The 72089-nt window shown below is 40.8% G+C and overlaps 1 protein-coding gene across 1 annotated transcript; it reads right to left on the bottom strand.

Annotated features, from left to right (window-relative positions):
* Positions 1-20625: 20625 nt before the first annotated feature.
* On the bottom strand, positions 20626-55243 carry SDHAF3 (succinate dehydrogenase complex assembly factor 3). The gene is made up of 2 exons (XM_055709107.1): positions 55028-55243; positions 20626-21011 (listed from the first exon to the last, which is right to left on the bottom strand). Exons 1-2 carry the CDS (start codon positions 55187-55189, stop codon positions 20808-20810), a joined length of 366 nt encoding a protein of 121 aa, XP_055565082.1. The 5' UTR covers positions 55190-55243; the 3' UTR covers positions 20626-20807.
* Between the last annotated feature and the right edge of the window lie 16846 nt (positions 55244-72089).

Genomic DNA, 72089 nt, shown 5'->3' with positions numbered 1-72089 from the left:
GCACAAACGTTTGCCACCCTAAGATAACCTGATAGCAATCAGAGCATCAGAGAGTAGCAGCTATACTACAGTTACCCAGAGGGTGTTTGTATTAAGAAAAGCTTGATAATACTTCTTGTGTCCCTGCTGGTTTGGTGCCATTTCACTCTCCTGCAGGTGGGGTCCCCCCCTCCCCCATGCCGTTAGAATGAGCCTGGACTGGCTCTACCTCTGGCCTTTTATCTCTCCCAAGATCCTTCTCTAGCTCACAGGTCTGCAACAAATGGTTTTGCCTGCCCTCTGCTAATCCACTCCCATCCTTGAAAGTGCATTAAGCTAAGGTAACAAGACATTTTCAATTTGGACAAAAAAACATGTCTGCATATGAAGTTATCCAGCAATAGCCAGCTGTCACTGCACATTCAGAAGATTTCATCATGACCCCCAGGCGAATAGCTGGGGCTAAGCTATTGGATGGGCACTTGTCTATTCTGATTCTATCTGGCATGAAACACTATCCCACACATAAAACGTGCAAAATTCCAAAATACTGGGAGTAAGCCAGAGAAGTGAAACAGCTTTTTAGACTTTTTAACCTCTTGTTTGTAAACACCAAGATGAAATGAAGCAAGTAAATATGTATTTTATATATGAGAGAAAAGTTAAGTATTTGAATGCCATATTTTTTGTTATCTGATGGGGCAATCTTTTTGCAAATAAGGGGCATGATCATCACGGAATAGAATCAGAGATTCATTTAGATTGGAAAAGAGCTTTAAGATCAAGTCTAACTGTTAACCCAGGACTGCCAAGTCGACCACTACACCATGTCCCTAAGCGCCACATCTACACGTCTTTTAAATACCTCCAAGGACAGTGACACAACCACTTCCCTGGGCAGCCTGCTCCAACGCTTAACCACCCTTTCCGTGAAGAAATTTTTCCTAATATCCAACCTAAACCTCCCCTGGCATAACTTGAGTCTGTTCCCTCTTGTCCTGTCACTCGTCATCTGGGAGAAGAGGCCGACCCCCACCTGTCTACAGCCTCCTTCCAGGCAGCTGTAGAGAGCGGTAAGATCCCTGCTGAGCCTCCTCCTCTCCAGACAAGCCTCCTCATAAGCCTTGTGCTCCAGACCCTTCACCAGCTTCGTTGCTCTTCTTCGGGCGGGCGTTCTTCTTTGGACATGCAATTCAGGTGTCTGGCCAAAAGAGATCAGTTTAGTTTAATTAATCCTCATGTAATCTATTAGATAGCACTTGTATATTGATTTCTAAATTACTTAAGTCAACATCTGTATCTACAATGCTAATGTCCCTGTGCAGCGTTAAATTTATGTGTGAAATATTATTTTATAGATTCTGTTAAAAATAATGCAATTGGTTAATTTGAAATTAAGTAAATTGTTTTTGGTTTTATGAACTTTTAACACAACGCACTAAAGATCCCATCTTGTTTGAAATGCTGTACTCAGCATGAAGGACATGCTACCTGCTGCATGAGCACAGCTACCGGAGTTAACCAAACGAATTTCTGTTGCCCATTGCTATTGTCTTGTATCCCTTGGGTAAGTTAGAACAGACTTGTCATAAAATATACTTAAAATCAGACATTAGAGATCTAGCTTGCAAGCATTTATCCCATCTGTCAGTGCCAGAAACAGTCAGGCTTGGTAAAGCTTGTTAAGCCTCTCCAGTATGTCCTGTACACACTTTTAGATCACTGGGTGAAATGCAAAAAAACAAAACAAAACCAGTTTGGGGTAACCTGATACCCAGATATTTTGTTTAACCCAAAAATGAAATGGTCTGTTTAATTCTCAGGAATGATTACCTTAAGAAAAATAAGTTAATTATGAAATGAAAGTCCAAATATGTTTTATTCATCTGAGAAATTACCAAAATTAATTAGACAGAGCAAACTTTAAACAGTTGTTCCTTCAAAGGAGCTGCTGTGCAAGCAAATCATCAGAAAAGTAGATGGAGTCTTTTTCCTACGAGAAATTCAGATAGCACTGGGCATTACTTTGGCTCTTCCACACTCCTTTATTTCCTCATGTGTATGTTCAAAACAGACATAAGTTCAAAGTGAAAATCAACTTGCAGCCCAAAGCTAGCTGCAAGACACGACATTTGCGGTGCACCAAGGAGAGTCTGTGCACTGGTGGGAACATCAACGCCTCCGGGCAGTGAAATCTGCAGTGGCCAAGGGCAACCCCTTTCCCTCTCGGCCACCGTGCAGAGGAGCAGAAGCAGTGATGGGGTGAGCCTGGAGATGGGGCTTCCTCCATCCCTCCAAGGCTCATTTCCAGCTCCGGGCGCTTGTACCAGCGCTCCCGGCAGGCACGCTTTCGGTCCTGGGATTCAGCTGCCCCTCAGCACTTCTCCATGTGAGTTAAACTTCAATGCTGATTTTACACGGGCCAAGCAAATGATGAAAGATTAGAGGAAGGGGATGACAGGACAGGTATTTCAGAATTTTTTTTCTAAGCCCTTTCCGGGATTTACAGCTGGTTAAGCTGTAAAGGGCTGTGCAGACAGCTGTGATGTTTCCCAGCTGTTGTTTCCAGAGCTTCTGTTCCACTGTCTCAAAAGATTAGTAAAATTATGGATAAAAAGCAGTGTAAGACATATAGGGGCATATGCTGATGGATATTGAAGAGCTATAGAAAGCACAAATATGACACCTACTTAACTAGCAGATTTCCAGAATTTGAGGCACAGGATGAAAACGGATGTGTTATGAGAGCCGGCGTCCTTCAGAGCTGCTCTTGGACTGACTATGAGTAAACACATTGGTTTCAGCCATGAAAAACTAGTACACTTATAGGAAACTGGTTAACAAGACACACCATGTGCGTTCCTCTGTCTGAACAAACTCAACTGAAATTTGAGGAGAAAAGCAATCAATAATTCCATGTTCTTATACATCTTAGTATCCTACCAGTACCAGGTTCCCCATAGAGCAAGCCAGCCCACCCCTCCTGACAGACACTGGTACACAGTGGCCTGGAGCAGCGGTGAGAGTACCTCCCAGAAGAAATGAAGTTGCAATGAATCACTATGATGAACAGCCTGGAGCAACAGCTCATCCTGTGAAGGACAGATTTAAAAATGTTTTTGTTCCCCACCAATGAAACATTCCTCCTGACAGAAAGCTCTGATGAATGAGTTACGCTGGATATGACCCATCTCTGCAGCAAGATGAATCTGCCTTTTCCCAGGAACACAACGTGAGGCTTAGCAAGCTGATCTGTGGACCGGGGCAGTTCTGAAGCATGTTGATCCAGACAAGCACGTTGAGCAGCCTCCGGCTAGCATGGCTTCAGAAGAATCAAGCCACCAGCTCCCTGTGCAGTGTGCTGCAAGAGTCACCAGAATCATCAGAAGCCACAAAAATTTGCTCATATAAGAAATAAACATCGGGAGCTTGTGGCTGTAAAACAAAGCAAAAGGCTATAAACCTGTTTCTAAATGAGCTAACCAATACAAAATCAGGGCATACGTGTTTTCCAAGGGCATACAAGTTTTCACAACAGAAATTAGGTCAGATCTGCATTCCTCATCTTAAGCAGAAGTTACCAGGGACCTATTCAGAACATATTGTCATACACTTCATGAGTAAAGCAGATTTTGAAAAGTTGACTGAAAAGGGAAAAACATGATGGTTTTAAAGACTGGGGCATGTTTCATACAGATCAGGTGCCATTAAACTCACAGCAAGAAAAACAGGATGAAACATAGTCTGGTCATGTTGCAAAGATATCTGCACTTTTGGAGAATCTTCTTTATATAATTTTCACTAGGCTGGATCCTACAAAACTATAATAAAGTGGGGCAATTATTCTCATGTCTCTGGGAAGCTAAAGTTTAGAAAGAAATCACTGGAGATTGCTAGGAAATGGAAAAGGACGGAACCTGTCTGTCTCAGGACTGCAATATTGGGCAAGCCCTTGACCCTGCACCCTATCTAACTCTGTGATTAACAGTCAGTCACCGCTGACTTTAAGTACAATTTCTCAGCACAAGGTCCTTTTCTGTTTCCTTTGTAACTTAACAAAATCTTAACACTTCATTAATGTTAATCTGCATTTCACAGCAAATTTTTAATAGCCATCCATTTCTCATGGCAGTCGATACTCTGCTGTTTCTGGCTGCCCTGGACAGATTCCTTGAGCTGAAAGGTACGTAGTATTTCCTGTGTCTGCAAAGATGGAATTCTGGAGAAATTAGCATCCTTCACACTGCAGCTTTGGCAGAAGAGAAGGAGCTAAGACCACCTGCTCATCCTCCATGCGGCTACACCAGCACCATCCACACAGCTTCTGTCCAGTGCATCCCAAAGGCACAATGGCATTCCTAAAATTCACTGGCTGAGGCAGAATATATCCAGCCTGCGTTTTCTAGTGAAGCAGCAGAATTTTTAGACGTATTTCAAAATTACTGTTTTCTCCTTTTTCAAAGACCTAGTCCAGATACAATCAGATTTACAGTGAGAGCTAACTGCACTTTCATAATAACCACATAAAAAATAATTTTAGGTTCAGTGTTACGAGCGAAGATGTAAGGGATTTGGATGTAAATTTGGACTCTTAAAGGGTTAGGATTACTAGGGATACTTAAAAGGTACTATGTCAGTGAGCTGCTTTTGTAGCAATACTGACAAAAAGCTAATATGAAAGGCAATTACCAATATCTTCAAAATTTGCTGCTAAAAAGAGCCTTCCTCCTATGTTTTTACCAGCAGATGATGACAAAATTTCTTCCCTTAGAAGACAGGCTTGGGACCCCAAGCACCCTTACCAAAGGAGCTCGCCTGTCCGTCCAGGTGAGCAAGGCTGAGCGTTCCAGCCCGACTGCCTCGCTGCTGCAGGGGAAGCTGCGCCGACACCAAGGGGAGCTGTGAACACCAGCGCTGGCAAGGGCAGAGATGCTTGTGACGGCTGTGCGATTAATGCAAGCCATGCTTGCAAAAACACATGGCAAACCCTGACCTGCATTAATCACATTAAGAAGGGGAATTATTTTGCCTGTCAGCATGATTAGGCTGTGTCAGAAAGAAACTTTCTCCACATTTGCAATTATTCATATTTGCTGAAACACTTCAAAGCATTATTTAATTAAACTTCTTTTCACTGCAACTGAGGCCCTCCTCCTTGCTCTTTTCACCCAATTATCTGTACCATGCCGATAAGGGTGCTTTTGTCCCACACGTCATTATGGCGTTTGGGGAGGTTTTGCTAGTTCTGGAATTTTTAGCGTTTTTTGATGAAACTGAATTCTGAGCCCTTCTAGTCTCTGAATTGTTTCACTCTGCCATACAGACAGGAGGCAACCATGGCATGCAAGGGATCTTTCACAGCATCTGTGTTTCCCCTGCCTTCTCAGGGAGAGCTCATAGTTGGCCAGAAAACAAGAATTCTCTTTCACACAGAAAAATACCACACATGTTCTAGTTCCATGCAGAAATGACAAAGAGATTTTTCTGGAAAGAATGACAGACACATCAGAGAGAGCTTAGACAAGCCAGTGAAGATTAAGATATGCAGCATCAGCAGGGATCTGAATCTGGGTCTGCTGTATTTCAGCCCTCAGCTCCCTCCCTCCCTCTCTCTGACCCCACCAAAATTAAAGCAAAAGATGTTATCTAAAGGGATGCCCTTCTGTAGGGATCTTCATCTTCAGCCAATCTCCATTTTGTGATGGCAAAATGTTTCATACAACAAACCTTCAGTTAATTGTAGTATTTCCAGGAAACAGAGGTTCTTAAATCCAACACTAGTCTGAATCAAGCTGGAGACTTTGCTTCCCAAGAAGATTTTCTTTGATTATTTTTCTGAATTTCAGCACTGATCCATTAACTTACCAGAGATAATGGAGAGCATGCTGCTTCTTGTGTTACAGTGCTAATGTATAGCATTTGTCAGATTTGGTAATTTTCTGTTTACAGGAAGCCAACATTTACCAGTCATTAGTCTTTATCCTTTTCATCCTTTTGCAGCAAGGAGTGATCTGTATTTTCTCCAGTGGAGTCATTGAGATTTGTAAGCCATACAGCCTTGAATCTGATATTATTCACAATGGGAACACTCTCTCAAATTAACTTATTGGAGGGAAATGTAAATCAATTATGTTTACAGCTCTCAACAAACAGAATTAAAATTTTCCACCAGTCTGCTTCGAGTTCGTAATGATTTGTGTCATTAGCCCAGTGTCTGGGATTTGCAAGAAAGCATGAGATGAATTGGTTTCTCTTCATTATCTGACACAGTTCACTTATTCCTGAGGTGTCCTAAAAAAAACAGGCAAGCAAACAAACTCCCTGTTAAAATAATTAGCCATTAAGAAATTGATAACACCCACTGCCATTCCTCAGGACCATTGCGTAGCATATATGCAAGTCAGAAGGTCATGCTTTTGAGATGGCAAACAAAGCAAAATCAATCACAGGCCAAGAATAAACGTACGGCCAGCCTGGCTCAGGTCCACCTGCTCATGAAGGACTGGGAATGAAGGCAAGAGAATCTGGCATATGATATATAGAAATGCAGCTCTTGAAAATAATGAGCAACAGCTGAAAAGGTGAAGCTTGAAGTGCCACTCGCCTCCCCGCTACAACATTTTAATACTGTCCCCTGCAATATCCACCTCCCATCGATGCCAAATCATTTGTTCCAGTGCAATAAGGAGACCTTGATGATCCCCAGGATCTGCCTGCTTTTGCAATCATGTTAAAATACAATCCCTAACCCATATGTACAATTTGGTTCACAGCTCTGAAGAGCCCTTTGGGGTCAGAGGGGTCTGCCTCACGCCACCCCACAGGTCCTGCTCCCGAGCTGACAGCCACGAGAGTCACATTTGGGGTCCCCATCCCTCTCCTGCAGAGAGCAGGGATGTCCTGGGGAATGTCTGAAAGACACACAGTGCATCTTTCAGACATGCCTAAAGAAATACCAGGCCTGGAGCTCTTTAACTTTCTGTACAGTGATTTATCACCACTTTTTAACACTATTATCATTTTTGTCTTCCCAACATTCGTGTGAAGCAGAGGTTGCCCCATCGTACAGATGGGAGATCAAGGCAGAGCCCAAAGCCTAAGCACATGAAGGCACACTAGAGAACTAGCTTCCATAGCAGTGCACTATTTCAGGAGAATCCCATGTGCCAATAGCATCCAACAGCTTTCCTGAGATGGCTGGGTCAACTCCGCACAAGAAGTCAACCCGAGCTGCTGGGCAGGCTGTGCTCACCCCACTGCAGGAAGAGTTCGACCAGCCAGGAGGGAAGGGACCAGCTCTTCACCCCGAGAAGAGACGAGTCTCCACCTCTGCAAGAGCCATGGCGCATCCCACTCTCCGTACGCGCAGGCTGCCGCAGGGCACGTGCTGCCAGCCCCTGCACCAAAATGCAGTTGCATGCAGCAGGAGCATGCTGTTATTACAAAAAGCATGCTGTTCTCAGCAACCTTCATCCACCTCCAGATCTCAACAGCCCAGATCCTTCCTATCTTAACATAAATCTCTAGTCAGTCTAAAGTCTGACAAAATACATACCTTACACAGAGCCTGTACTAATATCTATAAATCCAGCGTTTACTGGCTTGACATGATGATAAAATATCACATTATTTATTCCAACCTTATAATCACAAAGTTAGAATTACAGTAAATGGAATCTTTTCTATCCTGTTTTAAAAGGTCTAATTATTTTATTATTCAATGTATGTACATGCAGATAAGTAATAATTATTCTGAGTATTATCCTGCATAATAGAGCCAGTTAATGCTCAGAGATAATAGCACAGAGACAGCTCATTATACCAAATTGTACAAAAATAACAGAATTATTTTTTTCTCTGAACAAACTTGGTCTGGTTTGATAATAGCAAGTTTCAATCACTTCTTTATTTGCTGGAAGATTAAACTACGCGCAGCCAGTATAGTGATTATTATTTTAATGATGAATCACCATGTGCTTTTATATGGGATTCAAAGAGGAATCAGTCATCCAAAGGATTGGAAGACAAATTCATGTAAGGCTACACTAAAATAAGGATGATCCTGAAATTATTGCACATCTGCTTATAAACAGCCTTTTTACAGGAAATGTCACTTAGGAGCCCATGTGCTAACAGCTGAGAACACTCAGATGAGCGTGGAGAGGAGGAAGCAGTAATGTTTTCCAGTATCTCAGAACCACGCACATTCGGGGTGCAGAAAACCAGTTCAGCCATGGAGCACGTTTGGCTTCACCAAGGCTGAACTCATATCCCGAAGTAGGACAGCTGGAGCACAGGAGGTGGCTTTCCTGTAAATCGAAGACAGCATTATTCCCTGATAACCCAGCTGCCTGGATTACCCTGTGCTCTCTGCCCTCGACATGCATGTGAGGGGAAGTCCTGGGACAAAGCACATGTTTTATTTTTCCAGCCTTTTTTCCTTTCACCTCCCCTGATCCAAACTTGCTTCATTCAACTCGTCCTTATCTAATCCCTTACTCCACTTTTGTCCCGAAAGAAAAAAACTCAGGGGGAAAAAGCAGAAAATATAAAACAAATGAAACAATCTCTTGCCACTCTTAGCTCTTTTCGCTCTTACTCCAGTTTGTTTTTTCCTGCTTGGAGGCCATAGGCATGACATGGCCCAAGGCCATGGGTAGGGCCACCATGAGACCAAAGGATCAGCCCCGAGGACTTCAAGCACCCGCCAGCCCAAGTCATAGTGCTGGGGAAACCCAGTTGGTTGAGATAAAACCTCAGTGGCAGCCTGGCACACAGCACTGCTGGTGAGGTGTGGCAAGGGTTTAGGTTCTCCCAGCACCAGGAACTCCTCTTACCCCCAAAAAAGAGGACTGGCTGAAGGTCCTGCGGGCACGCTGCGCTGGCAGCCGACACGTGTTTCTGATGGATACCTGCATCTGCCTGCCTGCCTGTCTGCTCAAGGGCATGGCACCCCTGTCACATTCAGCCACCACCTTCTCCCCATTCATTGTGTTTAGGAGGCACTCTGAATCCTTTCTGTTGCCATTACTGCTTTCCTCAAGTGAGCTGTTTATCTCTCTAAATGTGTAAGATTATACTCATTGTTAATTTTGACTGACTACTAAGGCAGTTGTTTCTTCTTTAATACCAGCTTGATTCAGAGAGGGAGTTTGTAATGGGATTCCAGTTGGAAGCAAAAGCTGCTATTAATGCTAAGCCAGCCAACGCCGGCTGCTGTGAGCTACTGGCAAACTGGAAAGTATTCAGGAGGCTCACCACTTCCAACCCAGCAAAGTGCTGGTTCGGCCCCTGCTGTGCCATCAGCAGTGCCCCCTGGGTGGCACGGGAGCGGGCAGGGCACCACACCACAGCTCCTGGGCAGAGACACCCCCCAGCTGCCCTCGCTGCAGCTGCCACCTCCCCAGGCTGGCAGGGGCCCTCGCAACACCAAAGCCATGCTCCACTGAGGAACAGGGTCCCAGGAGGACTCAGGATCTGTAGCCATCTCAGTGACACCCACAGGTCACAGTGCATTGCCTACAGCAGAAGAGGAGCCTGGTCAAAGTTATCAGTGGTCAACCACCTCCATCCCACAGCGTGTACTGCAACACCGGTACACAGAGCTCCCTACTGAACTCCCAAAACACAACCTCACCTGCCCGGTCCTTGCCTAAAATCCCCACTGAGAGATCCCCGCAGGCAGAGGTGAGATCACCCATGGCCTCCAGACGATGGCTGGTTTAATCTGGATGATTATATCAGATTGGCTAAACTTGGCTATCTGAGACTTCATACAAGCACCTGATTTATTTCCTGTTTGTGTAAAAATATGTTGAAAAACCTCCACACCCAGCAAAGCTCCCTGTGGGAAGAGCTTGGCCTGCTTCCAGCTGAGCACTGAGGAGCACAAACATCCTTGGCTCCTGGGGGCAGTTCGATCACCAGCCGCAGCATCCCCACAAGGTCCCCCGGGATGTCTCCGCGAAAGGGAGGCAGCTCAGCTCCCACCTCACAGACCGACATGGGGGCGGCTGGTGTTGCACATGGTGTCTGCCCCCAAAGTCAGCTCTGCCCCAGAGGTGTGTCCTGGAAGCAGGGCACAACCGGGCTGAGCAGCAAGGAGGAGACTGACCCTCTGCCACCTCCTTTTCTTGTGGGATGGGGGCTGCCACAGCAGTGCCAGGGACTTCTGGCACAACAGCTGACTTTCAAGGAAGGAAAATAAGGCACAGAGGAAGAACTAAAACAAAATCTCCATGGAAAAGAAAGAATTTCATTTCAAGCCTTTCTGTCTTGCATCCCTTGGAGTCCTATCCTGCAGTGAAAAGAGAAAATCACTGCTATATTGAACACAATTTCATAGCTCACTTCTGCTTTTGATGAAAACTCATTCGTGGGGGTTTTTTCTGCTCCAACATTTATGCATGTGCTCAAGGAACGGGAAGGTTCCCTTTAACCAAATGAAATATTGTTTCTGCCTCTAGACAGACATTACAGATCCTTGCAATTTCTACCTTGCAGCAGAGGAGCCCGATATTTGTCTGCAGCTTTTGGATTTTCTCAATGCCAGCTGCGCAAGGGTGAGCAACCCTGCTCCTTGGCCACCATCTGTCGCTGCTTTGAAAGAACGTCCAGGTTCTTGGGCCAAGGTGCTGACCCATCTCCATCACTGACAAAAGCAGTAGGAACCTGGCTCCACAGGTGTAGGTGAGCTTTGACACCTTCTCCCCTGTATCTGGGGTTTATTGGAGGAATGGCACTTGCTGATGTCCCGCATTCCAGCTAGTAAATAATTCTGCTAGTTGCAAATCTTATTTCTACAGTGCTGATGGGTTCCTTTTCCATAGATTACAAAGGGCATTTTTATCATCTGAATTGCATGAGCGGCACTAGAATTCACTGGAATATAGTTCCTCTGTAAATATTTCATAGAAAGATTTCCACTAACACCAGCATCTCCTGGACTGAAAACGCCACTGAAGCATGGTACACACCGAAGGCATTGCAAGGCTTCTTGCAACTAGAAGACTAGAAGGAGGAGCTGTCTGTCCCATCCTATAGCAAAAGAAAAAAAATACACTTAAAACCTTGCTTGGACAAGGTATCCACCAGCACACCACCCCAAGGCTCTGTGACAGCTCTGAATTTTCATGGCATGCAATCTGAGCAGAACGTCAAAGAAAAAGTAGAGAAAACCCTTCACCTCTACAGCAGAGACTATGAACCTAGTGACAAGCCCTGTTCCTGCGGTTCGGGAAGCCTTCTCCTCCGTGCTGAGGAGGCTGCTGACCAGGGACGGCACGGGGCGGGGGAGCAGTGTGCTGCAGGATGCCCAGAGAGCAGCTGTACCGAGTGCCCCTGAACATCCTCTGCGACCTCTTACATCTGTTTATCCTCCCACCTCACCATGGTCTCCAGGGGCAATCTCTGTGCCTGCCCCCTCTCCCCCTGCTGAGCAGACGTGCCTTTTACGCAGCAGATGTTGGTACTTGCTCCGAGACAAGTAACAGAACTTTCCATTGGCACAGAGTGAGAATCATTTCTAAAAAGAAAAACTAAAAAACACCCTGTTTTCAGGTTTATTACCAATGTTCATTTAAAAGTTCATTTCTTATTTAAAAGATGTGGCATTTTAAGGCCATTCACTTTAAAAAGTTGGTGTTACAGGCCTTATGCAGTGCCCTGGGGCTGAAAAACCAGCCTGGAAATGCTTTGATCTCTGACCTCTGAATGCCTGCGGAGCAGCACCAACAGCGCACTGGGGCCCAAGGTGATGGACAAGCCGCTCACAGGAAAGGACCACCTGAGCAGCGTGCCCACACCGGAGTCCGAGCCATCTCCAGAAAGGCTCACTTGGCTGTCCAGGACAGACAGATGGTTCAGAGTTTCCTTTCTAATCCCTCTGCAGCATATTAAAAATGTTAGAAAAGCCACGCAGATCCCTTGAAGTGGCATCAGAGGCCCCTTCTCATTTGGGCAGGGGAGACCTTTTGTGCAGCGAGTCCTGAGTTCCCTGAAGCTTCAGACATTGCAGCAAAATAGCATCAATTTTAATAATCTTACCCAGGTTTGCAAACCTTAAGTAGGTTGGCTTACCTGCAAAGGGGAAGAGCTAAGGACCATCTTTTTTCCAAGCCAGTCTTTCTGTTTTCAGCTGAAAAGCAAACAGTTCTGACAAAGAAATGCCACCGTGGGACTGGAAAAAATATAGTCAAACACACACAATTGGGACTAGATTTGGGTTGATGCAATTTTCAGTTTCTTCCATTTTTTTTCCCCCCACCGCAGCCAGGGGATGCTTCACTGGTGTGTTACACCAGGAAGACGTGAACCCTTTGCAGTCCAGACCTCAGCTTACCAAAGGCAATGGGCAAATCCCTGCAGGATGACATTAGGATTTCTCTCAGTGGCCTTCTGTGCCGTGCCAGAAGTGCCCTTTCTCATGATGCAAAGGATGGAGGTGGCTGCACCCCCTGAAGCTGGTCACTCTGCCCAGGGAGGTGCCAGGAGCAGGGATCATGGGGAATGGCCCTGGAGCTGGGTCCCCCTTTCCCATATAGGGATGCTCCCCAGCTCCCAGCAGCACATGTACTCCTTTGGGCCCTGGATGATGCTGCAAGGCTGTGACACCCAGTGACACCTGATTTACAAAGAAGCCAAACGAAAGTCAGAGCGTGTGGTTTAGCTTTTAATCACAGCTACACATCATGTCTTCTGCTCCCAAAGCATCTATGCTACAGCAATATCCTCTTAAGCAGCACAGCTATTGGAAAATAGCAATTTAATCCCACAGGTAGCACTGATATTTTGTGTTTATAGCTCTCCCCAGCTCCCTTTAGGCAGGGAACAAAGTTTTGCTCTTACAAACAACTACATCATAACTAATTACATAGTGATCAGTTTGTTTTAATAGAAGGGGCTATGTGATAATGATGAGACCCTGAAGTGATTACAAGTCACACAGAAGGTTCATGTGACACATGCAAAGAGCTGCACAGATATCTCGCTACATACATTATGTTCAGGAGTAAGCAGTAACATTATTCATTTCCTAAGCCACTTTTTTTTTTCTGGAGTATAGCCCAGGCATTTTCAGATTTCTAACATCTCAATTACTTACAGGAACTTTTATATAGTGGTCTTAAAAAACCTTACCATCAGTTTTTGTAATTCTTCCTGAACTTGAAAAGAAATAGCTACAAATTTTAACTCATCAAGTAGTTTGGTAATAGAGAGCTGAATTAGGCAGAGTGAAATACAAAGAACAGCACAGCTGATCACCTGGGATTCCCATGCCAAAGGGCAATTTCAGCTTCGTAGAATTAAACAAAACCACCACCACCACCCCAACTTGACAGGAATAACCAAGAAAACAAGCTGGGTCAAGATGAAATTACTTACCCTGAAATTCATGCCACAACTGAACTATCAGAATTCATGGAAATCTGGCAAAGTAGGTTTTGCCCTGCAAAGTTCAGCATTTGCTCCCAGAAGCCCCTTTGACTCCCTGGTCACCTGTGAGCTACAACGATTTGTCACAGGTAAGAGCAGAAGAGACAGCAGGTCCAGCCCACATGTGACCAGCTCTGCCTGGCTCGCTCCGCATGGGAAAAGCACCACCATACCCCACAGCCACGGGCAAGAACAGCTGACTGCAAGGCAGTACCAATTTCTTAACTTGCATTTGGCATTTTAAGACACTCTGGGGTTCAAGGCACCTCCTGCACATACCCCAGATCCCCTTCCAGTTCTCTAGATGTTTTCTCAGGAGCTGCTTCGCGCTCCCTTTGAGATTGATCTTTACATGGACTTTTATAGCTCATCCAGTTTTTCAGATGGGCAGAATCATATTTTGGCCTATAAACTTGCTGAATATTGGTTTCAAAACAACTATCCACATTGTAAGATGTCAATAACATCCAAATAGCTTTTACAGGATTGCCGCTAACTCCCAAGTATCCCCTTGGCATACCAGGTCTATAGCTTTTAGTGGGCTTCTATTGTACTATCTAGCAAAATCCCTACCACAGTTCGGGATTAGGGATCAAACTAGTAAATTCCCATAATCTGTCCCCTGGCATCTCACTTCTGTTTGGTTTTTTAATTCTGAGAGCCACTAGCCGGTCTTTAAATCACTCAGCACAAAGCTCTGTACACACTCAGCCTGGCTGCTCTTAATGCACAGAGGCTACAGCAGACGTTCACAAATAGCCAGGAGGGCACCTCATGCTTTGGAAGCCAGCTGTGGCTTTGCAGAGCCAATGTGAGCAGAGAAAAAGAAGATAAAATACGAAAGCTAATTCCATCTGACTGACTCGTCCTGGAGCATCTCCACTTGGTGTGCTGCTGTTTCTGGACTAATGCACACACCCCTGCAGGAAAGCACAGGGATTCAGGGATGTCCTGAATCACGACAACCAGAAGAGGCTGCTGATGGATCTGAGCGTTTAGGGATGGGGCCACGTGGCCGCCTTCTTTGCTCCTTCAGGACAGGACTTCAGTGCTCATAGACCAAAAGGGACATTTCTCCATGGTGCTCTGAAACCTGTTTGACTGTGTTAGGGATGCCTTGCGCCTCCGCTCCAAGGCTTAAATCCTGTGACATCAAAATACCTTTAGTCTGGCAGAGTCTCATTTTTTGGTACAGATAGGGTATTTTTCTTAAAGAGCAATCTATTATGCTTAAGATGTGCCACTTTTGAAGTTTCAGAGCTGCTTTCAAAACTATGCCTAAGCACATACTGCAATAATCTATCTATTGTAGCAGTGTGATCAGGCACACCGATCAGTGGCTCTGGACAGGGAACACTGGATCCTCCAAAGGACCTGCAACAGCTGGTTGCTCTTGTGTCCACTATGGCTCTAGTCCCTTCTCTGCAAAAAGGGACTGTCTTGACACAAGACTTGTTTTTTCCCCTATTCCTGTCATCTTTGTTTCCCTTTGCCATGCTGCTGAGAGGTCACTCAAACTGTAATCTCACGTACCAGAGGTTTTGTTAGTGATTTTTGGTCTTCCGTTTTTGGGGAGGGTTGAGGTTTTTTGTGGGGTTTTTTGTTTGTTTGTTTTGGCATAAGATCAAGGAGATGGGAAACAGAACACATCATTGCTACATAAACTCCAGTCTCCATAGCAACAATGAAAAGTGTTTCCTTCCTCAGTTTCACAATTCTAATCCTATAGGCTCACTTGAGGCTTGGGTGAGCAGTGAGAGGTTAAAACATTTCCTAACTTACTTGCTTATTCTGGAGTTTTAGAAGCAGGCTACTGGGGTGAGTAGCGCCAGCCAAGTGACACCTGAAAAGCCCTCCTGAGCTCTGGGATGCAAGACAGGAGCTTGGGAAGGGCAGGTGGGAAATAGCATATTTGCCTCTGTAGGACTTTCACGCAGTAAAGCACACGCCGTGACACAAATCAGCTATGGTAAAGAAAGTGATGGAGAAGACAAAACAGGGCCACTCTTCCTCAGACAGACCATCCCACTACTGTGGGATTAGGAAGGCAACACTGTACTGAATCCCCCAAGAGCATGCGGCTGCGTTGCTGCATTTGCACCAAGATCAGAGCAATTGCCTTGTCCTGAGTTACTGCTGTGAACCTGCCGCAGCTACACAGGGTGCACGTTGCACGCAGGCAGTGCTGCACCCCTGAGCTCAGGGAAGCCAAGAGCCATTGCTGACCGCCACCGCCTGCAGCCACGCAGTTTTGATACTTCATGTGTGTTCATGAAATGCTAATATTGCTGAACGCTCAGAAGAAAAATGCAAGGAACCTGTAATGGACAAACTGAATTTCCCAGGACAGACTGGGGAATTCTGAGCCTAGGGAAGACTGGCAGGGTCTGCAGATGTGCACTTGTACAGGTCATGCTCCTGCCTGCGCTGCAGCAACATGTGTTAGTCACATGTCATTAAGGCATCCAAGTCACATGTGTAAGAGGTGTTGATTCCCTCTCCGAGCAAAGTCCCACCACATGAAATCAGCCATCAACAGCATGACAAGGACAACAAAAGCAGGCTGAAATACAGATGCACCCGAACAAACCTTCTTGTACCTCAATGCACATTAAAATGTACTTAATTTATTTTCCAAACTGATCTTCCAATTCACAATATTAATTTGGAATAGTTGAACCGGACAGAAATATCATAATTTAACTCAAAAGAAAAACAAAGCAGATTTGAGTTTCATTGTTTGTAAAGAAAAGCCCCAAATGAATTTTCCTTTTTACTGTACCTGAGAGTACCTCCTGGGAGCACTGTGCAATACCATTTTAAGTTGCAGTTTTCCAGTGGTAAAGGATTGCAAGATTTTGCCTAAGAGGGATGAAACTGTCATTTTAAGATATTTCAGGCAGGTCCATTTTCCCACCATCCAGTAGCATGTGCTCACATTATAAAGTTAAATAGAATGAAATAGAAATTCTCAAATCAGTTCTAACTGTTCCTCAGCATTTATAACAAGTTGAAAGACATTCAGTAACTAAAGGTCATTTTATTAAATATGGGAATTTTGTTTTATAGCCTCAAGTACTAGCTTTGAAATTGTTAGAGTGCAGATTAAACACCGAACTCCCCAGTCACACGTTATCTGTTTTGTGGGAGCAGGTATCACATAAATGGCCTTGATGAAACACCTTTTACTCGTAACACACACTGCTGCAAGTGGCAAAACCATTCTGTTCTCAAGTCATTCAGACATTGATTTTATATGTTGGCTTATAGCTCTCAATTTCAATCAACAAATAATACTTTGTATTATATAACGGTTGTATCCAAATTAAATTCAATTCTGTTACCTTCATGTGCCTTAATCATTAGGCACAAACCACTGGAAAAGCTGGAAGGACAGCACCGTCGAGTCTGTTCCCAGGGCAGAGCTGTGGCCACTGGAACTGCTGAAAATGCTCCTACCAAAGCCAGTGGTTTTGCAGCAGGTTTGTAACCTCCATGAACAAGAGCAGATGATTTACAAATGCAGTTGTTGTCACCCTGTCACCAGTCAGGTGGCTTACATCAGTCTTTACAGTGAACTTCCTGGTGTGGTTCAAAGCAGAAGACTTCCCACGACACGGTTCTTCACTGCAAGGCTCTTGGGCACCCAACGCTGGCAGACGCACCAAGCCCAGTCCAGCACCGGGACACACGTCACTAGGAGGTGGGTCAGCCAGTTCTGTTACAAAACCTGTGTTGCTGCATCTGTATCCTCCAGCAGGAAGGGTTTACCTTGAAACCCTTTCCAAGAGGTCTGAAAATCAACAGTTAAGGAGGGCAGCATGTAGAGACATCTTTCGCCCTCGAATGGAAGATGCCTTTTACAGTGATTCAGCTTTCACCTTCCCTCAAAGGTATGTGGACCCTCTGTGTTCACACTTCGAGTAAATCAGTCTGCTGAGAGATTCAGCCCTCTCTTTGCTATTTGTTTGACTATAGAGAATAAAAATTAAAATAGGTAACAGGCAGGAAAAGGCATGGTATTGCTCCTTCACTAATTGTTCAATTTTTTTACCTAGAAGCCAATGAAAACTTGGCCATTGAATCATTGGTGAATAACTAGCCTCTCATAAACACATATCCAAGATGAAGAAATAGAAAGCCCACTAATAATTCAAAAACATTAAAGGAAGTTCAAATAGCTGAGAAATGAAACTACTTCTTAAATCTTACCTTCAATATGTTAAATTTTTAATTTATTTTTAAGCGAGAAAATCATGTTCTAATAGCTCTTGCTGGACATCCAGTTAAAAAAAGCATAAACCTACTTTGCAGAAATAATAAAACACTGAAAGAATGAAATTTTTGGCTGTTCTTTGTAAGATGCATAACCATATTTTGCATATCAAAACTGGTAATTTTTAATATGACAGATTTCCGAGAACTGCTTGCTTGTCGATAAAGACTTCAGCTCATGCCTTTTCCAGCTATCTAAAACTTCAGCTCCCTTCAACTCCTACCAGCTGCGAGGCAATCACATTAACTGTTACCACAGACAAGGAGACAAGGTTTAACCAAATTAACCAGTGAATTTTATCCCTCTCTTTTAGTTCTAGAAGAGCCAAGTGGATTTAAGATCAACAAAATACAAAGGATCTTTCTTAATGGATAAGCTGAATGGAGAGAGGTCTTTAAGGGCGGTAGGAGCTTTTCAGTGTTTAGTTGTGAAACAGCAATTCACACCAACGCACACGGAACACAGCTTAACACTTTGTACTCATTTCTGAAGTGACCATAGCTATTTTTCATTACAAGGTGGTTAGTATCTTTTTTCTAAGCAACTCTTCTGCCATCTGAATTAGCATGTTGCTTGTAGTTTTCAAGTAATTTTGATGGATGCTTTCATTATCCATCAAACCCTGTGTAAAATTCCCCACAGAAAGTACCCTACACCTTAAAAAAATAAAACTAAGGACAAAGCATCTTTGTTGCTCTACCCTTCTGTGGACAGGATGAGAATCTCATCCTCTTCCTCAATTTAACTGTCATTAACTACACTTGCAAATCAAAGAATTTCACTCATGCATGGTGGTGTAGGTGTTGCAGAGCTTCTGTGGGGCCACCCATGCCCAACACTTGTGTAAGCACTTCTTGGATCAGCGCATTCCTTAATATTAGCACTGGCTGTCTTAAAGCCAGCAATCTTTAGAGATGTTTCATTCCTGTTGTAGAATTTTGGGTTTTGTAAGACTTGTTTAAAACAAGAATGCAAACATTGTACAAAATATGAGCTATCATTGGGAATGGCAGAAAAAAATGTCAGATTTCCTTAAACAGGGACTGTGGATCTAAAGATGCTTACCCTCACCTCCAACTCACTTTAGGTCTCATTACAAGCTTAGATTTTTCATACATTAGAGAATTTTCATTATAAATTAATTTAGCCTCTAGAAATGCACATTATCTAGGTACACACATGAGTAGACAAATGCAAAACAAGTATTTTAGCTAGTTTCATTGAACTAACAAGTTTCATTAAATGTGTTGATAAAGATAATTATGCTCTGAATTGCAGTATTGGGAATAAATTTGAAGCAACCTGGACATTGACTGGAAAGCAGGCAGATGTGTGCTAGTGATCAAGGAGAGGAAACAAACTCTGTTAACACCCAAACATTGCTTTTGGTACTAAAACTGCGTAGATCCAGTAATGGAAATTACTGGTTAATGTACATCTGATAGACGTGCAACAGAATACATCCTTATGCCCTAAACTCTTGAGCTGGGTTGGACTTTTACAGACTTTGAAGTTTAAAAGGAAAATAGCTTTAGATATGTATGAATGGCAGTATCAGAGACAACTTTCAAGCTCCCTGAGCGTACATCCCATCTGCTTCCCACTTTCACGCTGGGGCAAGATCTCGGTCCATAGCAGGCCAGAAGGGAGCTGCCATTCTCTCCAACCATGCCCCTGAAGCACCAGGAACCAGGAGTTGTGAACCTCAGTCCTGCAGTCTGGATGTCATCACTGCTCTTCGATCCTGTCTGGATTAGGCCCTTGAGACTAAATGATGTCCCTACAGCACCTGCAACAAAGGTTGCAGCTGCCAGAGGAAGATGTAGCAAAGCAACTGTAAGTATTCCTTACCCAGGAGTCTTGCAACGGGACTTTTAATAGAAATGGCCAACCTGCAACCTAAAATCCTAGTAAAGAATTGGGAAGAGAAGTAAGGGAGAGAGAAGCAGGCTGCTCCACAAATTGCCCCCCGTTAGGATCCAGGAGCATAGCTTTGGCAAACAGCATGTTGTTACAACTTGAGACAGATGGAACTGTGCTTACTTGTCAAAGCTGTTATCCCCCAAGAGGAAAGAAATTATGTTCTCTTGAACACACTGTGGGTAACAGACAGGGAAAGGTCCAGAAATAGAACAAAACTAATAATATAAAACTAGGTTTGAAATGCAAAAATGAAAGCTGTCTTTTGCACAGAAAGGAGGGTGTGTTTTTCTTAGCGGATAAAAAGCCAGAACTTTCCTTAGTCCCAACAGGGTATTACAATAGGCAGGCACACACTGTCCTGACAAAGACTTGACTTATTACAAATAAATTACTAATTTTTGTCATACAGTATTATCAACAAGTAAGTTCTGTGATTGAGGAGTTTACAAATTCTGACCTATATAAAATATTGACTAAGATGGGTTACCAAGCTTTTAAAAAGCCTTTGAATTCTAACTACAGTACAACCAACTCATGAATGCTTTTTAAACATTTTAGATAGTAACAATAACCCAAGTCTAGCTTTGAAAAAAATGCAGGATTTTCTTCATAAGCCAGTGGTTCCTTCAAGGTCAATTTTATAATGAACTACATCAGTTATTTTAAAACACATTCCACAATAAAGCTCAAGAAGAAAAACAACTTTCAATTTCAACAGCAGTATGTTTTTCTAATACTGCTCATTTCTTCCCATCAAAACAAATCCACTCTAGTACCGTATCTTTGTTCTTTGTCTACTGAATCCGCATCAGAAAACAAATGCTAATTGCATCTTTTCCATTAAGGCAGAGAATGACAGACAAACAGAAAGACGTTGTGCCCTATCAGTACAAAGATAAAAAAAAATAATAAAACTTCCTATTTTAAAAATGTCAATTTACTTTTACCAAATTCTTTAAGTCTCCACCTTCCATTAGGAGGGGGGGAAAAATATTGCAATTAACATAAAATCATTGTGATTATACCATTTTAACATTTATTCTTGCATATAAAGCCAAACAGCCAGAGACATCCGTTTCAGACAAGTTATGGCATCTGCAGTGCCCATTATTCCACAGAAACCACATTCAAGTCTGACTGGAAAAGGAAGTTTTCAAAATGCTTCTCTATGCATTACAACAATTTTTAAAACCTTTCAGGTTTTGTGTTCTGAGTCTTTAGAAATACCAATCTTTTTATTAGGTTTGGTGGCCTCGTCCATCAGTTCCTTCAGCTGCCCAATCTGTTCATCACGGAAGTCATGAAGTTTTTCTTCTGTGAGCTGGATTCCATATACAGTCTTTTCTCTCAAGTTTTGTTTGTCCTCATTAATTTGTTGCTGTATCACTGCTGCATAGTTCTAAGGAGGAAGGAATACAAAGGTCAAAAAAATGATTCAGGTCAACTTTAATACCATTTTACCATAACTGCACACTCTTACTCAATCTTCTACAATAGTTTGTTAATCAACACCAAATGACAAAAAAAATACACTTCTTATAAGAAAGAGGAGTTATTAAGACACCTCTAGTATCTATGGTCAATTTCATGTGGCTAGTTTAACATATGTATCATATGTAAGATTAATTCTGTCATATCACGTACTACTACTGAAAACATAACAAAGTTTAATTATAGATCAACTATATTTATGTAGTTACAACTATTAAAATGTTTTCTATCTAGCAGGATGTCAATAGGGTTCACTCTGTAAAAACATCTGGAAGAGCATTATTCATGAAGGTGTGTACTAGAAAAAGCAATCTATAGTTAGACAAATGCCCTAATCCTTTCTGCCTAACCCCTCTCTGCATTTCTGGGAACTGATAAGGTCATTTGCACCCAGCTCTGGACTGCTCCAAAGGCAGCAGGAACTCAGCAGCTGTGAGACTTCTGTCATTCTGCCAGTCTGTTTTGGAATAAATTAGCAATATTAAAAGTTAGGGGAGATTAAGAAGGGGTTTCAAGGCCAGATACCTCCATACTGCATGCTCCTTTCCCGAAGGAAAAAAGAAAATGATAACCCCATTTCTGTACTGTGTCAACCATAAGTAAGTTTGATCAGACTTACTTTCAATCCTGTTGTAACAGAAAGCATTCGGACAATGTTTTCTTAAATAACAGCATTTACGTCAGTGGATAGGCAAAATGGTCAGTATGTATTACATCAATACCAGGCTGAGGACCATTACAAAAGCAAAACTTTCTCAACAGCAGAAATGCAGGTGGCCAACAGGTCGCACCAATAATGTGGGCACAGTTGGAAAATTGCTTTCTCACCACTCTGGAGCAATCTTTGACCATTAAAACTTTTCTAAAGTCCAACACTTGATGTTTTGCAAGGACAGCAGTTCTGCAAATCTAATTCAGTTAGTGGTGCTACCACTGACACACTGTGTTCAAAGCCCATCAGTATGGATTTTGTGCGCTCCCCGGGTTGCTCTGCCCAGCACCAGCCCTGCTGCAGCAGCTCTTCAAGAAGCTGTAGTGAGTGAATTTGTGAAAAGCCTCACAGCGTGCATACTCACTGAAGTCAGTGAACCTACCTGGTTGTTTTAAACTTAAGCACGCATTTCAACACTGGGTTGGAAGGGAGCCTAGACTTCCATTTTTCATAAGAGGATCTTAAAAACAAAGCCCACAATTAAGACACTGATTTCAAAAGTTGATTCTTATTGGAAAAATATGGGCTTCTCTCCTACTTTAGTAAAGTATTCTTAAAAGCAACCTTAAGGTTTCAAGCACAACTCTGAATATAGTATAAGACACTGAACTAAAAAAACACCTGTACTCTGAATGAATGAGAATGACAACCGTGTTACATGGTAACACTTTTTTTTTAATAAAGGGTTAAATATCAGGAGTATTCAAAAGCACAGGCTTATAGCAATGAGATATAAGCGTTATTTTAATTTCCAGTTTTCAGCTAAAGGAACCATCATTATTGCATACTGAATTGTTAATCCAGTTACTAACAAAGCTACTAAAGCCACTGCTTCAGCTGTATCTCTAATAATTCCGGAGAAGTCGGTAAGAAGGAAGAATGTTATTCATGAGCATGTGATAAATTATAAAATGATAATATTTACTAACATAAATGCATTACATTGTTTATGGACGATGTCAAGCCTTTCCAAAGTCAGCAGGATCTTACCAGTCCTGCAAAGCTTAATTCATGGCTATTTAAAGAAAATAGATAGATAAAACAACCTGGGCAAACAAATGCAATTTTTTATTAATACAGACTCTGAACTAAACTGATTCCTCATTCCTAACAGAGAAATCTGTAGTGTTAGAACATTGTGTTAACAGTTACCTAATGAGAAAAATAACAACAGTTTTGTAACACTGAGGTTCTTCCTCACAACACCTCTCCCCTTTTTCCATTAAATATGCGTTCAGGACAGCAACACTACAGTTAATTCCTGCAGTAATCCTACAGTGGTATTACCTTATGGTAGAATTAGTCCAGGGTTTAGAAGGAACTAAAAAAAATTTTTTCCTGATGACTGAACAATCAAACAGTAACAAGATAAAAAATAATAATGGGTTAAAAAGCCTTCGCTTCATGATTCACAGAATATTTCACCCAGACAGAGGGACAGATGTCAGCAGATCAGTAACACACCAACGTGTTACACACCAACTATTCCACCCCGTTCCATCTTCAAATTTCTGCACAGAACAATCTAGTTAGTATTGACTCTGGACTCCAAAAAAATGACACTTCCATTATACCAAACAACATTCACAGCGCATAATTCAGGAACAATACTGAAAGCAAACCACATGAAACTCTCCATGCCTTATCAAGACACCTAACTACGTGTACAAACCCTGTGCAGGTTCTACAGTAGAAGAAAAGCCCTCGCCACCACTGACAATCAACCACCTGAGAGCAACCTGGGGCTACTGCCGCAGGCATCGGCCACAGAACTGAGGATTAACTGAAGGCCATTTAAAGACCAGTTACAATTTTTCAAACCTTGTTGACTAGAAGACCATCTTTTCCAAAAAAATTAATTACTGGTAAAGAGTCTGCAACATTTTTTTTTATTTTTTTTTTTAATCTAACATCAGACCATCACATTTCACAAAGCATCAGCGTTCAAGAATCCAGAAGTGCTGGTCCTCAACAAAGCCGCAACACCCGCTCTCAGAGCTGCCCTGAATCCAGACACACAGCGATGGACTGCCTTTCCCCACGCCTTGATGCCAGGTGTTCTGCTTCACAGCACACCAGCGTGCTCCCATCTGGACACGTCACCACTGGCTCTTTTTTCCCCACTCATTTTCTAGCTGAACAAGTACATGCCAGAAAGCCTCAACAGTTGCAGTTTCACATCAATTTGCAATGTGAACAAAACCTCAAAACTGGACCCTGAAAACACGCTGGGTTTTGGTTGGCTCACGACAGAAAACAGAACTTTATCACCTCATTTTACCAAATGCAGTGATGCACCAAAGAAAATACGTTTCAGCCTTTACAAAAGCACTGGGGAAAGATCAACTATATGGCATACCTCATTTTCCCTGCCTGCAATGCCAGATGAGGAATGAACAAAGCTTGGGATATTTAAGTGTTTAACACATTACTGTTCCCTCAGAAATTCATACTGTTAGTAGGTAATCAGTGATCTGCAGAAAGGTACCACATAAATTGCTAGTACATAGTACAGAGTTCTGTAATTTAAGATTCAGCTTCTACACAGAAAACGCACCATTTTGCTAACTGCACATGAACTCTAATATGTTGAGCTCCAAAGTCTAGTAACAGCTTTAAAAGCATAATGAAACAAAAAAAACCTGAAAAAAACCCACCCAAAAAACAAGCCAAAAAGCAAGCTAACATTTGTTTTTGCAATACTATACCTTTGGTCACAAAATATGACGATCACAGTGCATCCCAGGCAATAAGGAGGAGCAGCATTTTTGTGTATGCTCTAGTTTTCATTAGAACTTAACAGATACAGAACTTAACTATTTCTTAGTGTCATCTCCCCTACCAGCTGACCTGAAACAAACCTTTACTTAGCTTTATCAAACAAGGAAAATTACTTCACTTCTACCTTTCATTTTATTTTGCATATAACTCCATCTTCCAAATATAACAAAACTCCTTTGTCAATCATGACACAAATCCTTGGCAGATTTTCCCAGGGCATCTTACTTCAATTACAGTTCACACTGTGCTCACAGAACCAGAGACACGAGAGACAAAATGGAAGACAAGTAAGCCTGCATCCTCACAGAGCTAGGCTCAGCACACACAAGGATGGCAGAGGTACACAGGTGCTCTCTCCTCCCTTGCATGGAGGGTCAAGCGTGGCAGGTCAGTCAAGGGCAATCTCTGCCCCTTAGGTTTTTCAGGATTGTTGGCTGTTTCTTTGTAAGTAGCTCTGCCTGCACCAGCTGTATACTTTCTGGGCACCTACATGAAAAAGACCAAACAAAAAAAAAAAAGCTGAATGGTTAAAGCCTTTGCCCCTTGTATATGACTGCTACCAGAAACAAAGAGGGTCAGAATCAAGCTCAAGTCAAGACAACCTCTTCTAACCATTGACCACCAAAAGCTGATTTATACACTGTTCGATCCCAGCATGCTGGCCATGCGTATCACAGACACCCTCAGAGTCCGGCTCCTCCCAGTATCCATCCCAGTCTTAAATTAGGATAACAGTCTGAGGTACAGACTGGCCAGGTCTCCGCATTGCCAACAGTACATGCGGCCAGAGAGACACTCTGAAACATTCTCTGTATCGCCGATGAAGAGAGGCAGATGCCTCACCTGAATGCTCTGATGCACTCCTTAGAGATATTGGTTCTGCCCACAGATCATGTTGGCATCTACAGCATGCAAGATGAATCCAGCCATTAGGCTCTCCTAAAATCCTATGACGTTATTAAATTCTTGAACCCCCAAGTGATTTCTAAAAAAACACAGAAAGTATTTGCTGTAGTCAATAACCACAGGGGATTTTATTCAAATTCACTGACTGAAGCAAGTGCACCATTTTCCTCTGCTCTCTGATTCATAAGCATCCACAGAATGCACAAATTCATCAAAAGGGCAAGGGGATGGGTGAAATTTGAGTTTTTAAAATATCACACATTACAGAAAGGGTATCAGCCTTGCTGTTTTCAAAGTTGAGAAAGGATTAAATCACAGAACCAAAAGCCCCACTCTCCCTGACTGCCAGATGTACTCCTACCTGGTCCAGTGCATGCTGATATTTATCTCACACGTGAATATAAAATGCTGATAGACATTTATGATTTAATCATAAGATTAAATGGGTTGAGTCTATTTGCCCATTCTCACCAGGAAGAATGGTAATTATAATTTCTGGGTTTTTTGGTGTCCTCAACATGTACAATGATACATTTTAGACAACTGCTTCAAAAATCCTGTAAGATTCATTTAGACAGAAAAAGGCAGGATATGTCTGTTTACAGTAACTACCTGTATGATTCACTTTCTTGCCAGATTTTCTCTTAAGAAAAGGTCTAAAATTTTAATCTCACTCAAGCAGTTAAAATATAAAGCTAATATATTCATCCGTTCCAAAAGGCTATCTCCACTTGCAGTCAAATTAATGACAACATTGATAAACAACATTACCAGATCACAAGCCGCTACTCTGAGATGTGTTAAACACACAGGGCACAGTCAGGCACTGAGAAGCACTATCAAACTATTTTAAGTTGATTTTTCTCTGAGTGACATCAAAAAAACAAGCATGGCCTGACAGGCCACCCTCCTCACTCCCTGGAAGTCAACTTAAAATTGCAGCATTTCAAATGCTGCTGCTACTACTAGGAGCAAAATCAAACACATGCTGCTGGGACGGTAGCATGAAGAAACAACTATGAACAAACAGCACAGCAAGGAACAACCTGTTCCTGTTATTGTACAGAGATATGTTGAATTAATTACTTTATGCATGTTCAGATAGATTTCTGCAATTGATTTACTGTATTTTTACTACAAAACTGTTTTGCTTGTTAAACCAAGTATCAGCAAAAGACAAAATCTTTCTAGAGTGATTTTTAAATAGGAGATGCACCTCATGGAATTCCAGAGCATCTTCATATATTTTACCTGAAGCTGTGAGTATAGTTAGAAATATAATAACAAACCAAGAAAATTCTACCACACTTAAGCTCAGTTTAATACAGAATTTCAGTGGATATTTTCGTATACACATTAAGCCATCCTATACTTCACCCTATAAGACCATTTTAAATAACAAATAAATATTTTTAAAATTGCATAAAATACAATTACTGTCAAAGAAATTATCTAATCTGAATAAACAGTTACGTGAAGTCACACATCCTCTAACAGGAACAATATATGACCAGATCATTTCAAACCACCTTCGTTTTTGTAAAGGACACACCATGATCACTTTTTAAAAAAAAAAAAAAGTCAATATACTATAAAGGGTGGTGAGTAAGCCTTCCTCCTGCTTTTGAAAATCCTCATCAGATGGTATTTGAATAATACCAGGTAATGACATATGGCTGGTGTTATCAATTTGTTACGTGGAAAATTAAAATAGTAATTGCTGGGAAAAGGGCAACAGAATGAAGATGGGAATTTTGTTCTGAGGTACCCAGCACAGCAGAGGACCTCCGGGGAATAAAGATGTCCAGCTCCTACTGCAAGTCTTGACAGAATGTCAAAAAACAACTTTCTCTTCTGGTATTTAAGTCACACGTGATGAATGCTCAGGTAACAGCAAACCAGAGGCAACTCTTAGCAAGAGGAACTTCCACAAACATTCAGCACTGGCTTAATGCTACTCCAGCCGAAAGCCTAGATGTAGGGAGAGTGGTTACTGAGTAGTTGTGCAAAAAATGTTGGAATAACAACTGTAGTGTGAGCAAAAGAGGGAGATCTCAAAGAGCATTCTATTTCTGAAAATGCTGTAGGACTTTACATGTAACCCTGGAAAACACCAACATCCAAAAGGTATAAGGCCAAATGTTTCATCCACAGATACTACAGCTCCAGTGCAGCAGAAAACTCACATTCTGAAGCAACATTAAGGCCTCTAAAATGACATTGTGCTCCAGTTAAATAAAGTATTACAAACAAGTTTGTCATCATAAAAATATGGTTATGCTACAGCTACAAACTTATTTGTCATAGAAACCAATGTTCTTCCTCATGTTTTCTTGTTCTAGCATCCCTTTCATTACCAATGTCACAGCACAGAATCCATCAACAAAATGTTTAATATCTACCAAGTGAGGCACAGTCGTGCAAAGCAACACTAAGTTTTCTGGTTTCAAAACCAGGAAGATTTTCCCAGCATGGATATGTTAAAGAACACCATAGAACAGCCCGTGGTTTGGGCTAAGGTAGCCATAGCTGCAGTCGGAGAACTCAGACGGTGCTGCAGGCAGCAAAGGCTGCAACAACAGAGGTAAGCAAGCAAATACTTTTCAGGTCCTGTGTTCATCACTGCTTATCTTGAGGTATTACTTAAATAATATTCTAATTCTCTTTGCATTTACACACAAACCTCTGTCACTCAAATTAAACATACTATAAACTCAAGCTCTGTGGCTGGAGTGAAGCACCAGGGTTGCTAATGGACAGGATGTCAGTGGCTACGCTACAGGCTACAGATTTAATTAGCTCTTCTGTTAAACGATTTATCTATACTTCACGAGAGCAATTTGGTTATAAACACTGCTGTTCTGAGATCTGTTTACCACCTTCTGACAGCTTTTAGACATAAAGAAACAGACAAGCTAAAAACTGCCATTTCTGTTACACTTCAAATTTCAGCCATCCTTCATATTTTCCATTAATAATAGAAGGGTTCAGTTAAGCAGAAGTTAGGACATAACATATTAAATAGGTATGTTTTATTAAGAGGTTTGCTATTTATAAAAACATGAACACTTAAACTGACTGAGTAGCTTATATGACCAACCATAAGTACACTACATTGAAACTTTAAGCACATATTAGAATCAAAAAATTTGCCAGAAAGAATAATTTATTTTTATTAAAGCTGAAAAATTACTATTTTAAAAAAATGCAAGCCCTCTTTTCAGAAATTAAAGGAAAGCACACTTTCATACAATTTTTTTTAAACTTCAGATTACGTGAAAGAACAAAACCAGATTTTTTTAAGCATTTTTTTCTAATATAGCAACAGTGCACACTGCATTGCTCCCAGGGCAAGATCCCTGTTCTTTGCCTGTGCATCACCACCTGTTGAGCAGGGCAGCTGAGGAATCCCCAAAGGGAAAAAAAAAAAAAACAGAACGGGACTAAACCAGAGTTGTTAACTCACAGCCACTGTCCCTGCCCCTCTGCTGAGGCAGCCACTACGGTGGCACTCCAGAAAGGGAAGGAAAAACACGGACAGCAGAGCAGTACACAAAGTTCATTTAATCACAAATGCAAAACATAGCAGATATAAAAATGACATGGTTTGCCAGAGGCCAAACCAGTTCCTCAAATACTCTTCAAGAACATAAATGTGGAGAATCCATCTCACTACAGGATACATCTCCTACCCCCAAAGGAAAATAATGCAGGTAAAATAAAATCCTCCCTTTTCTAACAAATATAGCTAACTTTAATTAATGAGAAGCTCTAAAAACAAGTTGTGCAAAAAGCAGCTTGGATAAGCTATTTTGTATTTCAGTCCATTATTAGATGGAAAGATTTGTAGAGGCTATTTCAAGCCAAGAGGATAGCCTAGCACTTGCAATGGGATTGTCTACATCTAAATATTTCATGTCTGAGTGAAATTAGAGACGTAGGTTGTCTTCGTGCTAAGCATCAGAAAGAGAAACTTCCATCTTAAACATGTGATGACTGCATACACTGTCCTCCAGAGATGTGGGTCTCATCACTGCGAAAGCAGCTAGGTATCTCTCTCTCTCACTGGCTGTAGATGACTGGCTTCAATCAACCTTCTTCCTTTCTTATGGTAAAAGGAAAGTGTTCATTAGTTGTTTTGTTCTGTGTTTTTTTAATTACAAAAGGCAACAAAAATGCCACTTCTCCTTGAATTAATCTATAATCTCTCCCCTGGAGTTTATTTTATCTTTGAGCAATGCTGCTGAAGTCAGACTCAGCAACATCCTGAAGCAAATCACATCCTTAGAAAACTTTGAATTATATATATTTTAATTTCTGGGGATGAAAGACCATGTCACCATTCCTAATTACAATGCACAGAGGTAAAACAGATTTCTCCAGGACAAAGTCACTGGATTGTAAAAAATGGGAACAGTCAGAAAATATCAACGTTTTCTAAAAGTTAATCTAAAAGGAAGAGCCACAAGAACTTTAACAGGATCACATTTTCCCAGGAGATTTAGGAAGGATGCTAGTATATGTGATTAGTGACCAGATTTCAGGATAGTGATCACAGTAACACAACAACGCACATACCGCAACTATACAGAACTGTTAACATATAAGGGTTGGGGTTCTTTTTGGTTGCTTGCTTGTTTGCAGTTTGGGAGGAGAGAATGAAAAATTTTTCAGCTAAAATGGAGCCAGGCAATATGATTATGTAATACTTAGCAATCAGCATGGAGAATTATTATTTGATCAGGAAGGTATAAAATAGACTACTTTTTTTTAAACAGTTTACTAATATTGTTAAACTGGAAAAAATGACATTTATTTAGAGGAATGTGAAAAAAACTCAAGGATTAACTCAGCATTGTTTATAGCTTAAATAACATGTTATTTAATCTTTTTTTTCATGAAAGCCTTATGAGATCATAATTTGAGGTGAAAGTGGGAAGTCTGTGGCCTGACCATCAAGGTAAACATATATAAATGCTATTAAGTTTGAAATGGAGCACAACGGCACTACAGTACATCAGAGTCACTTTACTGTCATTTGTGGGAAAACAAGCTGTGATTAATTATTTCTTTCTGGATGCACAATGCTTACATCAGTATTGTACACCAGGGCCAAAATCTAGGTCACTAAAAGCTTTTTGCATCATCTCCTAACAACCATAGTCTTTGAGATCCTCTCCACTCACGTTAATAAGCTCCACCTCAGGCCTTAAATAGCAAGCTTGAGCTCATTCTAGGGAAGAAGGAAGGGGGGAAAAAAATCTGAACATACTAGCCAAAAAAACGAACATTTAAGAAAAAATAAATTACTAATTACATTCTGAAAATAGACCAATCTGAAATGCAGATGCAGCACAAAACGGCACAGGAGGAAGAGATAGGAGGTAGAACAACGGAGATGGTCACACAAACGGGTTCCAATGACTCAAAAAGAACATGAATCTCTTCCCTTGGACAGGTTCTATCATTCAGAGTGTGAGCTCCACTGAAAAAAAGGACTTTTTTATGAAAGGATAAAAAAAAAAATTCTCTGAAGTATACAGTGTTTGAAAGCCTTTTATATGGGTATTGGAGACAAAAATACTTGAAAGAGAAGTATAGTAAAACCCCATTAAAACTTAACATAGTTAACAACAACAAAACATGGAAAACTATTCAGTCTGGACCTTCATCTGTAAAAACTCTGATCTAATTACACTGTTACTAATACCAAACTCTCAGACTGCTGTGACTGGACAAACAAGCTACAGACTGGAAAAGTTAAACTTCTTTCAAGAACATTGTTTCACGTTTTCATATAAATCCTAACAAATTCTCAGTGGTTTGAAATACAGAAACTGAGTTCAAGAAATAATTATTTTGCTTCAACATTTTACGCTGTGCATGGCAGCTCTTAGGCTAGTAAGAAAGCCACCCTGTGCTTTTGTCTACTGCTGATGCTTTGTCTGGCAAATACTATGCTACAATCTCACAGAATATTCAAGGTTTTATCACATGCTGTTAATTTAAAGCAGGTCAAGGAAAAGTCTGGAAGTGACAGTATCAGTTCGTTTTTAGAAACTTAACTTCCTCAATGCATCAGTTATACTGTAACACTTCCATTTAAATATTAAGCTAGGAAATCTTGACAAAGTGCTTCACTGCAGATAATTCCCAGACTAATATCACCACTAAGTACAGGCATTTTACCTAAAAAAAACTAAAGACTGTTTTAGCAACATAATCACACACCTATAATTAAAGCACACAATGCAAACATCACTTACAGACTCCCGTATCAATTCTTTTAATAGAGGACAACCATGTTAAATTTGCAGTTATTTCTTTCAGAAGTATTACTTCCAGATTTTCAAGGAAGACAATGATTTCACATCTAGATATTCACAAAAGGAAAATAAAGGCTGTTTCCAAGACAACCACATTAGTTTCCAGACTGCTAGATACTAAGAATATACAAAAGATTACGTATCCCAGATGACACTTGAAAGACTTTCCACGTATGTTCTCCTACTCAGTTTATACCCAGTGAAGCATTTGAAGTCTACATATACATATTTGAAAGAGACTTAGTATTCTTATTTTTCCATAATTCACATTCCTATATGCTCATTAGAGCCAAAACCTTAAACAAATACAGTAAAAGAAAACCTCAAGAATAAACAAAAATTTAATCTGCTAATAGGCATCTTGTATTGATTTCCCTGGCACAACGAATAACCCTTCTGCTCAGGGTACACTGAATTTTTTACTTTAATGGACCTGTAGAAGAATAATGTGCTTGAATGAATTAAGTAAAAAGTCAAGGACCATATTCAATAAACAGACCAGAAGGTCATCACTGTAAAAGTCAGATCCATCCCTTAGGACAAACAGACAGAAACTTCTCCAGTTTTAAGTGAACATATTCTACGTTCCCTGTTCCAATACAACGGGATACTAATCTAGCAAAGCAAATCTGGCAACTGAAAATACTGAGCCAAAGACTCATTTTCTTGGCCACAGTCCCTCTAAGCAACAGGGCAGAGGGACAAGCCCTACTTGGGTGCTTGTGGAGGCGTTTCAAATAGACAAGCAAGGAGTCACTGAAGTTTATCTACCTGCTTCTTCAACACGGCACAAACATTTTGAGGTGTGCTCTCCACAGAGACTGGTCATCAGTGAAAGAAAGCCTACACACAGGTAGACTCGTTACGGTTGCAAAAATAAAAAAAAATATTGGCACTGGGAAACACAGATGTTTTCTTATAAGGGTGCTACTCAGGTTAAGTATCATGTTCACTCTAGTACTTTTGAAAGTACTACTCTATAGAAATAACTCTTGTGTATTTGACCATAATCATTAGGTTACAATTCAATCCCTCCTGCTTTTAAATAGCAGCAACAGGGCATCTCTATGAAAATAAATGCATACCGATGTAACTTGACTTTTTCCTTAAGACAACTAACAAAATACAGGTTTATATTTGTAAACTCCCTCCATGGAAAGAAGGCTTATTACTGCAAGTAACATGTACTTCATAGTAGTTAATAAAAGGCAAAAAAGATTAACTCATCAGTCTCTGTGCTATACCCAGTGCAAATTTTTAAAGTTCTTGTTGCTGCAGCAAAAGATGTTAAATGATGTTCAAGTTTTGGATGAAATATACACTTTGTATACACATAAGCATACCTCTGTCAAATGCAGTTAATAATATAAACTGTTTAGAAAGTCATATCCTCCAATCAACAGAACAAATCACAGCCTTTCCTTCTTCCTTAGTTTTACTGCTCTCAGAATTACAATAGAAAGTCCCTTACTCTGTTTTGTTTTCCTGAAATATTGTAATATAACACACATGCAGCCAGAAAGTCCTCTGATACAATGGTGCAGACAAAAAGGGTCAGAGAAATTAAAAGTTCCCATTCTAAACATAATTCTAAAATAGTGCTGATTTTGTTAGCAGTTTCTTAAGGTCAAAAAACTCTAAAGCCTACAAATCTATGTATCCTACCGAGGGTTTTTAACTTGCAGACTTTTATACAATCTCTGAACTGCTTCAGAAGTAGCCACAGAAGTTAATTGAAGAAAACAAATATGTAATCAGTATGTTTGAGAGCTGCTATAAAGGAGCATACATCTCTCTCTACTGATTACATCGGAACCCCCAAATCTGAAAAAACAAAAACCTTCTGTAGTCATCTGCAAGTCACTACCTATTTATCCTTTTATCCAGTGGCTCTGACATTTAAGAGGATTTTTAGACCGTCTGTCACAATACAGCAAGTATGGGTTGGGCTGTCACACAGGACTGAAGGGATTAAGTACAAAAGGAAAAAGGCAAATTCACTGATCTGCTGAACAAGTTTTAAACTTCAGTGAAGTACTGTAGAGACAGCTAATTTGAAAGCATTTCTGAAAAACTCCACAAAGTATTCTGTACTGTTCTTGGGGAGATCAAATACATATTGAATTCAAGCCTGAACATGTTCTCCTGTAATCTCTATACAATACTTCAAAATTAACTCACCTAAACCTCGTTCTGTTCCTTCTTTTTTGTTTCTGCTATTGCAGGAGGTTTCCCAACTTAATAGTTGGGAAAGGGATCTTGCTTTGAATTAGCAAATGACAGGGAAGACAGGGTATGGAAGTAATAAAGGGACGGAAATCAAGTAAGTGAAATAGCTTACAGTAGTACATACTTCATTTTGAAATGAACAGTCAGTTAAAAAAAACCTTAAGCTTCTGCAACAAAAATCCAGACTGCCTACTTATTTCTAAAAATTCTCATCCACCTAGAACCTCTCCTTTTTCTCTGTGCAATCAGAGGCTATCTGATCCCAAAACACATGTTGAACTGGAACAGAAGTTAATTTAACTCAAGAATGTAAAGGAAAGCATATTTAAAAGAATGCAAAAACACCAGCACCAGGAAATTACCGAGGCAAACTTTCAGAAACACAAATGCACCATGTTAAGATTGGTCAAGCCATCTTAGCCCTGTGGCCTAGCTGCCAGCCTCCCAAGTGCTTTCACAGCCAAGTACCACGGTCTTCAGCTACGGGTAAAGCATTAACATTTGCAGAAGCAGCCTGCTTGCGGAGTAGGTATCAAGAATGGGAAGTGTAGCGTATTAGTTCTGCTTGTATGTCAAAAAAACCCAAGATAAACTACCTCTGCTCTGAGTGAAGTAGTACCATTCAATCATTTTGGTATGGTACATCTGCATCCGCTCAGGTGCCCTCTCCACACTAATACAATGATAGTTCTATCATTAGTGTCAAATTGCTGCACTGTTTGTTTATACTGTATTGAGAGACAAGTCCTTTTTCTACTTTATATGATCAGGAAGCAAAAAGTTTTCAAACTGACTATATATAAGTTCTAGAAAAATCTCTGCTTGATATCCATTGACGATGCGAATAAATAGGCGGCCTGAAGGTTTCTACCAGTCAGAGGATACTAAAACTATTCAACAGGTTTAGTTTGTGTTTCAAGACTTTTCAGTCTTTAATTATCTCAACTTATATTTTCATTGCTTTAAAATTACTCTGGACTTGTTTAAAGCAATGCAATGCTATATGAACAATAAAAGCTTGAATTATTTTTGAGATGTTTATAGGTATAATGTATTTTTCTTGCTAGTCAAGAAAAATATGGAAAAGAAAGTCTTGTGTACATCTGCCCACAAGCAGGCAGCTACATGAGAATCAGCATGACTGCTTTGCCTCACTCTCCACTCTGCAGTATGGCTTTCAGAGCTACCTGTTTAAGATAAACCCCCAGTTGAGCTACTCTGCTTTTTAATTTAGTCACAGGATTCACTATAGAGTTAGGCCAAGATAGTAAACAGAAAAAAAATCTCGAATAAGTTGCCTGAAGACACCAGTAAAATAATCTTGAATAACATTTACATCACCTACCACACAGCAATGCTTCCCTTGGACCACACTGACAGTAAATTATGGGGTCTTGGTGAGCAGGGGCTTACTCCAGTCTTTGGGGGGGTGGGGGTGGTGGTGTGTGTGTAGAATATCAGCATGTTTTCCTGTCCCACATAATGTTTCATGTGCCTCTGAATATAAGAAAAACAGTCATGCTTCCTAAAGGGCGGGGAGAAATCCTCCATCCAATCCTATCGCATTTGTGAAGCCACCAGTCCAGGGAGAGCTCAGACTAGTCAAACCAAATCTGTTTAGTGATTTAGTTTAGGAAACTCCTCTCACTCACCAGTATCACGAAGATGCAGCAGGTGAGCACAGCACGCAGAGGCAGCAGGTCACAGCTCTGAGTGCTGGCCCTGCACAGGAAGGCATCATTGCGAGGGTTCCTCTACCACCCCAGCACATGCCCCATTTCTACCGCAGAAAAGATGGGTTGACTAGAATAAACAGTTGTTCACACCAAAATCCACCTGTGGGCTGCTTGCTGAACTGTCCCTATGAGCTAGACGCTGCAGACACCTCCACAGGCTGGTTCCAGGGCCATGGTCAGGCATCACTCTGGTGACCTGACCACACCATGCTTCCCAGCTCACCCCACCTCCCTGGATCTCTGACCCGCAGGCATATGCACTAAAGCAAATTCAACAACAAAGTCCACCAGCCGTGAAGAGTGCAGGACTAGCCTTTACTATTGACTGCTGCCCTAGAAAACCAGAACAAAACATAACTTACCTTTTCTATGTCAAAACATAACATTTTAACATGAATTTTTGGTTTCTTAAAAGAGGAAAACACTGAAAACACAACTGTATGCCAGTGGGCGCAGGGGGGTGGGGGGTGGAGCAATGGGATCATTCGTATTCTACTGTATTTATTTACGAGAAAAATACAACAGATCTCATGTTCACTGAGCTGCTTGCTGTATCCACTATAGCAGTGATTTTACAAATAACAGCTTTGCAAAACATCTTCCTTCGCAGAACCCAGCTTAGTAATGCTTTATTTCATCAGGTGGGTGGAGAATTTCCCTGGGAAAGTTCTGCCAAAATTGCTGTCAAAATTATGATACCTTTTTGAAACATCTTTAGGATCCTATCTCCCCTCAAAAATGCTGCCTACAAGCAATCTAATCAGAAATGAAAACAAACAAAAAAGTTTCATTACTCAGGAAAAAGGAAACCTTTGGCAAATAACTTGGTAACTTGCCAGTGAAAGATGCATCACTGTACCAAAAGCTTTAATCAACAAATGGGATATGCTAAATATTGTACAAGGGGTCATGAGAACTTCATCTCACACAACAGAACTGAACATCAGAAGGTAAAAAAAAAAAAAGACAAAGCCAAATAAAACAAATTCAAAGTGCTCATTCACACTGCAATTAAATCCATTACACACTGTTGCATGCTTTCTGCTAGACTACTAAATAAATTGAGTGAAGCACTGTTAGATATCAGTCTAGCTAATGCATTCTAAAACTGTAATGCCATGAAATATTGGAACTAAGTCTTTTGGATACTGTGGAATTGATTTTCAAAAGAAAAATTAGCCTAGCACATTAACCCTTCTTTCAGCCACATATATAATTTATATGGCTGACTTTTGTCTTAGTATAAAATCAGATAAACTAAACTAAAGCACACTGAACATATGGTTGAAATGTAAACACACAGCCAACATCATACCTACATAGTTACATTTATATATAATATTAAACAAATTATGCAAAACCCAACACAGTAGGATTTTCAATTCTTTGGGACATAGCACTCTTGGAATGAAAACAAGTGACTAGCTGTACCGCCAAGGATACCGAGGCATGTCAGTGATCACATACTATCAGAGTACTCAGTTAGCACTTGTACTTCATTTAGTTGTGAATGCAGATTTAAATTACGACCTTCTGACTTCTACAATTATAATTAGTTTTGCTTGAATACCAGAAACTGGGAATTTTCTCAGCTAACATTTGAATATTATACTGTAAGTCAAATCTTTTCTCCACATCCTCTACACCAAACAGCAAAACTCAAGGATTTGTGAGCTGACAAGGCCCTGAGCAACCTCATTTGATGGCCCTGCTCTGAGCAGGGGGCTCCAGAGGTCCCTTCCAGCCAAGGTCTTCCAGGCTACCTCTGCTTTATTACTCTACTCATTAAAAAGGTAAGATTAGACCAAGTTACAGTTTAATAACTATCTTTTAAGTGAAAAATATTTAAAATACAAGTCTGAGGTTACAAATAAGATCTGACACTATATTTCAATCTGACATTATGTTTCAGGGATTACCAGATTTAAGGGTTTTTTTCCAAATGTTCCAGTACTGAATATATTGTACTTTAACAAAGTTCTTTTCTCCCCTCAAGGCAAATGTATAAACACAACTAAACCACCTACAAATTTCACCAAGACAGACAAGTTCACATACTTAAGAGATCAGCAATAGAATATTATCATCACTAAATAATCTGCTGATTCATTCAAACTGTATCAAAACATGAGCTTTTACTGAATGCATGCATAAGCTAGTTTCCATCCTATTCTTTCATAACACAAAGCTTCATTTGCAGCTATTTCTCAGAAGAGAAACACAGATTGTATTTATTACTTTCATCACTCAACTGGTCATTAAAGCTTTATTTCTACAATATGCAAGTAAAAGGAAGAACAAAACCACCTTTCCACTTGAAACACAACACACATTGTGCAACAGCACCCAAAAAATATCTGATCCAAGTTTACAAGCAATACATCTTAAAGATACCAGTTCACCAAATTAGGTTCAACAATAACATAGCATAAATGAGAAATGCCCTAATCCACAAAGTGGCATTACCCAAAGAGAAACAAAATGTATTTTCTGTCTGCTCATCCTTGGGTTATTGTGTAAGATGACAGTAGCTCTAGTTTTTCCAGGGAACTTGGGAGTTCCTCTACACCCATCACTACCCAAGCAAATTTAACCAGGCTTCTCTGGGGTGCTCTTCACATGCAGCACATCCTCTTAGAGGCACTGCACACAATGAACTCCACAATGTCATCGTCTCATCTGCTGTGGCCCATGAGAGTTTAAACTTGGTCCATGACATTTCAGAAGTGGGTCAGTAAAAGGGAATGATGAAAAAGTGCACTTACTTGCCTTATCAATGCAAAGAACAAGTATGAACAACAGCTGATACATGTTCTCAGGAGGACACTGAAAGGGTTAATACCAGTGAACACACTCATTTAATTGAAGCAGAAATTAAATTTTAAAGAAATAGTAGTATTCAAATAACATTTTTCAGATCTAGGATGCAGAGTAACAAAACACATGTCTAGCAATCCCTCCTGGCTAGAAAGACTGCCAGCGTGGGGGTTTTTTTGCTTTCTTTTCCTTCCAGGAATACATTTTCCACCTATTCAGACCAGAACATTCACAACTGCTGCTACACAGACATAGTGCCCAGCTTAACATGCAATTTCATAAAGGTCTAGAGACTCTCCCCTTATCTTACCAGACCAGCAACAGAATAGCACTAGAAAGTTCAGAACTTGTGTTTTAGAATGGCTCAGATCTACACACAGATCCAGAGATGACAACTCTTGATCTGGAGAAAGTTAAATCTAATGATTCGTGAGAATCTGATAATGCAAGGGAGAAAAAATCCAGTAAAAAAAAAAAAAAAAAAAAAAAAGCATTTGCACTTGACAGCAGAGGAGTCAGAGCTCTGTTTGCAGTAACAACTGAAACCACTGACAGGGAATGCTTTGAGAAGGTACCAGACCTCAACCACCCACCCTGGAAGCTTGGTGCCACAGTTCCTGCCACAGGCTTTTATTAAGGATAACTAGCTTTCTCCCAGGCAACTCCCAGGCCCAGTCGGTGAGCTGGCACAGATCAGGGACTGCTCCCAGCAGGCAGTTTGGAGTTTGGATGTGGCTGGAGGGTAAGAGTTTAACGTGAGCATGGGCTGTTTCACTGCCAGCTGCAAAGCTGCCCCACGCACATCCGATTCAGCAGTACAGACACTGCTTTAGCCTGGCAGTGCTGGGGCCAAACAACCAAACAGATCCCACCCCACTCTGCAAAAGAAGTATTCCCAAATCAAAGGCTTATTTCACACACTGCTTGGTACTGGCTTAGAATCTCCTCTGTGATGTGCAGTTTTTGTATGGGGATAGTTTTTTCCAAAACCTCACCACTCAGCCTGTGAAGACTCCAGGTGGCAGAGTACACCACCACCTGAAAGGGACAAAATGTAGCAATGTTATCAAGCAGAATTAGTACAAAGTTTTGATTCAACGCAAACAGATAAATGCTGAAGTTCTTCAACTGCAAAATTTAGACTCCTTTCTCTCAACCAAACTCTCTGATACATGAATGACTTTACCTTCATACTTCAGTAAAAGAGCTGAAAGGAACTTCACCTTCACCTACAGCAAGTTCTCCACACTTCCTAGTGAGGTAAGCAATAGCAAGATTGGTGATCTCATTAATCCTCACTATTTTCCCCCCTTACTATCATACAGCAATGCCTCAACTTTCTTCCAGTTAAAAAACTCCCACTATTTTCTTTTTTCTATTTCCTTGTCTTTCCTTGTGTATCTAGTTTCCCGTCTCAACCATAAGCAATATTTACGAATAGTTTAAGTAAAAATTACCATCTAAAACCATGCTGTATTGAATACAACAAAAAAAAAGTATTTTATGTCCTTAAGCAAGATACAAATTTATCTTCTATTTGTTAATTTTCAATTCTACTCAGTAAAAACCAAAAAAAATTAGTACTGTACCTAGTATTCTTCATATTCTGTTGTACGTGTTTATTTTATTAACAGAACAAATACCTTCCAATTATCAATGACAATAGGGCAACAACATTTCTCAGTTTGTTCTCCACAGTGTTATGTTGCAAAAAAGTATCCAAGGGCCTTCAAAAAGGCTAGTCACTGCAAAATCAAGCATACATTCAGTAACAAAGTTTGAAAGTTCAATGTATGTCAATTTAGCAGTCAAAATCAAAGGCCAAGAAAACTATAAAGCATTTAGCAGACCCCCTCCAGACTCCTGCCTCTGTTTCAACCACAGTGTTACAAACTGCAGCATGTTGGAATGCTGATTATTTTGTCCGACATACCTTTTACTAAAAGTACAGCAAATCCAAGATGGTTTTCCTTCTTACTAACCTAACAGCTCTTCAGACTAACCTCTCTTTTCCTTCGGGAACTATTCCATAATCCAGGCAGCCAACATCTTGTTACGCTTCATTTCACTCCTTCAAATTTCACTCATTGCCCCTCTACTGGCATCACCACTGAACTGGCCACCTCCCAACCTAAAGGACTTACCAGTGTTATCAACAATAGATAATTCTGCCACCAGGAACTCAAGAAAAAAAGGGAAAATCTTCCAATTTTTTGTGACTGATATTACCGATTAGGTGGCCATGACTCAACCACATCCCTACAGAAGGCAGCACAACATTGCTACTGTTCATTGAGAAGACTGTCTGGCACATCCGCAATTTCAGAAGAACCCACTGAAAGCATCTTATGATTGCAATATGCTTTGCTGCAGGTCAAAACCGCTAAATACTCAATGAAGCAGATGGCATCGAACCCCTGAAATACACCATATTAGTATAGTGTGTATCTATACTTACATGTATTCCAAAGAAAACCTCAATCCTAAAGGGCTGGAAGTAGTTGATGTCTAGAAAATTCAGTTTGTGAAACACCTGTTATCACTGGATAGTTTATACTAGTCAATGGTACAGAAAACGTCCTTGATAGAAACAAGTTTGCTGTAACGTCAGATGGTATCAGAAAAAAATTTTCCTGAAAATTACATTAATAAAACAAAATGCAGATTATAAAATTTCCTAGGAAGAGCTGATGAATATAAAAGCAAGGTCCATATTGCCCTTTAGGAAAACAGGTTAGTGGTAAAGTAATTATTAAACAAATGCTGATAAAAAATCCCCAAATACGTTTTCAAGCTAGACACACACAAAATATCACTCTACGACCATGAGTTTGTTCAACTTTGAAAAGTTAATAGTGACATTCCTCTTTTGATCAATTCTTTAGTTAAATGCTATTTTAGGATGTGAGTTTCAATACACAGCAAACCTCAACTGTTTAATGAACACATCACTCAGTTCAGAAATACCGTTTCCATGTTTCCCCACTTCTTGCAAAACAGCTTAATATCTATTTATCTGGAATCATACAATATACACTCAGGAGAAGAACCTGTAGCTGTCAATGCTAACCTTCCACCTTGATGTTTCCATTTTAATTGGTTTTGCTATTCCCCACTAGACTCAAACATTTTTAAGCATCCCTTTATGTTTTTTCCATTCAGACTAAGTTGAATATAAACAACCACAGAAATTAATCTTTACCACTGGAAAAAACATACAATAACTAAAACATCTTAGTTTTGAAACATCTCAGACACAGAAAGTTACATTTTAGAAAACAAAGCAAAACAAAATGTTTTCATCTTACAATGAAGCCATTTCCAGAAAATTACCAGACAGACTGCAGCAAACTGGCAAGGGCATATCTAAACTGACATACGGTCTGCTCTGATCCTGCCCATTCTCGGGCTGCCTTGTGAGCAAAACCCAAACTATACAGCCCAAACTACAACTTGAAGGAGCCCCTTCCCAGGAAAAATGCAGGAATGCAATGATACTAGCCCAGATGGCTTTTTTCACAGTTAATTCTCCAGGGTCCGTGTGGCATGCCCAGATCTTCACAGGTTTCCCGCCAGCGACAAGCAGTGGTCCACATTATTTTTACATTAGGGGGGCAGGGGGAATGTATATAGTTAACAGACCTTATCTCACCAGGAACATAAAACTAAACCTTTTGAACAACACACACAGGTGGATATGAGTGTGAAAAATCAAGAACTTGTTAGCCATACTGGGAAGCCTTCCATTACTGGCAGACTGGATCCATCCAGATGGAAGGTGTCGGAGCTAGAAAGACAGCATCCATCACCTCAGTCCAAGGTCTGCTGGTCTAACCATATTTACCAATTATCAAAATAGTCTTCTACTGTAGATGTCTACAGAGGCCAAGACAGACCTCACCCACATCCAAAACATCAGCTGTTAAGAAGACAATTGTTTAAAGTTTGGAGATAGCAATATGCCATATTCAGATCCCAGGACATCTAATCGCAGGATGATGTCTTTCCAAAATTTAGCAAAGACAAACAATATTCTTGTCCAGGATCCCCTTGTCTATTTTCACTGCACAGCTTCTAAGTTCTTTCTTGGCAGGTGCACTTACAACTTGGCCAGCTGTTTTTCAATATGCCTAAAGGTTTTATAAGGACTTGTCCTATTGCAAGTCAACAAGACTTGGGCTTCTAAGTCATCCTCCTCATTACACCTTTACAGAAATCCCAATACAGACACCTTTCCACCACCCAAAATGCTTCCATAAGGAAGCCTTCTGAGTCCTAAAAGATTCCTGGGTCATCCTCTATTCAACTAAAATACTGCTCTACACAAAACTTTGAGCAATAAAGGCATCTTACTCTCTGTACTGACATTTTTCCAGCCCTGGGGTTTAATGCATCAGCAGGTAACAAAACTTTAAACAGCTCCTTTGTAAAATATAAATATTTGTTTATAGCATAGGTTGTTCTTATCAAGGAAAACAAAGACAATCCCAGGCAAACTGCCATCAAGGTTTCTAAAAACAAATGTCTACCACAACTGTTTTCCTCTATCTGGTCAATTTTGGGAAATTAGTCTGTTGCTAAGGAGTGGCATCTGCTGGCAGACAAGCACTTCACAAAAATCAGATTCACCAACTAAAAAAACAAAAGACAGGGAAAAAAAGGAAAATCGGAGTTCACATTATTCACAAAGCAACTTTCACTTGCATCTTGACTGATAGGATGATGATGTTTTTCTTAACAATGTAACTCACTTCAGTTATAGTGATGGTACTGAATTGCCCATGAACCAGAATGGCATTGCTAGCGCTGACTAAGAAATTGCTTTTCACTACTCCATCAGCAGTGGGACTAGTGAAAAAAACCCACAGCTATACAAGATCTCATCTCTGTAAACCACTAAGGACATAATATATGGGGTTTTATTTAAAACTCTTCACATCATGGATCTCTTAAATAAATTCTTACAATGACTCACTGTAATGGATGTTAAAAAGCTCACTTCACTGTGAACAATCAGCTGAATGTAAAAATTCAAGAGGCCTAGAAAACAGCTGAATATCACGGTTTGCTGTACACCTTAAAATTAATTCTAAGCACTAAACCAAATTTAAAGTACCGTAAATTAAGTACATCCACAGAACAAGTCATTTCAAGATGCACCAGAATCTCCTTAATTTTTCAGCAAACTGCTTTCACCACAGCCTAAAGCTGACCTACGCTTTCCATGAGGTGCTATTCTTGTAAGCCATGGTTCCTCTAACTGTGGCAGACTATAGCTTTTTGGCCTAAAACATCACAGTGGATGACTAACACATGCCATACTTGTTTTGGAAGGGACAGGGGAAAAAAGTAAGAGATTCAGTTTAAATGTTTTACCCATGTCCAGGAATAAATATGGTTTCATACTGTATTTTCATTTTTAAAGAAAACTTCCTATGCACTATGCAATACCAATGTACTTTGCAACAGCATCTAAAATGTGGCATTATTAACAATTAACAATGAAGTTTTTCCTCTGGTGAAAAAAACATGCATATTGGGCTATTACTGTACGCTTCCGAGAATATAATCACTTTAAAACTCAATAGATCCCATATGAAAAAAATAAAATAAATAAAATACATTTTTTAAAAAGAGAGTTTCCTGTCTATGCAGAGGCTCCATCTCCTCTGGGCATACTCTGCTGGGGGCTACCGTGGCTGATCAGAACTCTGCAATGACTCTTCTCAGCTGCCAAGTTAGTCAGATGAAACCACAGCAGAAAGATACTGTGGTAATTATCTCCCTTCCTGATACCACAGTAGCAAGCTAAGGTGTGCTTTTATGTCATCTGTCATAATATATGACATCTGACATCAGATACGCGGCTAAAGAACCAGCTGGTTATCCAGCTACAATTATCCAATGTTAATTTGAAACAACAATCATCCAATTGCTAGACTTTGAGAAATTATGAGAGGTTGCTGTTGGTGAACAAAAGCCATACCCACAGAAAGACTCAGCCCTGGTGTCCTCATCACCCTGGGGACCTGGTCACAGCAGTTCCAAACTCCCTTCCAGCCCCACAGCATTAGAAGCCTACAGGTGGAAACCAGGGAGCTGCTGTGTATGTCCAAGGTGTAGCCTAGGTATAATCACTGATGGAGGTACTAATGGTATTTCATTGGGCTTACTGGAAAATTTACATTACTGACCTAGATTACAAGATGACAACTCGGAAAGAAAGACTGCAATGGGGAAAAATAAAGGAACACAATACAATACACTATGTCAAACATACACATCTATTAGGAGTACACAAAGAAGAAAGTATTTAAACTGATGAATGTGCCAGAGAAAAGCCTGAAGAGGAATGAATGAAGCGAACCTATCGTGTTGGACTGTTTAATCACAAGACTATGAGAAAAAGACTTTGAAGAACTTCAAGAACCTTCTAATTGCAGGGGACTTTCACCATGCCAATATCTGTTGAAAAACGTAGTCATACGCTGGCAGTCTATAAAGTTCCTAGAATATGATTAGGATATTATTTAATTTTTTAAGTATCATGGACGTTAGTGCAGGGTGTTTATCTTCGGCTGGTTCTCCATCACGTTTGACTCATCTACAAATTGTGAAATGCAGTTTGAGTAAAAATCATCATAAAATGAGAGATCAGCACTCAAAAAAAAAAAAAAAGCGTGAAAGAGGCATATACAAGATCTCTTTGCGGAGTTCAGATACATTTCTTAACAGACAAAAGCAAAATGGGCTGCAGAAAAGCAAACCAGCACCACTGGGGAAACAGAAGTGCTAGGGCAACACTTTGAAGGGTAATGGAGTGTTGTAGATGCCCTTTTTCCTGCTAGGATACCAAGGAGTAGCCATGTAGCCATGCTAAACACTGCGAACTACTGGGGTGGCTGCTGCTGCATTTCACTACTGGGGTGGCAAACTACCCCAATGCAAATCAAAACCAGAAAGCACATCACGAAAATATTAAGGCTAAACCAGGTGGAAACCACAGTAAAGTTTTTGCATTAAAAAGCCTTCTCAAAAATCTACAGCAGGACGTTAACAAATCTCAACACATGCTGTAATAATTTAAGAAGAACTGAATCCGTGACAATTCTAGTTTGTATTAGAAAACGTACTACTGGTTTCCAGCAGAGGCACAAGCCTGACCAATTTAAGTATTTGGTGCCATCATGTGTACACTTCAAAAACTGCAGTCCTATCAAAGCTACTTCATTTATCAAGTCAAAAATTAGCTATCAGACTACACATGAGGGCATTACAAACTTCAGTCAGAAGGTAAAGAAGTTTCAAACACTGCTAATGTAATATGAATTCTTCCCTCAATACAGACTGCATATACATCAAACAGCATACAAACTCAGCTTCATTACAAAGACCATATGCTTCCACTACACAACTGTAAAAAGCAACAAACTGATTATGAGCTAAATGGTATTTGGTGGTCCACAGAAAATAAATCAGTTTCTCTGGTTCATTCCATGCAGATATCAACACTAACAAACCGATTCAATACCTTCAAGCATGACCTCCAAAGAAGCAATGGTGCTGGGGACCCAAGTTTGAACCCTTCCATCAAGCTTCTAGTTCAGATTAAGAAAAAAAAAAAAAAGAAAAGGAAAAAAAAATGTTACATTAACCTAATTATCTGTTCATTTCCTCTAAATTGTGGAATAGAATAGTCCAGGAAAAAGAAAAAAACAGTATAAATAAGGTTAAAACTAGTGTACAAATTTTACACCATTCAGGAATTCCCATGGAGCCAGGGAATATGCATCTATATTTCAAGGATCAGTTGCTGGACAGTTTTGAAAGATGGGTGCAAGATCAATTTAGAAAGTATTCTACAGATTTAGCTAGTTACTGCAGGGAGGGAGGGAAAGTGCATCATGCTCTCTTTCACCTCCTCCTGCTCTGTCTCTCACTAATACCCCTGAAATAACAAAAAAGGAGCGTATCAACATTCAGTAACGCTACTTCTAATATTACTTCTAACTTACTTCTAGTATAATAAACATTTCATTAGAAATACTTCTTTAACATTACTTATGGAAATAACCTTTAAAAACCTATAAATTCTAACATTTTACCAGACACTATGATTAAACACGTTTTCCCAATCATATCCTTCAAAAAATGCAGTTTGAATTCAGCAGCTTTGAGACATAGAAATAAAAACATTTCAGCAGAAATTTTCTGTGCAGTATATTCCCAGGAGTGATCTGTATAAATAGCAGGGCATCGATTAGAAGATGTATGGTTGTAGACAGTCAGCCAAAGCTCTTGGCATGACAGAAGATGGCTAAAGCAACATGAAGCCTAAGAAAGATGCTACTAAATACAAGAATACTGCCAAAATCTGAGGTTCAGCTTCTTGCAAAAAAACCCATATTTGATTAACTGACTTTAATATTAGTGAGTTGTATAAAAAAAGCTTCCATCCCTTAATGGGTCCAAACACATCAGTGTGTCCTAAGTACAGCTCTGTATTCAGATGTGAAACACATATCTGGGACTTTAAAATTCCTGCAATTTGTATAATGCTACTTGTGCAGACACCCCGCATTATGCTGAAAGAAGGAAAAAGAAAGAAGAAAAAAAAAAAAAAAACAGTTCCAAAGCAATTACTCAGATGTGCTCCAGGTCTCATTTTAACTCGCAGAGAATATCAATTTTGTGTCTACACAGGACAGAAAAGCACATCTATACAGTATGTGCAATTACAGCACTCATAATATTACTGCAGTAATTACAAAATATGGTACTTGACAGCACTTGTGGAAAGTTGGCAGTGTTTGTAGTGGAAATGCACTGAAAACACAGTAAAGCCTACCATGCTTACAGAACACTACAAGCTGACAATATTGACACAAGTACCAAACAAATGCTAGAAGGAAGGTGTCAATAAAACACAAACAAGCAGAAATCCTTATAAATTTGCAATTCCAATTCATACTCAGTTTGTCTGTTTGACCCACAACATTGTCTTAAAATACAACAAAGTTCAACAGATTTGTGGATTATTTACATCAATATTATCTGATGGGGGCAAAGCACTCAAAATACACATCTCCTCCTCTTCTTTTTTTTTTTTCTTTTTTTTTTTTTTTTAAACTCTAAGACAAATCGAACAGGACTCGCACACATACAACTTAAATGTAAGTTTTTAAGACATCAGTTTTCTTTCTGTAACCTGTACCAAGTTAAACTTTTTGAAATGGCTGTCAAGGAACACTGAAAAAGTGAAATCAAGCTAATTTGCAGCAAATACACTGTTAGATTCAAAGACTACCCAGGGATCTGAACGCATGCTGCCAAAATAACAAACTCCTGATCATTACAGCTCTAACTTAAAAAAATCTAGAGGCCCTGAGAATTATGTGCTATTATGTATATGATTAATACATAATACAGGCTTTTGATTTCCTAAGTTTCAAACACATCCACAAGTACTAAGAGTATGTTAGCTAGCATGGTTATGTATATGCTGGATCTTATATGCCTTGGAGGGAATTTTAAACCACCACTAGATGGAAACCTGAGTTACCTCTTAAATTGACAATTCTGTAAATGCTCAACTGCTGGCTCTGCTTCTACTGTGCCTGACCATTCCTATATTCTTATTTAGAGATCTAATCACACATTGGCTGTCACAAACCCATACTCATTAGGAACGTTTCTATGAGCAGGCATACACAAAACCTCCAGAGTGTCTTCAGATCTGAGAGCACTAACATAAATATGCCCTGCTCATTTCCCAAGCCAGTGCTACTCAATGCAAGGAATAAACATTACACATATTAGAGATTTACCCCACTTCTACAGCAATTTAAACTTCCCCCCAAAGTTATAACTAATAAAAATTGCTGTACTCTGCCAATAAATTTCAGTTGGGATTTAATTAATGCCACACTTTAAATATCAAAGGTATGTCATATACTTTACAAACACATGCAACAGTCAAATCATCTGAAATTTATAAACCTATTTGCACTCCACATATTTATACAATATTCCACCACTTCAGTGGAATTTACTGTGCAATGTATTATAACTTGAGGTGACTAGCACACACAAGTGACTGACATTTCTGTCTGACGTGACCCCAATGACTCAGATATTATTTCCTTCCCTGTCAGAGCAGTTGTAAATAAAAACTTCAACTAGCAGGCTGGCACGGTAATCAGGACAGCCATCTGACTAGCTACATGCAATCATAGATAGGATAATACAGAAATAATAGGCATAGTAACGTGACAGAAGCACTGAGAGTACTGATGTCACAACTTATGAAATTTTGAATTTGGAAAATACAGTAAAGGTCTAAAACAAAATCTCACATTTGCCTTTAAGTCTTATTCTCCATCAAATCCAGACCACACCACACCATTTTTGATAGAGGAGAAAAAAAATGCAGTCTATTTACATATTAAAAAGTTAAACAAAAGAAATTAATCAAATGCTATTCTATACCAATATGTACACACACACAAAAAAAACCCACACACACACAAAAAAAAAAAAAAAAAAAAAAAAAGAAGAAACCACTGGCCTTAGCAGTGGGCAGATGAATCTGAAAGTGAATGACTCTGCTCTCCAGATGACAAGTACCAAATGCCCCTTCTCATGAGGGGCATGTATCATGCACAAGCCATCAGGTACCTACCGGGTTCCCCAATTTCCTCTGCAAGAGAAAGCTTCCAGACTGCCTGGATTCTCTGTGGAAGAGGAGCAGACACCAGCTCCTGCTTCTAAACCCAAATTTGAAGGAGCACTGAAAGGATGGAAGTGATGCCATGATATGAAAAAGTTGTTATTACCGTGAAACTATGCTATAGGGATCCATGTGGTCAACCTCTGCTTTAATTTTTTTGCTCAAAGGGACATTTGCACATGAATGCTGGTTCAGGAAACTCACTATATCATGGCTGCACCAAGGCAAAATTGCCATCTTACACAGGTAGCCTTCAAATCTTACAGCAAAACAGGCCACCAGGAACACCAGGTCAGAGGAACAGGCTGATTTGGCATGGCTGGTCATACCCGAATCCCACATGCTCTTCAATTTATCAGCCACAACTCTGCAGCTCTCCGAAAAGTGAGAAATTCTTTCCTGCCTTTTGAGAAATACCAAAGAAAATAGAGGAAATTGTCTCCAATTTAGTTCTTACAAATTAATATCCAGTGAACACCCTAAGTGGAGGCTAAATACATAAGTCTCAGTAGGAATTTACTCTTAATAAGAAACTTTTCATCCAGATAGCCACAAAAATGACTAAAAGCAAATTCCAATGTATCCGGTAATGTTATAATTAAATACTACTCTTAAATCTTATTTCACAACTTCTATTAAAGTCATAAAATGGCAAAAGTCATATTTCACTTCCAAAAAAATTTATTTCTTTGTCAGGCAAAGAAAAGATCACACATATAATGCATTTCACTGAAACTGAGAGCAGAATACAGAAAGTCAGCAGCAGTTTTAGACTTATGCAACCTCTGCATTTGCTGAAAGACAATACAAAGGGCACCCCACACATCCCATTCCCATCCCAGTCTGACTCCAGTACTGGCTACAGCTTCCTCTTCCACCTGTCCAACTTTCTTTGGCTATTTGCTCTTCAAATTCTCTTTTCAACATCTCAATGTATTTTTGAGTGCCAGAAGCTGAAAAATAAATCAAGAAAGTAGTGGAGGGAAGATCACACTGCCCCAAAGAATTAAAAAGCAGAAAGAGATGTATCAGAACAACTATGTCCTAGAAAATATCATGACACCATCCCACAATCATCCCAGCAAACTAAACACTGCAAATGATATGGGCAATTGAAAACTAATTTGATGAATGACAATTATTTGTATCATATCAAATATCATATTGAGTCAAAAATTAGCCATTCTTGAGAGGTTACATGACCAGGTTCTCCAAAGACACAGAGTTCCGCCCTAATTTTACCAATATAACGCTTAGATTTGTTATCAGGAATGAAAAAAAGGTCACCTTTCCTCTGAGTACACAACAGCAGATGCCAGCTCCCAAATCAGTCTCAGATCACTTGAAAGCTTATAAAAAGGCTTTCAGAGTCAAGAGTGGACAAAGCATTTCAAAGGCAATTTATTCAATCTGTTAGATGTGAGAAAATGTCATGTAATTTTGCAGAATGATTCTGCTCAACTCAAGATAGTCCAGACCTTCCCATCTACAGGGTCAAGCTAAGTACGAAATGGTAATTTTCAAAATTAAAAGAATAATTAACTAAAATTATGTAAAACAAATTATTACTGAAATTACTTAGCTGAATAGTCTAAATGATATCATTTCTAACCTGGAATAAAGTAATCAATATCATCGTAGTATTACCTATTCTTAAGTAAGCATTCTCATCAGCTACCGCATGATTTAGAAGACTGTTGAACTAATTCACTTATCATATCTGTCAACATTAATTCAATAGCATTGCAAGGTAATAATCACTATCAATCTAATTATATCAGCCACCTCCTGTAAATGAGTACCAATTATTTTAATTAAAATATTAAATATTTAGAAAATAGAAAGGGATGTATTTTAATAATTTATATACTTAATTTGAATCTATCTGAACAACCATCCTGAACCACAAAGCTTGCTTTCTTTGTATCCCCATTTAATACTTTCCAGCAGGTTTCAAGACACAACCCATCAATCCAACACCAGTGATAGAACAATGTAAATTTTACATTTTTCTTACTTTTATATAAATGTATACACACTTGCAGACTATTTTTATGAGTCTAACTCACTTAAGAAGTCTTCCAAGAATATTCAAAGGATAGTTTCCCTATTTTGTAAATGCAAACAGGTCAGTTTAGGTTTTTTATAAAATGACATCAGCCATCAACATGGTTGGGTTCTAACACTAATCCCCTCAATTCCAGTGCGTGGCAAACAAGGGAATCCCTTCTCATCTTTACAAGAAAACTATATGAATCATTCACATACTATGACAACATCATTTGGGAGCCTTTTTACCTCTTTTTGACACTTATTTCTTTTTAAAATTAATCTTTGAAATCTCCCTTTAATGTTCCACCTGTGCTTTTGTGGATTGTAAGGATATTCAAAATATCCGTACTCCCATCCGAGGGTTAGGCTGAATATTCAGGTCCTGCACTGAGATTTGGGTTCTTCCCAAAAGCCATGGAGCAGAACCTAATATTAAAGAACTACAGCAATATTAGAAGCTACAGTTGTTTGAATGCCCTGTAAAATTAAGATTCATTTAACAGGTTTTTTTAAAGCTTTTAACAGCAAAATCCTGCAGGTTTTTCACCATGTTTCACAAGAAATAAAGGAATTTGCTCAGCTTGTTTTCTTTGACAAACAGTCAATATGCCCAGTCCCCTTGCATCAGCATGATTTAAATACCAAGGGGGGGGGGGGGGGGGGGGGGGGCGGGGGGCGGAGGGGATCATCTGGCACAACCATAATGCCATTAACTTACCAGGCCTATCAGCCAAACAATTAGCAAATACAAATTCAATTGGAGGACAAGAAAGTATACCACAAGCAGACGATGAACTAGTGTATTCAAGCACACACAGAAAGTCTGACTACCCAAAAAAGTGTGAAGAGTTTTAATGAAAGTAGTTCCATGTTAAAGTAAATCATCCTTGGAAATTTTCATTCAAGAAGCATATGGGGTGGCTTATTAAGATTATAGTCCATATTGAAGTCCTTAGCCAAAGCCAAGAAACATCAATGTAACCATCACAGCCATAATCTTAACCCTCTGGTGAATATACATTAATATAAACTATTTTAATACAAAATTATGAATACTGTTTTTCTGTAATGTGAGACATTGGGCCACCCTGCACCAGACACCTTGCATGCAACAGAACATACAAGGAAAGAACTTTTCCAGAAGGAAGCTGAGTACTGACAACCCTAAAGAGCAGTATGGTATACACGTACCCTAACGAGCAAGAAAATTGGGAAGAAAAGTGCTTAACGTGCGACATGCCAAAATACTGTTACCAGAGCTGTAACTTTGCATTTTACCCAAAAAAACCTGCTAAAACAACAAGGAATATAAACCTAATTTTGTGTTAATGTTGTAGTGATCTGTTTGGGGTTGGCTTTATTTTTTTGTTGTTGTTTCGTTTGGGTTTTTTTAATAAAAATAGATATGGAGGCAAGAAATACGGTTACGGCTCATGTATGCGAAGTAGCACATCACAGCTTCACACACCACTGTGTGATTCATATGCCCTTCAAGAACTGGGTGCTGGTGCAGGTATCTGGTGTGTTCTGCACAAACCATTCTAAAGCCTCCAATGTAGTTCTGATTAAGAGTGTCCTGCTGCCCAGGAAAGGGTGCAAAGAGGACTCCAACACGAAGCAGAGCACCCTTCTCTGTTACCTAATGCAAGCTGTCTACAGTCCACCTTCCTCAGTTACCTAGTTCAAGTCTTCAAGGAGCTGGGAACCACAAAGCAAGTCCCTCAGGTCAAAAATGTGAAAGTCTGATTTAAATTCCACCCTTGAAACAGATTATTATTTGGGGGAAAAAAACCCTAAGAATAAAACAAAAATTAAACATGAGAAGAGCGACATTAACTATGTGCTAATATCTCCCAGCATCTTGTAAGAAGGCAAACATATTTGGAAATTTTTTTATATGCACACACTCAAAACAGTTATTAGTTTATTTTCCTTGAACATATCATAGCTAATAGCACTAAATGTCAGGTTTCAAAATTCAACTTCTGTTCCTTGTAGTCTAATTTTTTTCCCATTTTTCCCTATTATCTCCTTTTAAAACATTTTAAAACGGAGAAACATTTTCACTATTTGTTTACTTCACAGAAATGACTTAAGATATTTCAATGCACACATTTTCTTCCTTGTCTTTAACTATCTTAAGGAAGGTTTTAGCACCTAAAATAGTAATCTGTAACTTGTCTTTTTAGCTCATGTTAAAATTGGAAGCAGTGATGCGGAAACATTTTGGCAACATCAAGTAAACTGCAATTGAGAATTACAATAGCATCAAGCATTTTAGCTGTAGAAACAAACTTTCCCGATTTCAGGGCATATCATTTGGCAAGAGGCAATTAAAATACACTTACTCCTCTCCTCTGAAGAGGATACCAGGCAGTGTTCTCCCTGCTGGTTCCTGATGCCCGGGCACAAGGGTAATGGAGCTGCTTTACCCCCAGGATTTCAAGTACAGCAGGTAGAAGGGATGGGTCAGGTCTCTCCCCATTACCCTACTGCTGTTAAGCCAGGAGGCACCGGACACTCCTATGCTAACCAGCTTCCAGGGCAGAGCAGAACACAAATCCCTTCCACAGGAAGGAAAATAGTTTTGAGTTTCAAAACCACTACCAAACCAGTAGTTCACCGAGCATGAAAACGGATGGGAAGCTTGTCTATAGATCTGCCTCTTGCAGTTGTTTTCATGCTTTAATTGAAGTTCTTCCTCTGCAAAGTGTCTATAACATTCACCTGCCATATGGATTTCTGGGGGTCAATTAACATGCTAGCACCTGCTGAAGTTCAGGCATGGGGGGGGGAAGCAACTCGCATGTCCCTCTCCTGCTGCTGTGACACTTGTTACACTCCAATCTCGGGGGGCAGCCTGCTTCCCTGGGACCCACTGGGTGCGGGGGGAGGGAGTGCTAAGCAGGAGCAGCATTTCCTTAGGAAACACTCTGAAAAAACATCACCCAAAAATGAAACACAAGTTCACAGGGAAGTTATTTACACCTAAGTATTTAGCTAACTATAATTAGACAATTATCTATGTATGTAGTTATAAATATATATATACACATTTATATGATGTATTATTATAAAAAACAGATAATTGTGCACATCTATTTTTATATGTGTATATATTACTAATTATAGAATTGTTGTCATTCTGTTGGATATACTTGTGTGAGCACAGTTATAATCACAGACGAGGCAGGGAAGCAAGAACCACAGAAGACAACCCGCCCGGGGATGCAGACTCCCGAGGAACTCTGTGACTGTCCGAGCCGGCCCGAGGGGCGCGGGGCAGGGGCCGGCGCTCCAAGCACACGAGCCAGCCGCCCACACTCGGTGGCAATCACCAGCGAAGGAGCCAGCGGGCACTTGCTGTCGCCCTTTCTGCGACAACGTATCCTTAAACGACGCTAGGCCGCGACAGGGCACGGCAGGGCCGGCGGGGCAGGGCCCGGCCGCCGAGAGGACGCTCCCCCTCGCCGGGGCGGGCGCCCGGGCCTCGCCTGGGCCTCCCCTGCGCACCGCCGGGCCCCGCGGCTCCCGGCCGGGGGAGGCCGGCAGCGAGGCCCGGGCTCGGCGCCGGCCGCCGGGCCCGCGGTCGGGAGGCGGCCCCCGTCAGACTCCCGAGGGGCGGCGGGCACTTGCCTCCCATTCCCGCAGGAAGCGCTGGGCCTCGGCGGGCCCGGCGGCCTTGTGCTTGCGGAACTCCTCCTTCACGTAGCGGTCCCCCAGCGCCCGCAGGGCGGCCGGCAGCGCCCGGTGCAGCAGCAGGATCCGCCGGTACAGGCGCCGCGCAGCGCCCGGCATGGCGGCGGCCGGCGGAGCCCTGAGGCGGCCGCACCGGGGGCGGGGCGCCGGGCCGGGCCCGGGGGCGCTGCGGTGGGTGCCGGGGAGCCGCGGCTGTGCGCGGTGCGGGGGAGGGCGCCGGGCCGACCCGGCGCCGGGCTCTGTGGAAAGTGCTGGCCCTGGTCGTCTGCGCAGGGTTTCAAACGTTACCAAACACCGATTGCAATAGCGATGGAGGCTGAATAAGCAAGTCGCGTTGTTTCAGAAAGATGTGTGCAAGATGGCAGGGGCCGTGATAAAAATTAAAAACCCTGTTAATTTTCAGCTCTGCGTTTGCCACCAGGAGAGCAAACTGTGCGCTTTATACCCGGGTAGAATTTGGCCCAAATGAATTAGGCCACTAAAACCAAGCTTCACACGCTGACATTTGATTTATCTGCATTTTGAAGCAGGGGTGCGAGAGGGGAGGCGACGCAGCAAGGAGTGTCGCTGCGTCCGTGGGGCTGCTTGGGGTTCGTGCCACCGCCAAGCTCCCGCTTTCTGTTACCATCCGCCTGCAGCCTGAGCTGCAGCTCTCCAGCTCTCCGTAAAGTTTTTTTCAGCTGTTTAACATCACAGCCAACCCAACCACACGGAAAAATCTTCAAATGTCAACAACGGTCATGGATATTTTGGAAAAAGCAACGAGTCTGAAAATCAGGTGGTGGCAGCATGGCCCGAGTCCTGCCCCCTCTCGGGGGCCTGTTAAGCTCCTTCCAGCCAGTCAAATGATTGACGTTTCAAAACGAAACGGAAACATTTCCATAGGCCCTGGGACCATTCCACTTTCCCAGGTCACTCAGAAATGTCATAAAAATATACTGCTTTATCAAAAGCCCAAGTCATTATATGTGAGCAACAGAGGAAAGAGCAAACTGCACAAAATTTCACTGGCTGCCATTTCTTAATGTTTATTTATTCTCCCAAGCACTTCTGTGGTGGAAAACACAAGTTCCCAGTAACACAAAAGTTACCAAAAAAAAAAAAAAAATGGTTATAGTTTCACTTTTTCTCATGGAAGCTTTCAGTTCTCTTTGTGCCTGTGATGCTCTCGGGGTGAGCGGAGGGGCCTTGGCCAGGGAGTCCGGATCCTCAAATGGATTGGTCTTGCTATATTTTCTGACTGTATTTTCTGCAGGCATTTCTTTGAGGAAGGATTTCTGGACATAATGTATTTTGTCTGCCCCTATGTCTTTGCATATGTTCAGATTTTTAAAGGATTGAGGTTAAAAATCTGATTTGCTTTAGTAGTTTTATTTACAGTGATGCAATTCCACTAAATCACCTCAGGGTGCATTAATCTACAGAATTTCTTTAAATCTATTTTTATATGATGACCACCGTACTTACCTTGCACATTGACAGCTCTCTCCCTGCTACTGTTGGTTTTTAGGAGTCCTCTTCTTTCAGTGGCCTGCTTAAGCCCTCTGCTGGGCACCTGCTTTGAGGCTCAGACACTAACCAGGATGCATCAGCCAGATGTCTCCTTCCAACATTTTTTACACCTTGTCTTTCTGTCCACAGAGGCAGAAAGTGGTGGTTCCCGCCCAGCAGTAGAGTAGAATTCACGCAGCATCTGTGAACCTCTGGGCTGCTACACCTGCGGCTTTTGAGCCCCCTCTTTGCGCCTTCCCTAGGAGCTGCCATAGGAGTGAGGAATTTCCTAGTAAATTGCCCCTGGAACAGAAGATAGAGCTGTAAGCTCAGCAAGCTGTTTGATAACAGGCTAAGTTGTCAGCCTTTGCCCATTAACAATTTTTATATCCCAAAGTCCTCAAGGGGCTGTACGCTATCAGGGAATGTGGAGAGGCTGTAGAGGCAGCTGAATGCCGGATCATTTGTGCATGGGGGCAAAAGGACTCACCATCAGAACTCAGTAAGATATAATATTATATTAGAAGTACTCTTTCCATATAATGACCTCTCAATCACCAGTAGTCAAAGTATCTATGCCACAGCTTGAGTCCAGACACAATTTTAGCTAATATGCATGAGTACAAGTCCTCCACATCCTTCTTGCAGACATCTGCCCATGCTCCAGGCAGCACTGCTTCTGTGCAGGGCACTGGGGCATCTGTGCTGCCACCCCGGGTGCTCCACAGCCTGGGAGGTGCTGCTTAGCTTGCGCCAAAGAAAGAGGCACCTCAGGAGGATTCATCCCACCTCTTTTGGGCAAGTGGAGGCAATTAATCCCTATATCTTTTCAGCTGTCAATAGAAGGATGTGTTGGGGTATACGTGATTCAGACACCCCATAAAGGATTATTCTGTATCCAGCTGGGGATTTGAGCACTGGCTTAGTGCTAGTTAAGCTAAAATCAGAGTGGATCATCTCCATGCCATACTCCATAGTGCCTTTGGATCGGGGGAGGCAGTATCAGCTCCGCCATAGGGCAGCACAAAGGCAGGCAGAGTGGCTTAGCCAATATACTAAATTTTTATTTACGTGGCTAGGACTGTGTGTGTAGCATCTCAGCCTTTTCCCAGGATACACAAGAAATCTTTGGTATAGATGCAAAGTTCTCTAGTTGCTTAGCCCATCCTTCTGAGCTAGCAGCAAATTAGATTTTGACCCTGTGAATCTGCCAGAGGGGCCATATTGTTTGCTACAGTCCTAACTCCAAATGTAGAAAGACTGGAGGAGCATTTCCATGTTCCTTTTTTTTCTGACTAAAGAAGCTGAAGCTGAAGTATTTATTGAGCTGTTATAATTGCTGTAATTTTTTTAATTATCAAGAGCATCTTGAGAGGCGTTCTTTTTGTGAATCAAAATTAATTATTAAATATAGAATGCAGTGGTGTGATACTCCTTTCCAGAACTGTTGGTAGTTCCTGACAAAGCTAAATTGTATTGTCATCTGTTTAACAAAACAGGATAATCTGCAATCTTCTTCTCTAAGCTGTGGATAAATGTTAAATTACAATCTGATTTCCTGCTATAAAAAAAAAATGAGCATACAGGCCTGTCCCATGTTTCTTATTTTTGCATTGTGCAGATCACAACAAAATTGCATCTCTTACTTCAGAGCTATGAAGTTTTTAATAAACTCTCTAAATATTCAAACAGATTCAAGACAGTTCATTTTTGCACACTATTCCAGACCAATAGATTTTTCTGCAGACTTTTCTGATTCAGAAGCCAAGCCAAAGATCTGTTATGACGGCACAAATTGCCTGCTAAATATTCTGCGGCATCTTCTAGTGTGCCTCGTAAACTAAAAAGACGCAGAATTATCCCTTCTTTGTGGGAAACAACTGAAAAATGAATAGTTTCATAAATGACTTAGAAAAAGCTATGGGTAATCAGAGATTCACAGGATGCTTCTGCCTCTGTCAAAGTGGAGTAGAGCTTTGTCCCTGATTCAACAGAAGTAACGTCAGTCCTAGCATGGGACAGTCTGCTTCAAAACCAACCAAAAAGTTGGGCATGCAATCTATTATGCGGGGATGCTGTTAAAAAATGGACCAGCTCTTTCCCCAGAGCTTGGGGAAATACAGGCTGATGAAGATACCAGCCATGTTTGCTGTTGGCTGGAGAGACAACTGACTGTCCATGTCTCACCTAGGTGAAACCGGTGTTCTTCACACAGGCTGTGCTTGGGGAGCCTCAGGCTGGTCAGCAGGGTGCTGTAGTGAGAGCGGGACAGATGGTTTTTATTCAAAAGCTCCATTTCAGTGGGGAAAAAATCGGCCGTAATAAATGCTGTTTGGTGTAACTCATCAGGATGGCTTCAGGTACTCGTGTGTGCATCTCATAGTAGGATGAAACCAAATAGAAAGTATTCCTTATGAAATAAATAAAGTACATGACAATTTTGGAAGGGAGAGACAGCCAGCTGTTTCTGGACTTCACTCAGTTGCATGCTTGGCGTGTTGATAGCTTTTGGACATTAAAAGAAAGTTCTGCTTTGGTTCAGCTTATGCTTGAGCTGCTCATTCATTGTAGGTTTTCTTGTTCTTTCATCTGAAGCATATGATCTGTATCATCCAAAACACATTTTTTTGACAGTCAAAAGAAGTAATTCCTGAGGAAGCTCTGCTTGCCTCCTGCAGACTTGAAAGATGCCAAGTACATTCAAAATCTTCAGAGAATTTAGCTGCCAAACTCTATCAAGTTTCTGCTTGAACATGTGCGAGCAGAGCTTTGCAGCAAGCCAAATGTAGGCAGCTTCATGCCAGAGGAGTGCCAGGCTTGTACATGGACCCTCCTGCTCCCGACCTTCCTCTCTGCAACTCTCCTCTCTCTAGTCCAGTGCCAGATTTTGAAACACAGAGGCACCAACACTTCTCAGGTAAGCGGCTGTGAAAGAGAGAAAGCTTGCAAAGAACCTGTGAGGATTTTCTCTAATTTCATTTTCAGAAACAGCTACTATTCAGCTGAAATTTTCTAAAAGAGTTCAATTCAGTGAACTGATCCAAAATCAAAATTTTGGGTAGAGTGTTTAAAGAGCATAAAAACTCAATGTAATGACAAGCAAGATATATTTATAAGGAAAATCCTACACCTTCATTTATAGGCAGCCAAATCAGACTGTGAGCTGGATATCTTTTTTGGTCCTTAAGCTATTATTGTTTTCAACATTCAAAGAAAACACCCAAAAGATTGCCTGTGTTACAAAACAATTTTCCACTTTTGAAAATTCAAACTGGAATTGAAAATGTCAGTATTTAGAATCACTGTGTGTCTTCTCCTTTTATGAACAATCTTTTTGGTAAATACACTAGTAATCCACTTGGTTACTCTGCTGCATGTGCTATTCTGTTCAACCGCATTAAAATTCTATAAAAGATGCAATGTTCTTCTGTTAATTCACATATGTACAGTTTGAAAAATCATGTTTTATTATTTCAAATATAATATAAAATGTGCATCATTCATGGGTAAAACTTTGGTTTCCTGGTTCACTTAGTAAGTTACTGTAAAACTTAAAGCCATGCAAAGATGCTTCCACAAATCCATTAAAACTCCTTCCAGAAGAACACAAAAAGAGCACAGAAATTGTTATGTTGATGGCTGTAACAGAGGGGGGAAACAGAACAAGGGAGATGTCCAATCTAAATAATATAATATTTTGAAAAGCTGCAGAGAAGATCATACATGTGTGAATGCAAAACCCTAGCTCAGCCTCAGAGTGTCAGGAGGGGAGCACAAGTGAGCCCCTTCTGAGCCACGGTGTCCATGGATCCTGGGAGCTCCAGATGGAAGCCCAAGTCTGAACTCAGGGAGTAAAACTAGCTAGGCGACATCACATCTAAGGTTTTAGCCCAGCCTCACATTAACCCAAGGGGAATTTAAAACACAACAGAAATATGTGTTTAAATGAAGTTAGAAGAAAGCTTCTTCCTGTCTCCTGTTTTAGTTAAATATGTTTTATATGAAAAGCGTAGCTTACAAATGCAAGCTATGTGGTTTCTCTGGCAGCATTGCAGCTCTAAATAAACACACTGTAGTATTATTTTCTTTGCTTTCTTCCCTAATTAAGTTTTAAAAGTTTCCTCAGTTCTCTGTGTGGCTGCCTCAGTTTTGGCAGCAGTACTGTGGCAAAGGGGACAGGCAAGACTCTGCTTTCTCTTACTCCCTCCCTCCACTGAGTAAACCAATCGCTGATCAATTGGGAATCCCTTCTCAATTTTTTAAGATATATAGATGACAGATCACATGCCACAAGCAAAGCATGAGCCCCCTGGGTCATACTGGTGTGAGAGCCCGCACACTCCCACTGAGAGAGAAGTGAAGCAGTTGACTGCACTGATCATGGGCGGTGCAGCTGCGAGCGCCCAGACCGTGCTGCACGCTTCAGAGCAGAAAGCAGAGCTGAGCCGCAAAATTCAAAGCCAAACATGAATTTTGTCATCCCTGGAGGGTGTTTGGATTTCTCCTTTTACCTTCCTCAGAGGCTACAGGTTTCAGTTTCAAGGCTTTGCTATAAAACTGTTAGCATTTCAGGAATCCAGATCATTGCTGTTTAAGATGAAGCATGCATAATCCAGCATTGTTCGTCATTTGGCATAAACAATATGCTATCAGCAAAGCACATTTCCCATCTCAGGCTCTTCCTAGCCCTCTGATAGCCCTACGAATGCACCCAGTGTGCCCGGGAGAATTTAACATACTGAGCAAGTACTGAAACACTTAACTGGCCTTGCATTAAAACACTTGGCATCACCTTTGATGCGAAGCACTCGATAGTCATCTCTTGTCCTATCCAGTTTCTGATGTTGTAATCAATCAGGAAAACAAATCCAACACAAAACTGGGTAGCTCTGTAACTGTTCATGTCTGTTTGCTGTATTCCCTACCCTGAAATTCAGCATCACACTGCAGGCTGGGGGGCATCTGTATGGTTACTCATCCTGTCATCCTGGCTTTATTATTCACTGGATCTGGTAATATTTGGGATTACATTTCTTGGTAGTCAAGATTTTCCTTTGTGGTTTCTTGATATAACATCCATGTATTAATGGTTAAGATTCAGGATGGAACTATAGGATACCACATAAAAAAAAGGTAGCTTTAACATAAATAGTCAAGGTTCCTTAAACCCGTTTCATCCAACAGCACTATCACTGTTCATCGGTTCCTCCCTCCGCCCCCTTCCCAAACCACCTGAAGGCAGGATCGGTAGTGATCAAAAGACATGCTACATTTCTCAGTATTGAAAAGATCACATCTGTGAAATATGGTTTTTAATAATGAGTTTATTGCTGTTTGCTTTGTGAATTATGGCTTTGCGCTTCTAAACCAAAACAAAAGTTATTTACAAGGTGCCACAGGATTAATTTTTAGACTGAAAAACAGCTAAGTTAGCAATCACAAACTCCTTGCTGATTCGTGAAAGTGGCATTTGTTTTATTACTTCTTTGAGATTTGATTTTACACTGAGATGTTGAACAATAATTTGTTCTTGTATGCTATGGAACAGTAGCAGCTCCAGGTGCTATAAAAGCACAAAGACTTTCAATTGCAAAAGCAAGCTCTAGGGAAAAAAATTATCAATTGTTTCAGTCTAACATATTAGGTAGTAGGATGGTCACAATCTCTTCAAAAGAAGAAAGTTGGAGACCTTCCACCAATGGAAGATAGCAACTACAAAGTGTCATAGCATCATTTATTCTCCTATTTTGTTTTTTTCACCATATATAAACTGTAACATTCTTATATTAATCAATAGGGTAGAAAAAACAATGTGTATTCTAAAATCCTTGTCAATGAGTCTTGAAAGCAAAGTGTTTAATGGCACAATGATGTACTTTTGGAGCTTATGGTAAAAAGAACTTTCTGTAGGACAGAGGATTTTCTTGTGAGCTCTTCAAAACTTCAAAAGTTTTCTGCATCATGTTGACAAATAGGAGAATCCTGTCCAGTTCTAGGGTACATTCTGGATCTCAAATGTCAGGTTGTTTAAGAAATGGATACTCAAAATGAAGCCTACCTTTAAAAAATATCCCAACATTAATATCTGGCAAGTCTTACTGTGTTTGAGGGATCGTTTTTTATTTTTTATGCTTAGAGCAGCACAAGCATACCCTGAGCTGTACTGGAGGGGATCAATACTTCAGAAATTCTTCAAAAGAACAAGAATTGTATCACTTCTGTTGTTCAGCTTCATATATCAAAATTGTGTTCTTCATAGCTTCCAGAGGGCTTTGCTGTGACTCATTTACTGTCTTCCTGCACTCTGTTTTCAAAGTTATGCCCTGGGAGCAAAACTTCTCATTTAAGACCTGGATTTCAAAGTGCTCTAAAATCCACAGGCATCTCCGACATGTTTTGAAAATTGCTATACCTCATCAGAGCCAGGGGCAACATTACCCATGCAGGTCTGAAGTCTGTTGGTCTAGCAGGTCTTCAGATAATACCCCTTCTTTTCAGCCTTCCCAGGAGGACTGCATTTAATAAGCTCTGAAATCCACTGGGATATGATAATTGTCTTGAAAACTCAGTCGTGACAATGACTGCAGGACAGATAATGGTGCAAATCTGGGGTCATTCCTCCCTCCCTGTGGAACTGCTTATAGCAATTTTTGATTCTTGTTTTTTCATTAGCAGCTCAGAGAAATCTGAAGGTATGAATCCCATGAAATATGTGTATAATACAGTCTGATCCTGAGCTCAGCTCTTCAGCTGACCAAACTGACCACATCAAATTTACTGACATTTTGTAAACAGCCAGTTTAGAAATATTTAACACTACTGATTGATTAGAAAAAGAATAAAACAAAGTAAAAAACTGCTTTTTTTATTCTAGAACACGATTTTTTCTTGCTCTCAGTAACTGCATTCAGTTCCTGCTCAGCTATTGTCTGTATGATACATGTGCTGTTGTTGTACAAGCAAAAAAATAGGGATGCCACAGATATGCCACACCAATAGTGTGTGCATATATATGCTTACACCTATTTTTATATAAATGTATATACATATACATACATCCACATGTTCCTTCAAGCACACATATGTATGCCCATAGACACACATGTGCACGAGTGCACACAAAACGTTTTTGTTATTGTAGCAGTCTGAAGTAATGTACCAAAACCATATTTCCCAGTTTTACTTTGTAGTCAGTTTTTTTAAGGTTTTTAATACAGTGAGAGTGGTGGGGTTTTTTCTTTCTGGTAACTCATTCCAGTACTTTTGTATCCCACGCATGTGTACTTGACACTCACTGATTGCTTTGCATTCTTTCATTTCAAAATGTGCCTTCAGCTACATCAGGATTGCCTGTGAGTGCTGCATTCCCATTCAACAGATGGGAAACTTGAGAAACTGAGACATCCTGCAAACCTGGCATTCAGTAAGACAGTAGCAGAGACACTACAATAACTTAAGACTTTCCTGGGTCTCAATTCAGTGCGTCACCCAATAGCTCATATTGTCTTTGAGGTTTGCACAACTTTGTATTATCCACGCTGTGTCAATGTGACAGCTTTTATTTAAAATGTTTTGGACAATACCTTGTCATCATGTGATAAGTTACCCATACAAAACTAATGTAAAGTCTGTGGGAAGTTTGTAAAATCTTTCTATATACACCGCAGAGGCTCTCTCAACAAAGGGAACATGCAGCTATTGAGATCTGAAGTCTTAACCCTAAAATGAACTGAAAGATGTTCCTGCAGGAGTGTTGCAAATGCCACTAGCAGCAAAAGACTTGAAAGATACCGATTGTCTCTGATTGACATTAAGTAACAGAAATATGCCTTAAGGCAAGATTAAAACATTTACTAAAGAGGAAAAATAAACAGCATTACAAAAAAATGAGGTTTCCCCCCTTACACTTTAATAGTTACAAAATATTCTTCTGGCTCTTTAATTGCAGCTTGCAAAGGCTCTATACTGAGTCATTTAGTTTCTGGAACAACTCTGTCCTAGCCTTCTTATTGGCATTTACTCCTATGCCACCCACATTGAACTCCAAATCTGGATCCAAGGATTGCTGAGCTGTGAAGACTGTATTTGTATAATTCTGCCAGTTACCACCCATATAACCTCAGAAGAATCAAAGAGAACTAAAGATATGCTGAAACATTCAGAAGTCATATGAACACCACCTACCGGGAGATGCTCAGAAGTTTAAGGATATTTAATATGCATCCTATTCCATTCTCTGGTTGATCTTTTCAGGGTGGTGAAGGATGGGAAGGGGTCAAAGACGGCTGTTTGTGTTTAGCTATTTAGCAAAATAGAAGTTTTGTATTCCACCATCTCACCTCCAGGTGGGGGTAAGTCAAATCCCAGCACTGTGCCACATTGCAGGGCCAGAGGCAGGGAGCTGAGTGTTGCCACAGGGTGAAAAAGCATGTTTAAAAGGAGATGAGGACTAAAAACGGCTAGAAGTAATTAGCATAGCTATGCTGTTTACCCATTCCACAGTTTGCTCATTCACTACCTAGAAATCATCCCTTCCTCAGCAGATGTCTTCTTTTTGCCTGCTTCCTAAAGAAAATGAACAATTTACCCAGGGCCAACAAGAGGTCAAGGCAAGAGCAGAGCAGCCTCAGCATCCTCACCCTCACCTGCATCTCCTGGATTCACCCCTCACCCAGGAGTTCCTGTGTCCAGTTTTGCTTGTCCCACAGGCGTTCTGTCTTTAGGCTTGACAGACAACGCTCTGAGGGCTTGAAACAAAGCATTCATCGCTTCTAGTGTCTGAATTAAGTGTCCTAATGATGGCACAGGCTCTGTGCTCCCGAAGAGCAGATTCTTTCAGGACATCTCAAAGTAAGCACCCAAATGTGAATAACACTAGCTTGCTCCTCAAGTATGTCCAGGTGGAGGCTGCAGCATGTAAAGCTCTCTGGTTCATCTCTACACACATATGTGAAGAAGGTGCATCTTTATGCATCTACATATGCAAGCAGACCTCTGTACTGAAAACAAGAAAACAGAAAATGATGTAAAAGGCCCCTCCCCACTCTGTTTAACTAGCAATAGCAGTGATCTGGCACACCTGAGGACACATGTTCTTCCATCTGTGTTTTTAACCAGGGTGCTCAACCCTCCCACCTTTAATTTCTGAGAATTTATCAATATTTTTCATAAATCCATAAATATTTGACCGCCTGTCTGTATTTCCTCATTCTCCCAAGTTGGACAAACAAAACTGGTTGATTCATTTCAGGTTTAAGTAAAGAATTTCTCATTTTCACTCCCTGACTTTCATGCATGAGCACAAGGCTGCATTGGCTGGGATGCCTTGGCTGAGTGGAAGATGTTTATTTGTAATAAAGATACACCAAAATCCCCTGTATCCACTGGAAATGATAAACATAGAAATATCTCCATGAGTCCAGTTTGTTAAAAAAAACTATGTTTACAATTACTATCTTTAGGTCCCAGTTTGTTGTCACGGTGTCTCTTTAAACAAATAACCCAGGCAATGCAGTGCCTTTCAGAGGGGGAACAAAGGTTACCACTGACTGTCCTCTTGCTGATCAAGAGATTCAGCAGATTTTTGTGGTTTGGATGAAAAAAAAAAAAACCCACTCTATTATCTGAACAAATAATTTTTTCTTAATAGTTTCTATGTAACCAAGTTCATGGGAAATTAAGAAAAAGTCAAATGAGGGAAGAGAATAACTAGGGGGACTCCTCAGAGTGTTTGATTATTACCCAGAATTATTGTGGAATGCACCTATGGACACATGCACGTGTCCAGCCACCTGCCAGAGGGCAGAAGGTTTATGTTAGCATTAAACATGGACACAAGTATCACGTTTAGTTTTCAGGCTGCATCTCGGTTGGTTACTGCAGTAAGAAAACCACTAGCATACATGACCACTTGCAGAAATCGTGGATGGCATGGTAACACAGGACAGCAACCCAGAAATCCGTATCTGATTTATTTTTTATTCATTATTAGGTATCACTGCGTTGAACATGAAAGTTCACATCCCATAATAGCTCCATTTAAAGAAGTTACACATATCAGAAAATATGGAAGACATTTTCCTGCTCTTGATTTTTTTTTCCTCAATACAATATAGCCATTCAGAATCAAAACCCAGGATGTCATATCCAAACAAGCAGCTTCGCAGATACACACATTCCTGTTTTGTCCTGCATCCTGAATGCTGCCAGTCAGGAATCAAATGCCAATTCTGACGCGCTGAAATTACTTGAGGAGGGGAATCCAGCCCACAGTTGTCCCATTGCTAGCATCCCTGCATCCCCTGGAGGGGATGCCTAAATCTGATGTACAGAAGGATACATCTGCTGTATATGGTCTGGTAAGAACTTTCTACAATATTTTGACTGTCAGATTATCTCTATTACAGATTTCTGTTTTATTGCTATGAGGAAGACCATTTTTAGATCTTTATAATCCCAGGCTGAACCAGTAACACCTTACCATTTTTTCCTTTTCTGTTTTGCCTTTTCTCCTTCTGCCTCCTCCCTCTCCCCTTTTCTTCCTTGCAAACAGCACTGTGAAAAGCCCATTGTTGAGCGGTGGGGTTGTGGCATTAGGGTCAAATCCCTACCCCTTTGCTCACATTCCCTCTTCTCCTCTGTAAGGGATGAAATCTAAGTAAGGGAGTAACACACAACGCTGTACAGAGCGTTGGACTGCTTGCTTATGTTATACAAGATACGGCTCCAGTCTGAGCACTTCCTTGACTCCTGCTAAAATCAGTGTGTAATGGTACTCCAGTCTCCACGGATTAGGGTGACCTCCTTTAACGCAGAACTTTATATCAACACATTGTTCATATTTGCTGCTCTTGCTTCTGTGCACAATATTCACTATTTCTGGACAGCCTAGATTTTCTTCTTAGCACCTAGAAGCCTGTACAACACTGGACTGGATCTAGTCTGTGCTGTGTCCCTTAGCTCTGGATTGATTTGCTTCCATGAACTGGAACCAAAGCCTTCCTTTCCACACAGTGGATCCACACTCTTTTGAATGCTACACTGATACCACAGCTGTGTAACATTTCCAACCCAGTGCCACTCACTGAGTAAATTGGCACAGCCCACCCATTTTAGACAACAAGTATGATGATTTTAGAGGTGCTGGTTCTGCTGAACTGCATCATCTTGTTGAGGCAACAGAACTAAAAATTACAGCAGCAGAGCTGACGGAAGACAAGAGACTTGATACACTTGGAACACGGGAGCTGGTAGGAAATTTATTCTCTTTGCTATCCTTAGCATTCACATTTTCAGAAACAGACATGTTTTGATTGCCTCCTTTATTTATTTTTAATAACACTATTTGCCAGAGAAATACCTTACTGCTGGAGCACTATGCATTTGGCGTTGATTAGGTATAATTTTCTTCACAAGACTTACAGAGATCACATCATGTTAAAAGAAAAATGCACTTAAGAGGAGTGCCATGCAGAAATCAGGACTGTAACATTTTAGGATATCAGAAACCCCTGCTTACACGTATCTCTTGTATAAGAGCAAAGGAGGTGCTTTTGTTCATTTTGGAAGTCGTTTGTGGATTTCAGCTGGTTGCACCCAGTGTAAGTTGCTTTAACTCCTTTTTTCCTCTGACAGCCACTACTGAAGACAATAGAGAAAATTTGCACCATCTGAGGATTTGGTCAATGTTTTGCTTGTTTGTTTATTTGTTTTCCAACTAACAATAAGCAAGTGGTACATAAGTAAAATACCTCATATTTTCTGGTTTGCAATTTCTGTTTGTATTACTTGAGATATCTCTGGATGTTCTGATTTGTCATCCTGCCTTTTAGAAGGATGACATCCCCTTTCCTCACAGAGTCGAATCTGCACTGTTTTCTGCACATAACCCTCCTGCAAACACTCTTACAGCCATCTGCATTGGCCAGTAGATGTCATTGTGTTTCCACTGCAAGAGCACATCAAACATATTCATCTGGCTGCAAATGCATGTCCAGTCCTGCAAACAATGCTGTTGATTATTTAGGTCTTTTTCTACCCTGCAGCGGAATATTTTTTAAAGATACTAAGCCAGAAAACAGTGAAAATTAAGTTCCAAGCATTTGATAGCTGTGACTAACTAGGCAGACTACCCTTGGTCTCAACTAATATAGTGCCAATGGCGTTATACAAACACAGCTTACTCAACAGGACACAAATCATTGTCAATAAACTGTTACAAAAGATGCCAACAGAAGAGGACAGAAATAATGTCTCATGGATTAGCCAGCTTCTTTGAGTAACCAGCTTGCTTTGCTGTGAGGTAATCTGCTCTTCAATACCCAGACAGGACTGAGGATTTGTACTTCAGAACTTTTAAGACCTTCAGAATGTAATGAAAAGTGGCTGTAGCCTGTTATTTTTCAGTTATTTTATCCTGAACTATGTTAACAGTTTCCTAATTTGCATGATATAATAATATTTGTGATGTAATTAGAAAATTTGAGGTCAAAATATGGTAGCAATAGAGAAGCAAACACTTGGCAGCAATCCCAGAGGTAGGGTTTTCCAGAAAGTCTGACATATTTTTTATCAGCAAAAACCCAAGAGACATCATTTTAGGTTTTATTTTTAACCATCGTTTCATAAACTTAATGAATGTAAATGGGCTTTGATATCTAAAAAGCTACATTCTCAATTACAGCTCATTTCCCAAGCTAAAGAAGAAGCACAAGACGAACATAGGGTGAAGTCAGTTTGCAACATCCACACTAGAAATGGCACGTAGGGCCAAATTCCCCACGGGCAGCAACCAGCAAGGCTCCACTGGCTCTAACAACACAGGAGACCCTTGACAGATTCAGCAGAGGACTGGCCTTTTGCAATGTGTTTTGAGTCCCGGGGGCTGGCCACAAAACTGAGTGAAGTCAATGGAAATCCTTGGCTTGCTGGCAGTGGGCGGTGGGTGAAGCCATGAATCAGGTTTTCTGGAGGCTGGGTGTAGCACATCTGTCTTGGGGTGAGGCAGCTGAAAGACATGGGCTTGGATTTGAAAAGATGAGCTCTATCTCATGGGTCTCTGCTCAAGCTTTGCTACCTCAGGAATAACCTGAGATGATGCTGTGGTAAATTACGTTCTTCCCTTGCAATGCCTACAAGAGCTATGAGGAGGGTGGCTCATCTTGCTTGCTCACAGAAATACTGAAACCCCTTTTCTGGCCTGGGAGACTTTTGCACAGGGAGTAATCACAGACTGGTTTGTGTTGGAAAGGATCTTTAAGGATCATCACATTCAACCCTCTGCCATGGGCAGGGACATCTTTCACTACATTGGGTTGCTCAAGGCCCTGTCCAACCTGACCTCAAACACTTCTAATGATGGGGCATCAACAGCTGTGGATGGGAACTGTGGCTGCTTTCAAGTTTGGATGTGAGGCGTATGCTGTAGGTACAGAGACCCTGCAACTGGGGACCCCTCTGGCTGTCTAGACCACCAAACCCTTCCATTTGGATGAGCAGAAAGATGCCCACTGGTGTCCCATAGGTACTACAGCAGTTTCCTCTGGGCTGTAAGACACATGGGACACATTTAAGGATCACAGCAGCATCACCTGCTGTTTTACAGATAAACTCACTTGCAAATACAGGAGCCATCCACAATGCAGAACTTGTCTTTAATAATATTCCAATGTCATCCTTTAGAAAAAAATAATTTCATGACAAAACATAAGCCTAACACTACAAGTGACATACCAATTTCCCACACACCACTCCACGCTCATGTCATACATCCCACTGCTGCTCACTCTCCAAAGCACACAGAGGAAACTGCACTGCTCAGCTGGGACTGGGCTCAGGCTGCTGAGGTCCCAGTGCCATGCCTCCAGGCTTTCGCATTTACCTGAGGTTTCTCATTGGAATAAGATAATTCAGAATTGTCCCCAGGTAACTTTTTTGATCCACATCAGCTGAGCCTTAAATATAAAATAAGAAAGAGGCAGCACTGTCTCAGGAAGCTGTATTCCCAGCTCACTGCTTCCCCATCTAATTCCTTTCACTCCTGCTCCCCATCCCACGCAGCCAGAGCTGGCTGGCACATTTAACTGAGGATTTAGCTGACTAAAAGCACATCAGCAACTTTTCTACTTTCAGATGCACACTATTTGCAGGCAACCTACTACATCATTACAGTGTGACGCTGTCAAACATACACAAAATGTAAAGGAGAAGAAAACAGAGCCCTGTTTTTTCTGTCTGCCTGAGGACATCCACACACAGGTGGAGACAGTGGTGTCTATGCTGCTGAGATAGATGTGGGCGCCCAAAGAGCTGACTTAAATCTGGACTCCAGCAAGTCTCCTCTGTCTCATTTTTCCACCTCAAACAGGGGAGGTAATGCTATTCCTTATCTCATTTCACCTGAGGAAACATGTTATCAGGGTTGGTAAGGTACTTACATACTACAGAGACTAGAAAATTTCCACTCCTGCAAAAGATCATGAAGAAATTACTGACTCTACTTGTTGTACCAAATGCAGTCGCTAAAGGAGAAGATCACTAACTGAAAAATGACAGTAAAAGTACTGACCTATCTCACTTCCTAAGCATGCCTTGGATATCCTCGCCAACACAAATGTTCCAATTTAAAAAAAAAAAAAAAGTACTGGTTGATGATGTAATTAGAGCCTGTGTTAGCACACACTTCCAGAAGGGAGATGAAGACATTCTGACTGTCATACATTTTGATAAATCCAAGGTTTGCTGTATTTGGAGCTGCCACTATCTTAATATTCTTTAGTTTTTAATGTAATTATGCAAGAGCTTGCATATCTTTCCTTGCTTAGAGCAGATCCAAGCATGGGAACAGTCAGGTGCAGGTGGGGGTTTTGCAGCAGGGCTCAGGGAACCAGAGCCGCCCTCCACCGCAGCCAGGGAGATATGTGATCCTGGGGTGGCTGCACTGCTGGCCTGCGTGGGTGTCACTGCAAGAGAATCTCTGCTGGGATCAGTTCCCCCTCATCACAGAGGCCTCAGAGAAGGACCTGACTTAGACTTGTCACCTGGGATTCTTCTGCACACCCCAGCTTGTGCAGCCATGAATCTATAAGACATAGCGCTGAGAGGCATAAAAGGAGATGTGTTGGAGGTTTGGAATTTTTTTTTTGTTGGTTTTCTACCAAGTTATTTTTCTTCCAGCTGCCTTTTTTTACCCCTTTGTGGAGCTAGACTCTCCTAACTTAAACTGTTTAAAAGTTAGACAGTGAAGCTAATTTACTTCTCCAGGTTGCCTCTGCAATTAGGACTACCATGTCCCAACAAAATCTTCTCACATCTTAAGAGATGGATCTAACACTGATTTCTTCTGCTGCCTGTGATGGGAGTTGAGCCACCTGGGCACTTTGCTGCCCAGCTCAGGCACTTGACTTCTGAAGAGCCAAAGATGATGAACTGACTCCTGACCTGGTGAGTGCTGTGCCCACCTTTGCTAGCCATAATGGCAGGCTGTGCACCCACCAGGCTCTGCATCCTC

Source organism: Falco cherrug, chromosome 4, assembly GCF_023634085.1.
Source record: "Falco cherrug isolate bFalChe1 chromosome 4, bFalChe1.pri, whole genome shotgun sequence".
Classification (NCBI taxonomy): domain Eukaryota; kingdom Metazoa; phylum Chordata; class Aves; order Falconiformes; family Falconidae; genus Falco; species Falco cherrug.
This window is presented reverse-complemented; position numbering and strand designations above follow the sequence as displayed.

Excerpts from the sequence above, each read along its gene's own strand:
- SDHAF3 (XM_055709107.1), bottom strand. The coding sequence starts at position 55,189 with ATGCCGGGCGCTGCGCGGCGCCTGTACCGGCGGATCCTGCTGCTGCAC. Across the intron at positions 21,012-55,027 it reads GCTTCCTGCGGGAATGGGAG|AACTATGCAGCAGTGATACA; the intron begins GCAAGTGCCCGC and ends CTTCCTCCTTAG.